Consider the following 72,089-nt stretch of genomic DNA (forward strand, 5'->3'; position numbering starts at 1 on the left):
GTCCGGGTACGAATGAGGTTTTTTGGAAATGTCCAGGGCTCCTTCTATAGGGCTCCCGTATATAGATTGAAGCCGTCTAGAGGTGTACGGTGCAGCTGAGTGTGGTATTTCTTCTCTCTTCATTGGGCTGATTACATCCTGTTTTCCAGTAAAACACCAACTGAGGTACCTTGACATCTTAAGGTAAATGCCATCATAAGGTAGACATGCAAAATGAATGGTATCTAAAGTGATACTTTACCTGTAGCAAATGTTTTCAGGTGAAATGTAAGAGACTCGGTGCAACTCGGAAAGTAATTGAGAGGGACGATTATAGGGGAAATTGTGGGGGGGGAAAAGTCTTTACTGTAAATTAAAGAGCTTCCTGCATTCAGCTTTAATACTATAACGGGGAAATAATTGCCCTTAAATAGTAATTTAGACAACAGAATCCATATTACTTTACAACTGTTTATCTTGGCTGCATTTTCAAGCTTTGAGCGTGTTCACTATGGGGCAGCAAGTGAAAATATTATTTAAGGGTGATGTTTAAAAAATGCATTCTCTGTTCAAATTATTTTACATTCTTAGTTATATTTAATTTCTCTTCATGTGCCGTGCTTCTTGTAATTTTAGAGGGAGCATTTCTTGCCTGATAAAAGCTTTTAAACATTCAAGATGAATTAGTGTTCGCACTCTGCGTGAATATTCATGTCGTGATCAACGCTCCGGAAACGTACCGTTTTTAACACTAACGCGAGAATTCTCGGTGTTCATACTTTCATTTGTTTTAGCTGTGCAATAAGAAATAGTTGATTTCTACATCGGCCACATTATTTTTAGATTCCTAAATCCTATCCAGAAATAGAAGAGAGGGATATTGCATACGGGGGTATTATTCATGTGGCACATTGAAGATGAAAGATGTTTGCCTCAAAGGTCCTTGTGGACCTTGAGATCGTGTTGCTTAAAAATACAATTAAGTAATCAGTTTTTAATTGCAGGAAATTAAATATTTAACCATATCTTGTTTTATCAGTTAATGAGATGTTGATGGTGTAAAACTTTGTGATGAATGTTTAAACAAACAGAATCAGGCATAAGCAATAATTTGCTGTAAAATGTAATACTTAACAGAAGCAAAGATGCCATGTACTTATCCTGTGTTTTACTTGAACGATGAACCTCGGTGCAGCAAGTGGTGGGTAATAAACTAGGTTTGCTTGAGCTTTCGTGCCTGCAGATGTATCTCCTTCTCTTAATGTAATGCATAAATTGTACTTTTGCTGAGATGTACGTCGCTTTGGACAAAAGCGTCTGCTAAATGAATAAATGTAAATGTACTTCTGCTTTTAATTATCTGGTATGAAAATGTGTGTGTAGTTGTTTCAGAGTACACACTATCCTGCTCTGAGCTGATGCATTTGATTTTGGGAATGCGGGTAGTCCTCGACTTACAACATACGTGATTTACGACAACCTGGACTTACAACGCCTGTCCCACCAACCTTATTATTTTTCGAGCCCCGATGGATATTTGGCTGTACGATGACGCCGGCCGGTCGCTCCGCTGTAAGGAACCATATTTCTTCTTGACTCAGTCAGTGCGTTTGCCAGCTGTTGTGTTTTATTTATGAAAACTGTGTTTTATTTAAAGAATGTTTGCTTGTGACTCCAGGTTACTTTTTATTTACAATGGCTGGCAAGTGAAAACATGAGTATTCTTGTAGCTCAGAAAAGAAAAATCAAAGACAAGTTTTATAAATGCAAGTGAAAATAATAGTGCCGCATGAAAAATAACAATACTGTACTATATAGAGGGGCTACTGGTTAGAGCTTCTGCCTTTGGCTCCGAAGGTGGCTGGTTTGAATGGGACCTACTGGTGTAGTACCCTTGAGCAAGGTACTTACCCTACACTGCTTCAATAAAATTACCTAGCTGTGTAAACGGGTAAATAATTGTAAGTTGCTTTGGAGAAAAGCGTCAACTAAACACATATATTTATTATTACTATAATTCGAACATGAACAATGTGTGAAATTACTGAAAGAATAGAACAAAGCCCTATTGCACAATGCAGCATTCATGCATGTTAATTGTTTATATGTCCTTATGCTTCATATAATACAGCACAAGAGGGTTTGTCACTTACAGCAAAGTGAACTTAGCGCGAGGCCGTCGGAACCGATCCCTGCCGTAGGCCCACGACTACTTGTACCTTCTCTGCTCCCTGAAGTCGCACGTTTCCCACTTTGCTTTCTTCGTGAAATGACAGTAGTGTGCAGTCTGGCCACCGAATAGAGCTTATTCTGTTTCATGCTCCTTTGGTGCTGTGCCGTGATGTTGGCTTCCACACAAAATCTGCAAATCGCTTATCCAACTTGGCAACTCGTCTCATGCGGCTATTCAAGCTCAGATTTGGCCGTGCTTGGGGGGGGGGCTGTTATTAGCTACTGCCACAAATGACATGAGCTCTGCCTCCGGAAGGGATGATTTGAGGAATAGAAATGACAACCCTCTTTGCTTTGGCGACCTCTGTATCCAAGGCAACTTACAAGAGCGGTGTTTTGCGAAAAGGTGCCACGTGTGTTGGGGGGTGAAGAGGCGGTAATTGATCGGTACAGCAGTGGCGACACAGGTGTAGAATATTCCGCACGCAGGGAACGGCACGTCACTCAGCTCTTGGGGAGCATCTGAGGAGGAAGGAGCACAACTGTGGAGGGGGAACGTGTGAGGAAACGCCGGAGAAGATAACACGGTGCGGTGGAAGGGAGAGGGTGGGGACAAACATGGTGAAGAACCAGGGCCTTTTATGGACACATGTCCATCAGTCACTGCCTGGCTGAAGGGTGTATTTGAGTTGAAGAAGTTCTCCGCACAAGTTGACAGTTGATGAATGAAGCGTGAGAAGTCACAGCACAAGCAATCCTCAGCAGCAGTAATTCAAACTCAGCTGCTGTCGATGAACATCCGAGACCGCGAGGCGAAAGCGGTTAATAGCTCATTTTTGCTTTATTTATTTACAAAGAGCCGACAGCTCCTCCCTCTCCTAGATGTTGGGCTGTCGCATTTATGCTTACGCACTCATGTCGTGCACGCTTAGCTTGCATGACGTGTGACACGAAATGCGGAAACTCCATCCGCAGAACGGGCATGATTTTCCTGTAGGTATCGGTGTTGGATTAAAGTAAAATCCAGGAATTATACTTAATGAACTATAGAACTGAAGTGAGAAACCTAGTAAGAGCAGTGGTGCTGTGTCTTCCTTTGCATTACATTCACATGTATTTATTTAGCAGACACTTTTCTCCAAAGCGGCGTACATCTCAGAGAAATACAACGTGTTCGTTACATTAGGAGGAGAGACATAGTTGCAGATGTGTGATTCTTAAGTACACTTAGTTTCTTTTCTTCACCGTATGCACCAACGTTCATGACACAAGTAGCCGCATAGAACTTTACCACAATATGAATGTGGCGGATTCCTGATCACCTTCCTAGTAGTATTTTTTTTTTTTTTTTGAGATACATAAAAATATTTATGTTGCCTTGCAAGAGTAGCTGTGTAAAGGATTGATCTGGGCATGATCTCCAAGTTATAGTGCATGAACATGATGTATACCTTATATGAACTTAAGAGATGATGGGCAAAGTGAGTCTGGAAGAGGTGAGTTTTAAGACCCTTTTTAAATGTGGACAGAGATTCAGCAGTTCTGAGAGAGGGGGAGGTCCCTTGGCCTTCTGTCTGCAGTTTGCCTGCACTGACTATGCATTCATAACCTTTCCGTATGTGACACTTCTGTCAGTGTTACGTAATGAACTTTACGGTGGTTTAAACATTTATACAGCAAGGTCATTTTCGCTGTGTCAGTTCAGGGTAAGTCCCTGGATCAGGGGTACCATAGCTACAGGGGGATTCGATCCGGGAACCCTGACACCGTGAGTGACTTTGTGAAAGGTGCGGGTGCGAATATGCTGGAGCGCGTCCACTGGCGGCGCTGTGTACTCAGCGCTGTTTGGGGAGACGAGCTGCGCGTTCCTGAGTCAGCGCGCTGTGCTGGAACCGCTTCCTTATCGCTTTATTACACAAATCACTGAGCCCAACAGCGGCGTTATTGGATTTCTAGAAAGTTCTCGAAAGACTTGCAGCGAGAGCACTGGCAAATTATTACTATTAAACATACAGTCAAATTATTACGTTATATATAGAGAAGGGTGGCGAATATATATATAATGTTATATATAAATATAGGAGGGGGGGGCGTGACGTCACCTGGCGCACACAGCGAAAGACGCGCGTGTGCTTCTCCGAGAGCGAAGCGGTGCTGTCTTTGCGCGGGGAGGAAAAGGAGAAAGGTGGGGGGGGTGCGAGCTCCAGACGCACGATCCCCTGTCATCGATCACAAGTTCTGTAGACGCGCGTAGGAGAAGACGGAGCGGTGGGAGCGCGCGTGCAGGACCGTTTCGTGGCGCGAGGAGATGGAAGGCTGTTCTCACGCTGTGTGAGGAGAACGGCTGCGAGGAGTCACGGGAAAAACAGACAAACAAAGTTATTTATTTATTATTGTTGTTGTTTTGGTTTTTTTTTTTTTTTTACTTTGCAGACTTGGCCGGCGGCACATCCGCGTAACGGTTACGTGTTTTATTTTGCGGTCCTGTCGCATGTACAATGACTGAGTGAGCGCGCCCACCCGTACGCGTGACACAGAGAAGTGTGTGTGTGTGTGTGCGCGTGTGCTGTTCTCCGCACCAAGACGAACATTCCCCCGGTCGGGATGGAACCCTGGGGCGGGGACAGCGACCGCCGCTCCGCAGCCTGTCAACGTGCGGCGTTTAAAGGCGAAGCGAACATGTACTGACGCACTTTGGCTCCACCGAGATGGACGGAAGCGTCGCGCTGCGCGTCTCTTCGCGCTCCTTTCCAGAAGCACCTCTCTAACTCGGAGCGACTGCTCCAGGGTGCCGCGCCGCACCGCACCGCCTCGCCTCGCCTCCTTCCCGCCTCGTTTATTTTGTTTCTTTCTTTTCTTTTAATTATTCTGCTGGCTGGCCGCTTGCTGGGATGTGCCGCCGCCGCTGTCCGCGCTGACGCCGCCGCTCCGGCGCCATGCAGCCCCCGCGCTTCCTGTGGCTCCTGGCGGCGGCGGCGCTCTGCTGCTCGCTGCTCCTGCTGCTGCACTCGCGCTTCCTCACTCCAGGTAAAGCCGTCCGTTCCTTCATCGCCCGCCTCCCTCTGTCTCTTGTACCTTCATCAGACCCCCGCTTGTCTGCGGAGAACTCGCCCTCTCCGCCGCTACTCTGCTCCTTTACCGCGAATTTAGCGCCGCCAGCCGCCGCGGGCTGAACGTTGTTGGTTCGCGACCTCGGCGCTCTTCCCGCATACGCGCGTCTCGGCTGAACCGTGAGCCACAAACCAGACATTTCTCGACGCGCTGACGCGGGTATCGATCTCAACAGGTCACGTTTTGTGCGAGACGAGCAAACCGCGCTGATCGGTCGCCCGAATGACGGGCGGACGGGCGCGCGAGGGGGCCGTTCCCCGGGAAACGGCGCGGGAGCCTCGTTCTTTGCGCGGGAACGGCGGTGAGGGATCGGTGGCGCAGGTGCGCTGATTTATGGAGGAGCTCCTCAGTAGATGGAGCCAGAGTGTCGCACTGCCGCCGTGATCTTCGGTCACCCGGACTTCCACTTGTGGATCTGCCCGTGGACGGAGACGCACACAGACAGATACAGAGTGGCGCATCTGTAGAGAGAGAGATATCACACGCACACACTACACACGTTCGTACACGTTATCATCGTCATCTGAAGGGCAGCGAGAGGGTCAAGGTGCTACTACTGTTCCCTCCTGGCTGTTACGCACTCCGGTTGACCGCTGCTAACACACAGGCACAGAAACAGCGATACACACGCTGTCACTGACAGCTGCTAGTACTAGTAGCGCAACCGCAACGAGCGAGCGAGACACACAGAGAGAGAGAGAGAGAGAGAGAGAGAGAGAGAGAGACGCACTCAAGCGCGCACATAGGCGCACACTCGTGACTCGCATCTCGATAGGAGTCTCAGGCTGCCGCCGTTCTGCCTGTTCCCGCGCTCCTCCTGGTCCCTGGTACCAGTGGGGTGGGGGGCACCGGTGGGCACGGCGGGGTGTCGCCAGTTCTCCTGCCGGTTTCACGGCTCTCGGACTCGTTTCACCCCAACAAGTGTGCGGACAGGTCCCCAAAACCGCCTCTCTCAGTAACACCCCAATTTTAAGAAAAATTATTAAATTCCAGCTTGCTGCCTTGCAGTTGTCAGCGAAATCTTTAGAGCTCGGGCCACGAGCTCGGCCACGAGCTCCTCCCGTCTCTCTCTGATGTGTCAACCCACGCGTTCAATCGAAGAGAGTAACAAAAAAAAAAGGAAATATCCTCCCCTTGTTGTAAATCCTGTTTTTTACGCCTTCGTTAAGAAAGCTGTCCGCGGCGTCTCGGACACGCTGACAACGGGAACTTGTTCGCAGCGCGGGGACCTCGATTCGGGGGGGGCGGGGCGAGCGGGAGGAAATGGAGCCGCGTCGCTGTTTTCACGTCCCGCTTTGTGCGCGTGACCCCTGGGCTGACCTCAGCAGTCGGCGACGCATCCGCTGCGCAGCGGGAGCACGTAGCGCGCGTACGAAAAAATGAGTCGCGCGGCATCCTCGGGAGAAGTGAGCGTCGCACGCGGTGCATGTTTGTAAAGATCAACGAATAAGAATCCGACAGGCTGTACTCCTCCGAGAGCCGATTTCAGTCGTATTATTCGATACAATGTATGTAAAATCCCCAAAATGTTCTGTGCGTCTCGAGACTTGTGTGGGAAGCAGTCATTTTTTTTCTCCCTTCCGCACACAAGCTGTCGGGAGCTCGTTCTGAGGCAGCAGCACTTCCGGTGTGACCCTTGAATCAAGGCTTGAACACTCGGCGTAGGGAACGTGCACTGGGGGTGCTTGCCTTTTTCGTACCACCTTTTTCGTCTTTAACGTTCAAGTCCCGCGTCCCGTCACGTTGAGTTCGGATCCCCCCGTTTTGCCGGAAGCGACAGCGGCGTGCGCGTGTCGCACGTTCGTCCTTTTCCCGGTCGGGCGCCGTGTTGGTTGGGCCGCCTCTGTAAGGACACCAGAAAAACAAAATCTTTTTAAACGGGTTTAGAACTGGTCGAGTTGTGATGCGAAATAGGCGTGGTGGGACTTGCGTTGACCGGGAGCCACGTTGAAGATTCCGGATGGAAATAAGTAGAAACTGCAGGGCTGCAGCTCAAATTCGCTGGAATCAAAGGGCGGCATCACTGCTAAACCGCCAAGAGATGGAGGGACCAAGGGGAGGAAGCTGGCGATGGTCTGTCGGCTTAACCCTACCTTAAATCTGGCTTAATTTCGATCTACTGGGGCTCGTCGTCTTCTTACACGGGATATGTCCTCTTTCCTCATCAGTAGTACTTGTAAAGCCGAGCAACTTTTTGCGTTCGCAGCATTTCCGGTGACTTTTATTAACGCTGTACTTGTACGAATGTAAACAGGTAGAGCAGAAGTGTCCTCAGTTTACCTTTTTCGACAGAACTGGTTACCGGAAGTGGTAAAACTTGGATTTCTGAAAGGCCGCGGTCCCAGTGTGTGCCGTTCGCTATTTTAGATGAAGCCGATCTCTCTCCGAGGCCCCGATAATCAATGAGGATGCGAACCGGCCGAGCTATCAGGTTAAGGACCGTCCTTTTGAGCGGTTCATCGTTCTGCTTGGACCGCAAGGAGCTGTCTCTTCACCGGCATCGCAGGCCGTTGCGCTGCTCGTGTTTTAGCTTTGCGTGATGGAGACACTAATGGCCATAACCAGGACGCGCTGGCCTTTGTCTCAGCCGTCAGCCTGCGTCCAAAGCAATATCGCACCGATCATTATTTCCCTGTCGCAACTCAGAATGCGACAAGTCTCTCTTTATTCATAGAACCTCCAAGCCGTGAGACGTGTGATTGTTATTCTTATTTTCAATTTAAAAAGAATTAAAAAGAAATGGCATTTAATGAACATCGTATAACAAGAAATGTCACATTCTCTCTATGCCTCATCCTTGAATAAATTGCATGCCGGCTGCAATTTAATTCTAAGCGCAGTTGGAGAGTAGACATCTAGCGCAATAGAAAAACGTACAACAATATCACTTTCTAACATGTACTCGTTGACTATCATTTCATTGTTTGTGATAATGAATGCGTTTTTTTTTTTTTCTCTTTTTCTTAACAAGGATCTTTGCTGCAAAATCAGGCGTCTTCTTTTTTTTTTCTTTTTTTTTTCTTTTTTTTTTTTTTTTGTGAAAGGCGGCCAGTCATCCTCCGCTGTGTTTAAAAATAGGAAAACCACGTGTGCTTATACACTCAGCTGTGTGTAAGATACTTGCACAGAGTTGCCTTTGGACAGCGCCAGTTTGCTGCGAGTGCGCTGAGGTTTAGTGCAGTGTTGGGTTGTGTCATAGATGTGTCTTGAGCTCGGGCAGGTGGGCAGGTATCTGTTCCGGAGACTATTCCCACAGCCAGGGGACACTTCAGAGCCTTGCTGGCAGCACTGTGGATATTATCTGTAGAAATTTGTCACAGAATAACTTCTGGAAACGCAAGTTATTTTGGGCGACAGACATTTTTTAAAAATATTGTCCCATGTGTGTAAATGGCTGATGCTGGAATCACCTCCGGCGATTCTAAGTGACCACAGCGAACGCTTCAAATATGCTGAAGAAATTTTACAGCCTGAAAGGAGAGATGAGTACGGGCAGTCCCCTGGGTACGGACGTCCGACTTACGCACAACCGGTAGGGTTCGAACTACCCCCCTGTTTAAAAAAGGAAGAAGAAAAAAAAAATATTAGTAACTAGGAAGGTGATCGGGAATCGTGGATATTCTGATAAATGTTTTTGCAGCTACTCGTGTGATGAACATCATTTCATATGGTGGAAAGAAACAAACTGCACTTAGGAATCACACAACTGAATCTGTCTCTCTTCCTGCTAATGTAATCCACACATTGTATTTTTTATGAGATGTACGTCGCTTTGGAGAAAAGCGTCGGCCGAGTGGATAAATGTAAATGTAAAGCCTATTTTATGAAAAAATCAAATAACACACAATGGTTCTAAGAAGAAACGGGCCACTTTGCAACGCGCATCAAAACATTGCGCGTCTGCAGTAGTTCGGTGGCTCGTGTGCGTGTGAGCCTAAGGTAGGACTGAGACTTTGTTCTTTTCAGTCGAAGTGTCACACCCCTGACCTCGGCCCGAATGTCCACACCTGCCCGAAATCAGAGTAGGAGGGTATAAAGAAGCCACACCTCCATACCCTGGTTGCGAAATCTCATTTAAGAAACCCACGACAACCTACCCGGCCTCCCAAGTCCCCCGTTCTCCTCAATCCCTCGTTCTCCTCAATCCCCCGTTCTCCCCGCTCCCCCTTTGTCCTCAATCCCTCTTTCACGCTCCTGACGTCCACGGCTCCCAACACTTGCGTCGCCTCCTCGACTACGACATCGGATTCTCCCCAAGACTTCCGTTTTATGCATCGACCGACCCGCACCTGTCCCCGACCGCTGATCTCGCCTGCTCCCTTGTGTACCGACAATGAAGATCCCACGATTGGGTCCACACACACACACACACACACACACACACACACACACACCTCAGTCTCCCGCCAGCTCAGTATGACACGGACCACGTTGCTGTTAAGTGTCTCGTGTGTGTTGCTGTATTTGGCTTTAATTTTTTGTTTTAACACACACAAACGATGACTGTTGAAACTAAAATGGAAATAATAAAGCGATCGGAAAAGGTGAAATGCCAACAAACATTGGAAAAGCGAGCGTTGAAGTTTCTTTAATGTTTATGATGCCTACATACAGACACAGTCTTCCTCCTCTCTCTGTAGTCTAAATACTGTAATAAAATTTACTGTCTCTTTCTATGTCTCTACATACTGTAGTTACATTATTGGTTATCATTACATTATATTAGTATTATTATTATTGCTTCCATCTATTTTCTTGACCACTTGACCTTCTAAGGCAACAGAGAGAGCAGAGCAGCCCAATTATTATTACTGTATTGTTATATTAAAATGTTTTAGTGTATCCGGAAGTGTTTCTTTAATGTTTTTCTTTAATCCATATAAAGGCACGCGATATATTATATACTAAGAGAAACATTTGACTAAGTGACGTTAGACACGAATCGTACCTCACTGTTCCGACTTACGTACAAATCCAACTTAAAGACACTGAGGAAGGCAACTCATTCGTAACCTGGGGACCGTCTGTGCCGCGTTGGTGGGAAGTCGCTTCTGGCGTTTATCACCGTTACGTATTAATGTCGCTAATGATAAGAACTTGTTGGGGTGGGGCGGAAGCGTGGATCGTGTGAACGGCGGAATGCGGTGCTTAAGGGACAGTAAATTGTGTTGCAGGAGCTGGATCTTGTGTCTTGTGTCGCGTGTCTGAGACGGTGTGGAACAGGATGGGGGCTGCCGTAGGTCAGCGCTGCTGCTCGCCCTCGTGTTTCTTAGTATTTTTATCTCCGATGTGTTAAATATGGATAAGTTGTCACATTTCAGCAGAGGAAAAGCAGGGCTGCGTTTACCATCCGGCTCTTCTGGATGTTACGGGTTCTCTGCCTCTAAGTGCTTATATGTAGCATTTTTTTTCTTTTTCTTTCTTTCTGACAACACAGATGGCGTCGTGATCAGGATGCCAAATATTTGTGCAACGGTTTCGTAAAGGAGGAAAACGGCACCTTGATGATGTTTATACGGCGATGCAATATGCCAAGCTTGCACATGGTTCAAGTGAACAGACAGTAAATCATTCCTTGTCTTCCAGAGCGGTTCAAGGATAACGTGACGCTCGAAGGAACGGCATGGTGGAATCTTGGAGCCTATACCTGAATCCGCCGGAGGGGAGCGTGCGATTAGGTACCGTCGGGGCGGTTCGCCTCCGGACGCCGGCGGAATTCAGCGCCGTTGGGGCACTTGGCACCGGCACCTTCGGCTTCGGCCGTGCGTCGCGCTCGCGTTCATCTCGCTTCGGTTGCGTCTCGTAAGCCGACCTCCGCAAGGGCTGAAGTACGCCCTCCGAAGAGGCGTTTGTTTTGTTTGCGAGAAATAAATAACCTCATTTAAAAATAAGATCTTACACCCGTCATATGAATAATTTATGACGCGATGGAGTGTCCTTCGTATACACCTCTTCATCACAAGCGTGCGTCCCTCTTTTGAGGCTTATGTCGGCAGCGCGGAGTTCGTTCTGTTGTTTACTTAAGGCGTGTGTGCGCTTTGGCAGAGTTTCTGCATATTCTGTGCTAGAGGAATGAAACATTAAATAAATAAATAAAGAGCCATCCGGTTGAATTTTGTTTTCCAGAGGGAGCTCTTTGGCGTACGTGAACAAACGGCCCAGGTGGAAGAGTGCTTCTGATTGTCATGGCAACAAACGGACCGTACGGACTAACCTGTGGAGTGACATTGAACGGAGCTGATGGAAAGACAGAAATGATGTATGAGAGGAGCTGTGAATAAACTCATTGGAATGACGGACGGTGTAAGCAGCGGAGAGCGCCGTAATGAGAGCCGAGCTAATGAGTACCGACGGAGCGACGGGACCCTGTAAAGCATGTCCAGGTCACTGCTGTCTGCATGGTGGACTGCTCCGTCGCCTGCTTTCACGTGACGTGGGCTCCTCGCCGTGCAGCGAAAAGGGTCTTTTCGATAAAATTTGCTCCTAATCTATTCCGTAATTAGCGCATCTGGCTAACTTTAATAATATTGTACAGCCCCAATTGACCAGAAACCGCATAGGGTGAAAAATGCTGCACGTTCAGTCGTGCTCCGTCAGCTGTGGTGACAGATGGACGTAACCACTGCCGTAGCAAAGAGTGGTCCGGTAGGATAGATACCCCGTAAAGATGGCGGCGAACGAGTCCGCATAGAGCTGCTTCCTCAAAATGTCCCCCCCCAACACACACACGATATTTACATTTATTCATTTAGCAGACACTTTTCTCCAAAGCGACGTACATCTCGGCGAAATATCGGTCCCTTCCGTTGTCTTCTAGAAGCAGAGCTCGGCTCTTCCCAGCACCCTTCTGTCGACTTGTCCGAAGACGATTTGTGAACCTAAGAAATGTTCTACTTGAGTCCAACACAGAGAATATATTAAAAGGACATGTAATGAGAGCAGTCTTTCACCCGTTGGGTTAATTTGTTCCCTGAAATTATCAGTTCCTGCTATAGGAGGGTCGAATTACCATTATTTATTGGAAAAAAAAGTACTGTAGGTTCCAAGGAAAAAAAAATGTCCGATTAAGAAGAGTCTAATGCCAAAATAAAAAGCATGTTTATGCATGACAATAACGGAAACGCATTTTGTGTTTGTAACAAGAATGATTTAATTTCTTTTCCAATTAAAGATGATTGCAGGAATCGTGCAGGGGAGAATAATTTTGTGGGCTGTCAGTGTCACCTTCTGAATTTGACTCACGAACTGGAAAAGAAACACTTTTTTTGAGTTCTAAAGCGTGATTTAATTTCCTTTTTTTTGCGCTGTGCGCTTCCTTGTTCTAATTCCTCTGCTTGTTTGTATTCTTTCTTTCTTCCTTTCTTCTCATGCTGAGAACAAGACACCTTTGACCATTTGTCACCCCCACTTCAACTTTCTACACTTTATATTTTCTTTATTTTGAAAACTTGTACAAATAATTCAACCAGTCGGACGCACTTGAAATAATACCTTTCGGTATCTCGGCATGTTTAAAGCGCTTAATGATTTCTGCAGCCTTCGTGTTGTCTGATGTCGTCTTCTCTTTTCAATTTATTCTTTTTTTATGCCTTTGCAGGCCTTTTAAGAGATATTTTTGTAATTTTGCCCATGGGTGTGTATGATGAGATTAAAAAAAATCACTGAATGCCTTTCACTGCATGGATGAGAGGTGCTGCGTAGTGTTAGACACTAGATTGTCTTGATTTAATCGTGAGATTACTGCTTTTTTTACAGCAGTGTAAGAGCATTCGGGTTATAAAAGCTGCTTGTCTGTTTTAAATAAATGACTTAATATTTATTATGTTCAAAAATGAATATCCTCGTTTGTATAACGAACTTGTGTTGGTATTGAATCTCTCATTTTACTTGAGTTTATATCCGTAAGCGACGATGTCATTGGCTGAGACTGTCAGTGTAATAGGAAATGTAGACAGTAGATCTTTTCGTGTAAGAAGCATAGCGTCCGCGTGCTTCGTAGAGTAGAAGACGTGAACAAAATAAACCGCTTGTCCCATACGGGGTCGCGGGGAACCGGAGCCTAACCCGGCAACACAGGGCGAAAGGCCGGAGGGGGAGGGGACACACCCAGGACGGGACGCCAGTCCGTCGCAAGGCACCCCAAGCGGGACTCGAACCCCAGACCCACCGGAGAGCAGGACCCGGTCCAACCCGCTGCACCACTGTGCCCCCCTTGAACAAAATACCTGTTGTGGAAATGAAACGACTGCGCAACTGGACAGAATGACAAAGATGCCGTTTTATGAAAAGTGGTGCACGCTTTCATAAGCCACTGTAGCGGTTTTTCATTGTATGGGACCCTGTCATATCGGGGGGGGGGGTGTAGGAGGGAGTATATAGAAGCAGAAACCATCCTAACATACCTCAGGTGTTGGATGATGTCTCTCTACCTCAAGTGCTGAGTAGAGGAAAGTGCCGTCACAAGCTGTGATTATAGTGTGCCCATCAAAACTGCACGTCAGTAATAATAAACTCGTCACTTGAGTGGTTTTTCACTCGTGCGGTAATAGTGCAGGCCTCAACTGAAATATGTAAAAGTGACAGTGTGTGATCAGGGATGAAAGAGCCGCCTGACCTTTGACTTCTGGGCTGGTCGAAGGGTGTAAGGTTTTCAAGACCTCAGGAAAGGATCCCGGAGAGGCCAGGCAGAGAGCTCAAGGTCATGAACTGACCGGCCCTAGAGCAGCCTATGGGCTCCTGGAGGACCCGTCATGTTTGGGCCAGGTGAGTCCCTTGCAGCCTCAGCTGTGTCACCGCGGTTAAATGGAGGTACCCTGGACTGTCAAAATAATACCAGAGCGGTGATATGAGCTCTGCCGTGTGCTATATTTGTGTTCGTGATTGAATGCCGCACGCTACAGTGTAGCAAATCACAGTTGATGGCACAGTTATTTATTAGATTATTAGTTATATGCAGCTTTTTTCTATATTTCAAGAAATGGAAAACATCAGTCATCCAGTGTAGTTTTAATACGTTGTCGTAATTACACAATGTCTAATTTTTCACGTAGCGTTTTCATCTACGCGCGTGGCGAAATCATGGGATTCTGATTTTGCTCGTCACGGTTTTTTTAATGAATTTGTCATTAGTCAGGTTAATTGGGCTTTACTGATCAGAATCTAATTAATACTTGATTCCCTTTTAAATGGAAAATGTTGCTGTTTTAATTGGTGTCCTGGAATAGAAAATACCGTGTGCTGAGAAGGAGGGAGAGAATTTCACAGTTTAATTTTGTGCCTGTTGTTGCTTTTCTCCTCACTTCTGGGGTATTTGGGACTCTCATTTGCCGTTGATGTGCCGGGAGGTTTTTTTTGGAGGGGCTGCTGGCGGACCCGTTAGCCACCTGTAAGGTTATTTGGGAGCTGCCAACTGTCCGGGGATTTTTCCGAGCTTGCAGGCTCGCCGCGTAGGATCGGCGTGCTTCGAGACGGCTGCAGAGCTGCGGCGAGACCAGACCCGCCCCACCCCGCGGCCGTCTGCGAGACCGTTCGGGGTCGATCGGCGGTTTGCGGGGTCACGCTTGCCGGTCTTCGCGTCTCGCCGCTACGCAGGAGTCGTGCCACCCGGACCGCTGGGCCGTGCCCGGACTGCGCTTCGGCAGGGGATCAGCGGTGCTGGGAAACACGAGTTGTGGCTGTCGGTGCGGTGCAAGGGCCGGGGACACGACGGAATAATATTTCAAAAGATGGTTTGTAGTTTTTGTATTTTAAGTTTCACTTATGCATGTGTGTTAACATAGGCTTCATTCATTCATTCATTCATTTATATATTTGAATTTTTTGGCATCAGAATGATGTCGCCTGCTGTCTAATTTTGTGCTGTATCCATCAGTCATATACAAACAACCACATGTCTGGTGCAGGGCCCTGGTGGTCCAGAGCCTATTGCAGCGGCTTAGGGCTGAGTCATGGTAATATAGGGTGCCAGTTCATCCCAGGGCAGTCAGGCACTCTCATCTCACACACACACACAAAGAGCAATTTAGAGTCACCAGCTCACCTGAAACAATTCTTTGCGCAGCGAACGTGCAAACTCTGCACGTACAGTGGAAACCACAGCCCAGGAGCTGCGAGGCACCACAGCTACCCGCTGCGCCACTGTGCAACGTGAAAACCGATAACCGACCGCCTTAGGCGGGCTGGGGGAAAAGTGATGAGAGAGGGAGAAGTGACGAGGATCTTATCATACCTCCATAAATGGGGGCTGCGGAACAAAAGTACAATTATATGATACATTAGTTCCATTGTGGCTCAAGGGCTGGAAGTTCACAATAGGGTGCGAAATCAGCAATTTCTGCTGTCAAACACAATTAGTTTATCTTACAGCCGGATGAACAAACAGTTACGTTTCAGGTGTTTTATGGAGAGCGATGGCAGCCTTCGTGTCCTGGAGAAAATGAATGAAGGCAGTAATCCTACTGCTGGTTTCAAAGAAGAGAGCGGCTCTCCTCTCCTCCTGCACTTCTCATTAATTCACGGGCAGAACATGAATGGCCTTCGGGAAGCGGGGGGCCTTCGGTTTATGCCGCTGGGAACCGAGGGGTGTGACTTTCAAAGCTCCGTGGCATGGGGTGCGAGCGGGGGTGCGGTGCGCTCCGTAATGCATTAAAGCCCTCCCAATGCAAGCATCTTTTCTCCTCCAAATGATGTAGGAGCACAAGAGTTCTACTGAGAAACTCCAGAAACGTGTTGTTAAGAAGTGAGTGAAAGGAGAAGGACTTTATGATATTAGTACGTTCCAGTTTGTGTTTATGGTCATTATTTTTGATATTCATGCTTTAATAAACAAACGCGCATCTGAGCCGCCTAGAGTGTTTCTTGTCGCTATTGTTCCCTCGCTGTTACTGAGGGATCTAGTGTGTGTGTGTGTGTGTGTGTGTGTGTGGCTCACGTTTCCATCTTTGCTTGTGCTCGGGGATTTTGCAGTAAAAAAATGGTGTAAATGTTGGCTGCACTGACTGCCTTTGGACCGCAGAGGTGCACAATATCGTGGCACTGACCACCACGGTCTTAGAAACTCTTCCACACACACACACACACACACACACACACACTGTTTTGCCTGTTCTATCGCAGACAAATCCATAAAACGTTCCAGCACCTCCTCCTTTACAACCTCACATTCTTCGTTGCGAATATTGTAAAGTGTGGTAGTCATTAAAAAAAAAAAAAAAAAAGGCATGCTTTCTTCTTTTCGAGTGCAAAAGATTTTTTTTTTCTAGAATATTCCACATCACTAACCAGAATAATTAGCCAACATGAGCTTGATTTTGTTTCATGCGCAGCTTGCAGCTCACTGTCATGTAGACTGAGTCAGATGAAGAAGGGTTATTACCCGGGTCAAAGTCATTGTTATAATTCTCCATGAGTGAAAGAGCTTAGTGGCGCTTGGATTGATGGTTCAAAGGGTTTGGGGTGGATTAATGTCTTTTTGATAAATATCAGTGAAACGCTCTGCTTATTTTTGTTCTTCTAAATATCTCCCTTCTTTCACTAATGTCAGAAAGAAACTAAAACTTTCTTGAAGTCGTGATTTAAAATGCAGCTGCGAGCAGCGATTCCGGGAATTGTGGACACCAGGACATCCGACGTGGTCTCGTACCACCATGTCTCCCAAGTGTTACTGTGCTGTCCAACATTCATTTATTTGCTATCCTGCTTTACCACATAGCTTACATTAACATTACCAGTGGACAGCTGTAATGTAGTGGTTAAAGCAGTTCCAGTTGGACCCAATGGTTGTAGGTTTGAATCCCGTCTCCAGCTGTAGTAACCTTGAGCAAGGTACTTCGCTAAAATTGCTCCAGTGAAATCACCCAGCTGCATAAATAGATGAATAATTGTATGTTGCTTTGGAGAAAAGCTTCATGTGACTGCACTAATGCCCAGTAATTGGCTTCATCATTGGATGTAAACGCCACTTGATGATTTTCATTGACTTACTGTTCTGCATATGCCTTTGATTTTAATGTGTCTACAGGTGATCATTTAAAGAAAATAAAATTATCAAAAGTTCTGTACCAGTCCAAGAAGTTATTGCTCTCCTGGCTGCCAGACTGTTCTTCTTTGGAGAGTATTTTCTGAGCTCGCAGTAAAGAGCGATGTGGTGAAGGGTGTGTGTGGAGAGGCTCGGGTCCAGGAAGAGTTGAAGTGTGAATGATGTGGCTCATGTGCACCATTTTTATTTGACTGTGACAGCCATGTTTTTTTTTTTTTTTTTTCCTCCTTTTTTTTGACACATTCTGTCTGAACTTCTTGATGATCGTGGTCTCTTTTCCTCCAGTTGTTCTTTTTTTTTTTTTTTTGGACTTGCAGCACTGGATAAAAAATACGAGTGAAAGCAGTGCAGTTAGAAGGCGTGAGCTCTCATTGTCCAAGTTGTCCTTGCCTGAGATTTTTTTCAGGAAATGCCAACTAATGGGTTTCGGAGATGCAAGAAATAAAACAGGGAAAAAAAAAAAAAAAGAAAATTAAAAATCCAAACAAAAAAGTAAGGTTCCAGAAGCTTCTGTGGAAAATCCCATAATTGCTGAGTCCTTGAGATGTGCACATGGTCTTTTGGGTGGTTGTGTTGTGTTCATCCAGTTTCTCTCCACTGATTTGTTTGGATTGTAAGACCTCCCCTCTTTACTGTGTTTTATAGACCCTTTTCATGCAGATCCCTCAGTTTCATGTTCTTGCCTTACATTGCTTTCTTTTTTTTTTTGGAGTGTCTTATCAGCGTATTTAAGAGCAGATCCTCGGGCAGCGGGCTTGTTTTCCACTTTAGGACGTTCCCTTCGGTGCCAGGCTGCGAAAAGCCCTAATTTTGTCTCCGTTTGCTGCTCAGAACAGCCTCCCGTCTCTTACGTTTCTCTCGAGGAGCCGCAGAGGATCCAGGGCACCGTGGGAGTGGGGGTGGGGGGCATGTGTTTATCATACAGCTGAGCCAGGGTGCGGGTTTTGAATGAATGGGGGTAAGATTAAAGCTGGGGGCACCGGGGTAAGGGAGTGCGCCGCTTGCATGCCGATGAACCGCCATCAATGGCCTCATGCACCAGGCTGTCTGGGGTGTCGTCAGCGATCGCCTGCATTCCACTGCAGCTACAGGTACAACACCGTGTTTTGATGCTGCGTTTGGATCTATGGTTGGGGGAAAACACTTGTGCACTCGCTGAGGGTTGTAGGGAAAGGAAGATCAAGTTTTTTTAATTCCTGTGCCGAAGTCCCCATGATTGAGCCCAGTAATAAGTGCGCCGATAGAGCGTACGCCTGTTTCGCTGGCCGGGGTGATACATTTATCATCTTTTCCTTCTTAGTTTTATCTTCTCATGATCGTGTGTTATGAAAAGTGGCTCACTTATTGTTGGAATGTAAGCGCAAGGCCAGGTGTGCATGTGCGTGTATGTTTAGATTAAAAATGCTGTCGCTTCACACACACTTCACCGAGACGGAAATAAATGTGTAACTTGGAGCGGATGCCTTGCAATCGAAGGAACCGGGTTCAAATCCCCACCTTAGCTCTAGTGGCCTTGATGGCGGTATTTAACCTCCACTGATGTGGTACAAATGACCCTGCTGTAATTTAATATGTAAATGGGTAGGAGATTCTAAATAGCTTAGTGTAATACACTGTAGCTGACATCGTAAACTCGCGCACACCCAGGACAGGACGTCAGTCCATCGCAAGGCACCCCAAGCAGGACTTGAACCCCAGACCCCCCGAGAAGCAGGATCCGGTCAAACCTGCTGCGCCACCGCACCCCCTACCTCCATTGTAAGCTGGCTTGGACAAATATATGAACGTGTGAGGAGGTGCAGCAGGAAGCCTTTGGCTCAGGGCTTGACTGCGGTGTAAACGAGGTAGGTCTTTGGATCAGGTAAAATGATTCCACTGACGGAGGCGTTTTACGCGTAAGCCGTTCGCATGAATGGCGAGCAAACGATGTGTCCTGAATACGGAGCAAAACCGCCCTTCCTGCTGGCTGCTCCACCTCCGGTTGCGTTTCTCCGCTCGTTCGAGTAGACAGAAAAACCTGCACGGGGCTCACGCGGCGAGATGCGCCGGTGCTTCCGTAAGAACGGGAACGCAGAGCGTCCGCTTTCCTCGCCGTTGCTTCGGAGCGAGAAATTCTCACGCTTTGGTTCGTGCCTCCCAATGTTTTCATTCCCCTCGGCACAAGGACAGGTGTGTTTCTACAGCTGTTCTTTAGTGCTTTTATAGAGGGAGAATGTCACCACTCGGAGTTCCAACAAAACTCAAAGACGAGCGTTTGAGTGGGTTTATCAGCCGTGGAACACGTTGTTATTTCGGTGCCGCGGGCTGTTCGTCGCTTTGCTGAAGGTACTGATGCTGCGTTCGTGAAAATAACCCTCGTGTGCTTACAAGACGCGTCCGGTGACCTCCGAGAATCCGTGTTTTTTGGTGCTGTTGCGCGTTTAATTTTCTGAGAAAAGGCGCCTTGATTTTGAAGCGTACGAACAATACGAAACGTCGCCGATGCCGTTGCTCATACTGTTGGAACAGGCCAAATTAATCATCCTTACGTTCTCGACGAAACATCCATTTTTATTCACGGGCCTGACAGCTGCATCTAAATCGGTCACGTTGCTCACGTGACAGCTGCGTTTGGTGGGATAATTTGTATTTATGTAGTGCCTTTACAGTCACTTTCCATCGCAGTGCTGAAGTGAGAAGCCTGAGATGCGATGTCACGTTGCTATAAGGGTCCGTCCTCCTGGACTCAAAATGTGCACGTTGGGACTGAATGTGGGGATGTAACCCGAGCGGAATAGAACGTCGGGGTGTTCCTGAAGCTGGTGAGATGTTGAGGTGTCGCCCGGGGGGACGGAACATTTTGCGTCGCCCAAGCAGCCCGTTTGTTGCAGGGGGCCGGAGGAGTTATGTACCTGAGTGTGGAATTAAACTGACAGACGTTAAAGCCGTGCGTCTGTTAGTTGGGTTACCATACTCGCCCTACTCGGCTCGTTCATTCCCGGGTCATTAGCGGGCATCGTCAGGTGTTTGTCAGAATCACTTGCTGGACATCAGGACTCTGCCCTGGAGCATGGTAACATACTCTATATCATTTTTGCCCTCGTGGGCGAGGCAGGCAACTCAGAATTGTGGTTCCTACAACCTCACGCCCAACAGGGACAATGGAGTCCAGTCGGGTCTGTTGGGAGAGCCGTTCTCCGTTGCCCAGCATGCATCATACCCGAGCACCAGGTGACATAGGGTTATACACCTAAATGGAAACCTCACCAGCAGGGGCTACACTGTGGTATTTAACCTGGATTCTTTCAGTAAAATACCCAACTTGGTAAACGGATAAATTGCACTTCTCTTTGCCCTGGTAAAACAGTAAAATTGCAATGCGTTCATGCACTGAAATTATGAGATTTAATGTAAGAACTGGGGGGCGCGGTGGCGCAGTGGGTTGGGCTGCTGTCCTGCTCTCCGGTGGGTCTGGGGTTCGAGTCCCGCTTGGGGTGCCTTGCGGCGGACTGGCGTCCCGTCCTAGGCGTGTCCCCCTCCCCCTCTGGCCTTACGCCCTGTGTTGCCGGGTAGGCTCCGGTTCCCCGTGACCCCGTGAGGGACAAGCGGTTCTGAAAATGTGTGTGTGTGTGTAAGAACTGTCCTCTACATTACTGTGCGTACGGTTACCGAAAAAGGGCTCAGGAGACAAATACATGCAGGAACGCGAGCTTCATTCTACCGCAATTTGGTTAAACAGAGTACACGCACCTGGGCAAAACTCTGCAAACACAGGATACAACAATGGGGCTCAATAATTTCCCAAAAACAGCTGCCGACTGAACTATTTACATTTATCTGACGCGTTCCTCCAAAACAACTTACAACATCAAGGTTACAATTATTTACCCAGCCGAGTAATTTTTTTCCTGGAGCAATTCAGGGTAAGTACCTTGCTCAAGGGTACTACAGCCAGAGAGAAGGCTTGAACTTATTATCTTTGGGTCTAGAGGCAGTTGTCCCTCCATACACACATGTTCATATATAAACTATAAGATAAATACATTTTAAAACACTGGTCACGCGGAAAGCACGCGTCAGGCTGTGAAGGTCACTGAATGTCTTCTTAGCACCGTGAACCGCAGCTGTTGAAGGGCGGTCGTCCGCAGCCGTGAAAATGGAGGCCGAGAAGAAGAAAGAGGAGGCAAACGAAAGTGTCACCTCGCCGGCGGGCGCGGCGCCGGGGTCCCGCTGCGAACGACGCAGGAGATTGAAAGCACTCGGTGTGCAGGGCGCAGGCGCGATCGCGGACGGGATCTCGGCTCTCACCGCTCCGTCACCGGAAAGCTTCCCGCGCTCGGAAGCCGTTTCCAGCAGCATGTGGCCAAAGCGTTTAAGCCGGCGGCTCTAGTCTCCCCGCAGAGCGCTCGTGTGTTTAACCGTGGGGAGCGCTCCTATGCCGAGCGCACAGGTCACGCGCTCCTCGAGGAGAGCGCAGCACGTTCGCCGCTGGGAACAAAGCGCGGGGAAGCAGAGGATTCTGGGAAGCCTGGCGGGTCGGGAGTGCTATCCTTTCAAAACGTGAACGAGACTCGCTGGTTGTCACAGTCTCACAGGTTATATAGTCAATACAGTGCCGAACAGGGGAATTTGAGTATTCGGGACCCTCCGTATCGGCAGGGGTTCCACAAACTGCAGCCCCGCTAAAGTGAAATATCCGAGAATAGCTTGACATTACCCTGTAGACCCAGGAAAATTTTGAAAAAGATAACATAAACGTAGCTGGTTTTTAACTCCTGTATTTGTTCAGAATTTTAGTAGAGTGAAAGGAGAAGTTAAAATACAATTAAATTAAAATAAAATTCCTTGTTCTTCTCCCTATTCCATATGTAGAATTAAACAAGAAAGCTATGGTGTGCAGATGGGTTGGGTTGGGGGGGGGGGGGGGGTAAAGGTTGTGGTTGCTTTCCAGTTGCAGCTAAGTATTTTTTTAAATCACAGTTTTTTTGGTAACAAATTGAAAAGATAAAAATGTACAGACATGAAGGGCTCTGTGAATTTCAGAAAGCGGCAGGAAAAAAAAAAAAAAATCTCTTCACGCCTTAATTGAAAAGTTGTCTGTAGTTTGAACTGAGTTAATGTCGTTTCTGTGGAGAGAGAAGCAAGAGAGGGATTTCAGCCTCTTGGATTTTGGGAGCAATGATGTATTTGTGGTTATGGCAAAACAGAATTTCTTTGAAATGAATCACAATACATGGAAGAGGCGGGGCGGGGTTGGGGGGGGAGGGATTCGCTTCGATTTCTCCGTGCTCTGAGGCTGATGGTGTTACTCAGCCAGTCGGGTCACCTCAAGGAGACAAAGCGCTTGGAAAAGTAGCTCTTCTTTCACACACACAGCAGCTTCCTACAGATTTTCCAACTTGTCCTCTTTACATTTCTGGAAAAGTCTGTTGGTCCTTTAGGGAATGAAACAAAGCACTACTTGAGTGTTTGCCCTGCACACACACACACACACACACACACACACTCTTTCTGGTCCCATGAGCCACTGGTCATCACTATGTGACTGTGCGATGTGTGTGATATGAAAATCGCTACGTGACCTGGTAGATCACTTAAACTTCACATGGACACTGTCGAAAAGCATTTTGTGTCTGGCCTGTTTAACATTTTGGTAATGTCATTGTCATTGTGAGGAAGCATCAAGTTGCATTTGAAGTTTGATCTTCATAAGCTGTACATTGCTGCCAAAGGTGGTCCTACAAAGTATTAATTCAGGAGGCGAGTGCTTATTCGTTATATTACTTTCTGTCTTTTTCTTAATTTAGATTAATGTCTGTTTTTTCCTCACCTTGAAATGATAGAGTACTGGAGTGGTAAAAATTCCTCATCTTGAGTTGTGATCATTTCTGATGGATCTATGACTTCTTTCTATCAAAAGTATGGATTCTTTCATCTGATTGCCCTAAGGCTTCGTGACATAATCCACAGTAGGCTTCTGAACACATAAAGGTAATGATCACCGGTTTTATTTTTAATTTGAGGTGTTTTATTCACATTTTGTACCTCTGTGGTGTTCCCTGTCAGATCTGACCAGTTATGGGAAATGAATCGGTGAGACTTTTATAAAGACCTTCAATCAGCTGCTGAGGAAGAGGGTCTTGATGACATGGAATTAGCATTTTCGTTGAAGAATGGGAATTTGTTGTGGCCTTCATCCCCCCCAAGAGTCATGACCAGCTCGTAGGTGAAATGTGAACAGCGGCTGCTTTAGGGGGTGCGCCAAAGGCACTTAGATTCAACAGATCCATGTATGCTTCCAGCTGGTGAATATGGAGCGACGAATGATGCCGCCACCACCTTGTGGCGTGTCGAGTCTGGTCAGTGGTGGCGTCCTATGGTATCTTAGATGTCTCTGCCACACATGGAGACCAACCCAGCGTGGAATCAGGGGAAGTCCGGCAAGAGGAGGCTCTTTCTGGAAGATCTGGGCAGAGTTCTTGTCTCTCCTCTTATTCAATGATGTGTAGCGAGACGTTGGCATCACCTTCTGGCAGTTGGGTGAGGGGTGTACAGGAAGTAAACTTTTCATCCCCAGCCGGTATCCCCAACTAAAGAGCAGGCAGATCGCTGTAACGCAGTAAAATGTAAAACAGTTCAAGGCGCTGAATACTTTTCATAGGCACTCTATGCCCCGCAGCACTGGCAAGAATCATGAGAAGAAATCTCATTTGCTGTAAAATTTGAAAAATGTGCCATAGAACCTTTTGATAAAGGGGTCGATCCCAACAATTCCTGCTGGACATCAGGCTGATTTCATCCTTTCTGCCCCTATCTGCGGCCATCGTGTGTAAGCTGCAGGCGACCCCAGCCGCTCCTTCACTCATGTGCCATTTCTTGATAACACGAGCATTTTTTTTTCGGCTTCCCCAGGCTGCCTTTCCTAGACAATGACCCCTGAAGAACGCTTTGCGTTGACTGTTTCCAGTGGCAGCACATAGTGGCCTCAGGTTTTCTATTCTGATGTCATGCCGCAGGAGAATTCTGATAGTGGAATTTTTTTTTCTTGAGTTTTCTGGATGCCGACTGCTTCCAGCGGGCTGATTCATGATTTTTTTTTCTTCTTCCCTTCATTAGGACAGTTGGGAAGACGGTTCAGTGCTGTGGATGAGTCAAGTCACCTGTGTCGCCGCCTCTGATGTCGCTTCCTGCTTTTGACCGTGTGCTTCCAGGTCAGCTGGCGGCGGGGACGTGCGAGATTGTTACTCTGGACCGGGACAGCAGCCAACCGCGGCGAACTATTGCACGGCAAACTGCACGGTGCGCATGCAAGAAAGGCCAGATCGCCGGCACCACGAGAGCCAGGCCGGCGTGCGTGGAAGGTAGGACGCGAGTTTCGTCTTTCGCCCACCACGTCTACAAACACATCACATCAGCATTCAAACGTTGCGCGGCGTGTTCAGGTATTCCAGTAGCGGCGCTGCCCGTGTAAACACCTTACGGCGGATAACATGCCCCAGGAAAGCTCTTATCCTGATTATGCCAAAGGAGAATTAGGCAGGTTGCTTGTGCCTTTAATAACGCGAAAAGACGAAGGGTGTAAAGAGCTCTGTCCCCTTATAGCTCTCGAATGCTGTGTCTGCATGTGCCGTGGGAGCGCAAGTAGCCGGGGAGCCGAGCGAGTGGGGCTTCGGAAAAAGTCTTGCCCGTCGCCAAGGCCCCACTTCTGCAGGGATGCGGCACAGATTTTTCTTGCGAAAAAATCCACCGCTGTCAGAAGCTTCAATTGTCACGATTTCAAATGAATTTCTGGACTCCGGAAATGAGCAGAATAAACCTTAACTGGGCAAGAAAGTGGCCGCTCCATAAAAGCACACCTTGACCTCAGCTCATCTTTGTTCACGTATTTACTCCTCTTTTTATTTAGGAAGAAATGTCCTTAATGGACTGTTCCTTGTAAGGCAGGGAGCAGCTGATATGAACGCATGAAATTGTGTAATCCATTCCCTTCCGGTTCAGTCTAGACAGAAATGTAGTATCCAGCGCTTGACCTCAATCTGTTTTTCCATGGTACAACCAAACTGGAAAAATTTACCCGTCCCATCAGATGTGGCACCTGTCCAGTTTTGGAACATCGTTGGAAAGACAGAAAATAAGTAAACGTCTAGGTGTAAAACGTCCCGGTTAGCTGTGGTGAAGGTGAGGTGGTCAGGGCATCACGTGCTTTTAGAGAAAGCATCCAGCCTAAAGAAATTGCCTAAAATACTAATATATTTGGTTGCTTTCTTGAGGGAAAAATTCTTTCGAAACGAAAATGCTGAAGATACAATTAGTGACGTCCTGTGGCTTCTTTAGTATGATGGTGGCCATCGTACATCACTCATAGTGTGTGAGTGACAGAGAGAGTGTGTGTGTTCCACTGATGTATGGATGAGTGGCCCATTGCAAGTAGTGTATCTAGCAGTGTAAGCCTTTGGGTGCTCTGGTTTCCTCCCACAGTCCAAAGACATGCTGTGACAGAGAGAGTGTGTTCCACTGATGTATGGATGAGTGGCCCATTGGAAGCAGTGTATCTAGCAGTGTAAGTCACCGCGGTGAATAAGGTGTGCGGGCCGGTAACACTACATGGAGTTCATTGGAAGTCGCTTTGGAGAAAAGCGTCTGCTAAGTGGATAAATGTAAATATATAAATGTACCTTAATTTAATGTGTGTCGGGCGGGTATCAGAACGATTGTACCCGTCTGACAGTTTACATGTAAGCAAATCGCACAACCCCGGTATCCCTTTGTAAGTACCCAGTTACACCCAAACAGCAATGTCCTGCGTGTGAGGTCACGTGCGTTCTGAAAGAGAGTATTGACCATCGTTGACGTGTGTGACGAGTGCAGACGTATTCGCCGTGAGAAAGGTGGCGGGCGGGGTGCCGAATGGAAGCGTTGAGACGGCGTGTCACTGTCGCCCGTGACAAAGTGCCGCGTCCCTCAGGTGCGGATTTCGCTCTTGCGCGTTGTTTCATCATCTCGGTTCGCGGCTCTGCGGCAGCGTGCGGCTGCGCCGTAGTCGGACCCGGTTACTTAATTCCCGTGCCGCGGCGGCGCTTCTCCGCTCAAATTATCTGGCAGAATTCAAAGGGATTCCCTGAGGTGTGTGGGCCAGCAAAAAAAAAATTCCTCCCCATCATTACTTCAGCAATGACTTCATTAGAAAAGGATTTATTACGGAGTGTTTAGGCCCATTACCGCGTCGATGGACCCGCTAATCCAACTGTTTGCTCAGTTCAATTACTTTGCCCCACTGCGCTTCTTACTCTCGACCCCCTTAAAAGATTGTTTATATGTGCTGCAAGATGGAAAATGAACGTAGTGGTGATGGTACCTTGTTTCTTTTTATTTTCACCTTTGCTCTTTATTTATTTTTCGCTGCTCGGCTACCTCTCGTGCCGCGTCCTTTCCCGTCGTTTGGAGGCGCGGCGAGTCGCGATGAACTTCTTCTACGCCCCTTTGTTCCGGAAGGTGGTTTGGCGGCCGTTCGCTCTGGAAGGGTTGCGTTCGTGGGGTTACGCGCCGGGCCCGAACGATCGCCCCGTTTGCCCGCGACGCTCCTCCTGAGCCTTTTGTCGGGTTTCGACGCTTCTCGCCGGGTCGGGTCAACTCGGCGCTCTGTCCCTTCGTGCAGAAATGAGCGAGTGGGGGGGTGGGGAGCGGAGCGTGGGTTGTATTCTGCCAGAGTGGAGAAACAAATGAGATTTCAGTCATTTTTAATCTTGGGCAATCCTCAAGGTCCCGGCGTACCGGTAATACTGCGAGGTATGAGGTCCCCGGCTGACGCGAACCCGCCCCGCGCGCCCCTTGCTCTCTTCCAGGAGGTCACGTTCTAAACAAGGTAATCCGCGGCACCGTTGCAGCCCCGCAGCCTCCCTCTGTCGTATTGCACGAATATTGGAAAGTGAAATAAGATCTGAGAAATCTATCATCTTTCTTATTTGTATCTGGGGCACAAACCTAAGTCTTATTTCAAATTGCTAAAGCCGCCAAGGTTATATTTAGGATTTTGTGGATTTCGTTGGCGTTACACCTGGCACGTGCGCATTCCGGAAGGATTACTTTGCGTCCCGTGGAAATGCGAGGATGTGCCGGCGTCGGCGGCCTACGAAGGAGCTGCGTTTTAAGGACGCCCTTCGTGTCGCAGACACAGCCGCCATCGTGTTCCCAGGATGAGCTTGTCGGCATCTGGACGCACGTAGCGGTGGCCTCCTGCTTTCGGTAATTTCATGCTTTATGGCCTTTTCATCATCTCCAGCAAAGCAGACAGGGCGCTCATATTGATTTCTGTTAAACAAACGGAGAGGCAGGGGGTAATGTGAGGGACCCGAGCGGGCGTGCCAGTGGCGGGGTGGGGGGGGGGTGCGGAGGTCCGTTTACGATGAAACGATACCCCCTGCAGGGGACAGACGCAAAGGTGGGACACGCTGTTTTCTTTCACCACAGCCCTAAATCACTGTTGGATGCGGATTAAAATCCCAGTAATGACTGAGATCCCCTGTATTGCTCGGGTGACTTGGGGGAGGGGAGGGGAGGGGAGGGGAAGGGTGGGGGGAGGTTGTCGGATCGCTCCTGACATCAACCCCAGGCACCTGGATGGCACTGAAGAGATCCACAAATCTCAATAGCTACATACTCGTTCCTCTTATAGCGCAATCTCAGCAGAACTTAAGGAATCGGAAGGCGTGTTAATTACGGTGTTATTTCATGTAGTAAATATTAAACTTTTACTGGCGCAGTGTAGGGTCTGTGGCTTCCTCAAGGGTACCACAACAGCAGGTGGGAATTGAACCTGCAGCCTTTGGGCCCGGAGGCAGCAGCTGTAACCACTATGCTCCCAACTGCCGATTTTTAATAATTGACCTGCTGCTTTTCTCCAAAGCATCTTAGAATGTCAAGTCTGTACACGACTCATTTACCCATTTGCACAGCGAGGTGATTTTTGTCGTATCGGTTCAGGTCAGGTACCTTCCTCGAGATCCTGGGAGCGCAACACGATGGATTTACGCCACCTCCTCGCCCAGGAAGCGCAGCAGCTCTGGCATTTCTTCAGGAACTTCTGTAGCCAGGAGGACTCTCGGCAGGTGACTCTTAATGCGGTCGCAGAGCTGTGAAATATGACGCTTCTGTCTTAAATGACCTGGTTCATATGACCATGTGGCTTAGCGATGATGAGGCGGATGCCTTCGTCTTCCGTGTCCCGGGGAACCCAAGGTGGGTTTGCGACGGCTGCGAGGGCTCGGGCTGTGACTGGCACATATGAATTGGCAGGTGCGGGGGGGGTGTAGTTTCTAGGTGTGGCCGACACACACACACACACTCAAGACACGAGGGGACCGCGTCTGCCGTCTTCACTCTCTCGACTTCTCCGTTCGTCGACGGTGAGACTCGCATTCGAAATGGGATTTACGTAAAACCGGGATAACGACGAAGGCTTTTGTCAAAGAGGAACATTTCTTTCTCCGTTTGGCCGTTTGAGAGAATGGGAACAGATTAATCTGTAGCTTTTTCTGACAACGATACAAGTCAGTACCCACTCCGAATCTCTTTGTATTGTTATTTTTTTCGAGGACGCTATGATTTTAGCAGTTCCGTTCCGAGACGGGCGGCCTTCTCCCCATCCATCAAGGCTGCCTCGCAACGGAAGGCTTTCGTGGCCGAATCGCTGTCGGAGCTGTCAGCCCGTGCAGAAATCGGCGCGCAGTCCTTTTCCCAGAGAAATCGTTGGGAAGGCACCGTAGAAAAGTCACGAGAGACACCGGCAGGGTCCAAATGCAGCGGCCGAGAGGAAATCGGGAGCGAAAGCACCGGTTCCCAGTGACACGAATGACTCCAAAGTGATGCGTTAGAATATTTCTCACTCTACAATCTTTGCTTTTTTTGATGCAAAAAGCAGTTGTATTAATATTCTGGACAGTGTGAAATAGTAAAGTTGAAAGGTATGTATTTGCTGGAGTGAAATACTCATATTTTTAAAACAAACAAAAGCACTTAAATGACTGGAGCGGAAGTTATGGAACGTAAGAAGTTAAAGCGTAATTATTTTTCAGCCGCAAAAACATACATCGCAACATCACCTTATTAAAAGTCGAGTACCTTTGTGAATAAATTGTCGATTTGGTAGCTAGTCTGAAACGAATCATGTGCGAGAATTTGTTCTAACTGTAGCTTCACGTGAAATTGAGTGGTTTTCGTCACGGGAACGGTTGTTGCTTTGGGGTCTTTTATGTTTCAGAATCGTTTTACACTTCAGAACGTGACTCTCGTCGCGAGCACATTAGCGCAGTAAAAGGAGTACGTTTCAAGTGGCGATTGCTCTGCCGGTTAAATTTCATGATAATTAAATTACGGCTGTTGCAGTTCCTTCCGGATCCCTCTCTCATTCGGATTTTGAATTAAAAATGCTTAAAAACTTTTAAGAAACAATTATTACAATAAGTGTAATGAATTATATAAAGGATGTTTAATGCATTCTGGAGTTCTGGGAATAATAAGTGTTTTGTAATGCTTATGAGTGCTTATGTCACATGCCTTAATGTATTATGCATGCCTTATTATACATTATGTATGTATATCGCTCCGTTATCTATTTTTAATACATTACGCTGAGGATATTTGCGGAAAAACGCTATTGAAAAGGATTACATGTAAACTGGAAGCAGTAATTATGTGTAGATTCAGAAATGCTGAAATAGTACTTTGCCTTTCCCGGTTGCGTGTGTCGTAACTCATCGCTTTTCATTTCGCGTTCCGTTGCACGTCATGCGGTCGTGATGTTTGCTCTAGACTTTTACGGTCCATGCGTAGTCGTGTCAGAGCAGCTTCTTCACACAGAATTCGGATGCTTCATCCCGCACCTTAAACGACTTCGTAACCGTTGATGTAAGAAGGTCACGTGTTCGCATCGTGCCGTTCCGAGTTCCTCGAACCCGGTTCTGTGGGTTTCTCGGGAGCCTTCGATGTCCCTTCAATGCCCTTCAGCTGGCCAGTCGCCACTCTCAGTGCTCCAATGAGAGAATGACATCAAAGGAACCCCCCCTCCGCCAATCACTTGGAGGAATATTTTTCGATTTGCCTCCTGGAGGGTCCTGACGCACCTTCCTTCCCGTGGAGCCGCCCGTCCTGCGCCTTGGATGTGTCGGCCACTGGTTTGTCCGTTTGTTCCTTTGTTCGTCTGTTTATCTATGTTTCTGTCTAATTTTAGAAGGGGTTATCCCAGCGCAGTCAGCACTGTGCTCAGCAAAGTGCTGCCTGATGAGAGGCGATCAGGTGATCAGGACAGGTGATCGGAAACGGAAGCTGCTCTCTCTAAACCTCAGTGTGAGTCCCGGGTGCCCACCCCCAGCGTACCCCCCCAGTGTATGTCCATCAGCTCTGACTTGGGCTCATTAAATGTTACTGGGTGATTCTGGTGCCGTGACCAGCCTTCTTACTATTGGTTGATGTTGGCCAAAATGTTGTCATTAGGACAATAAGACATCTGCAGCATTTACATGCGGTAAAACACAGTGAGGCACCTTACTTCATCTCTGGTAACATGTGATGCTGTTATTTTCTCTACTCCTTTTTTGACAGTATTATATACTTGCTGTACTATGCAGTACTTTTGCATTCTGGGTAATTCAAATTGGCGTAGGAAAGCCCACTGGGTACCTGGCTTTTTGATTTTGGAAGTTTTATTAGGTTTCATGTTCACACACACACACATACACTCGCTCCGTTCCTTCCGTGAAATCACCCCTTTAGGTAAATCTGGGGAATTTTACCATTGTTTCTTACAGGGAAAAAAAGTAACCAGTTCCCAGACAAAGCATGTCACCGAAAATTAATTGGAAAACCAAAATAAAACATACTTCTGTGTATGAAAATGACAGCTGGAACATTTTAGAACATTTATCATAAGTATTTATTGTTAGCTAGTCTTTTAATGTAAATATTTTAAATTAATTGCTTACAAGTAACCACTTGTCCAAGGCAGAGTTGTTGTGGTCCAGAGTCTACCTCGCAAGCACGGGGCATGAGAGCTGATACTCTGGTCAGGGATATTTTCATAATTTCTCTCGCAGACATTTGTGATACAAGGAAATGATACACACACACACACACACACACACACACACCGTCTGAAACCGCTTGTCCCAAGCAGGGTCGTGGCGAGCCAGAGCCCAACCTGGCAACACATGGCGCAAGCCTGGGGAGGGACACACCCAGGACAGGACGCCAGTGTGCCACAAGGCTCCCCAGGCGGGACTCAAACCCCAGACCCACCGGAGAGCAGGACCCGGCCAAACCCACTGCACTGCTGCGGTGCTGCGCCCCCCAGAAATGATATAATATATTGTAATATATAATACGATGATACACGCTTTATATGTGAGACAGTGTTCTCTTAGAGATGCTGTGTGGAGTTACAAACACTGCATTGTCTTCCTGTGATTGTGAGGTTAAGGCTTTAGTCACAATAACGTACAGATATTAGTGTTATTAAAGGTGTCTCTATGATGAGTCATGCATGTGGGCGCTTGGGCACAAAGGGAATGGGAGGAAGGGGGTCCGGTCCCTCACCGTTATCCCTCCGTGCAAATAAAACACAAATTACACACACAGCTTAAGTGTGTTCTCAGCCCTGGTCTTTGTGTAAAGGGGTAAATTAATTGCGGTGAAAAGCATCTGCTGAGTTCGCACCACCAATATAAATGAATCTGCAATTTCTGTTGTGGTTTTAGATTAAGAGTAGTCAACATTTGTGATCGTTCGAGATTGACATCGTTCTTCCAAGTTGCCTTACGCTCTGCATAATTTTTTGTTCTAGTTTCTGTTGTGAAGAAAAGTTTGTGAACCCTGTGGCGTTTTTATTTATTTATTTTTCTTTGCATTAAGGGTTCTTCAAGTAGGGCAGCAGCTGGTAGTGTAGCAGTTAGAGCTGCTGCCTTTGGACCCAAAGGTTATAGGTTTCAATCTCATCTCCAGCTGTTGTACTGTTGAGCAAGGTACTTACCCTGAATTGCTCCAGTAAAATTACCCAGCTGTATCAATGGGTAAATAATTGTACTTAAGTGTGTAATAAACACTGTAAGTCGCTTTGGAGAAAAGCATCAACTAAATGTAAAACTCTGGATTTTGGTCTTTATCCAAGTCATAATAGTGAAGAAAGTCTTAGAGCAAGCAGCTGAAAATGGAAGCTGAAATCCTGTTTTATATATTGAAAACCCGCCGATGTTGGTTTTTTTCCTTCCTCCCGTACGGGACCCGGTTGTGCGAGGAATGACCGTGCATATGTTAATAGTGTAAGGATTCTTTTCGTATGGAGTAAGACCATAACTGATGATTTTTTTAAACGACTTTTTTGACTGACCCCTTTTTTTTTCCACCGCGTACGATTGCATTTCATAAGTTTATGTATAAGTGCTACATATTAATGGCACGTTCAATATTCGCCGGTCCCGAAGACAAGGACGAGGGTGCGATTTTCTCCTAAATGCGACGTGGGGCGGACACCTCGGGAGTCCGGTCGGCGGAGGACTCGGGTTTGCGTGCTGGAAAGTTGAACGGGCGCCGCGTTCCTTCCTTTGTCTAATTACATTCGAAAGCACAGCAGAAAAATAACAAGGCGCAGCGGCGGTCGTCCTTGGAATTGCAGGGTGTCGGGGAATAAAAAATGATGCCCACATACAGTCCCTAAATGCGGGAGGACATACATCACCATCCCCCTCGATCCCATCCATCTGGTCCCGGGGCCCATTTGCGCCTACAAGAAAGCGAACATCCTTCCTCTTTGTCACGCGGGGCAATTTTCATAAGAGGGTGTGATGGGATATCGGCCTGACAAAATTTCTTTTATTACTGAGGTGACAACATGTGCAGGGCAAAGCAAATTTGGAATAAAAAAAGGCAAATGATTACAAATGACGTCTCCTTCGGTGCGAAAGGCGTATGAATCAAGTGCGGATTAATATGGATTACTGCCTCACGAGCCTCGTGGTGAGGTTTTTCAAAGTCGCCCAGTTCTAGTTATCGCTGCGGCGCGTGCGGCAGCGTGCAAGTGGGGCGTCCTCTTGGCGCGGGCAGCGGCGGGGTTGCTCAAGCGTACCGCTTCTGTCTATGCGACACCTCCGCTGGCAAGGCTCGGCATCTTCGTCGAAACTGCCGCGACCCCCAGGGCCTGACGTCGAGTTGTCTAGGGCAGCCGGTAGCGTAGCGGTTAGAGCTGTTTCCTTTGGCCCCCAAAGGTTGCGAGTTGGACTCTTCCCTCCACCTGTAGTACCCTTGAACAAGGTACTTACCCTGAATTGCTCCGCTGAAATTTTCCAGCTGTATAAATAAGTAAGTCGTTGCATGGCTGGCAAGTAAATGATTTTGAAATGAAAATGCAGATGATACAATTAGTGATTTCACAGGGTTTTTTGTCCTGTGATGGCGGTTGTCTACTGCCGAATTTCTCATTGTACCTTCAGTTATTGTCCATCTGTTGTTCTGAACCCTCTCTGACTATGAATTAATGATTTGTGGTCATTATCTGTCCCTAACTCTTAACTAACCAGGTGGCACAGCGAGTAGTGCTGCTGTCTCACAGTGCCTGGGTGGTGCGAGAGAACGTGAGTTCCACCCCCACTCAGTCTGTGTGGAGTTTGCATGTTCTCCCTCTGTCTGTGTGGGTTCCCTCCAGGTGCTCTGGTTTCCTCCCACAGTCCAAAGACATGCTCTTCAGGCTCCCCCATAGTGTGTGAGTGACACAGAGAGTGTGTTCCACTGATTTATGGATGAGTGATCCAGTGTAAGTAGTGTATCTTGCAGTGTAAGTCACCACAGTGAATAAGGTGTGTGGGCTCATAACACTACATAGAGCTCGTTGGAAGTCACTTCGGAGAAAAGCATCTGCTAAATAAATAAATGTAATAACTGTTCATGTCCAGCCCTGACACCAGTTGGTCATGGGTTTAGCAATCCTAGCAAGGTTCATGTTGAATCCACCTCAGATGCTGTACTGGAAGTTGGTTTCCTGTTGTTGATTGCATTTTATGGTTTTATGCTTAGCAAAGTAAAGGACTGAGGGGACAATGATATTAATAGTTTTGTCCCATTTCTGTCTGATCGGATGAAATTCAATGGTATTTTACCACAGTCAAGGTAAAAAACGGCTCATGGGGGTGTGTGGCTTACAGCGCTGTCCCATCCTTTGCAAAATTCACAAGTTGCAGTGGATCTGTTCCTCTCCTACTGTCTTGAGTGTCGCAACCTCAGAATGGAACGCGGAGGCCTTGCGGTGGCAGACGGCGGGAAGGCGCTCCTCCGACTCCCGCTAGACTCCAGACGGGAGACGCGTTAATAATAAAGAGGCCAGGTTGCATCAGCCCGAAAGGTATTGATGAGCGGCTCGGCCCGTTCCTGAAGAGCGCACGAGAAACGTAATTGCGTATCCAGCACGGACAATTTATTTTGGCCGGGACGACTGCGCCTGCGCTCCGGCTCCTCTTCGTCTCCCTCGCCCCCTATATATCGTCCTCATCGATTCTCTAATAATTCCCAAAAACATTCGGTCGCCGTTGCGCTGCACCGTTCTGCATCTCGCGCTTTATTTAATATGTCGCCAGCTCGATTTAAATAGATTATCTCTGCGGCCTCCTCCGAGCTGTAGGAGCAAAAAGAAGTAGACAGGCAATATGAAACCTGAAGGGCGGGTCAATGAAGGTTGTGAAGTGGCTCTGATTTAAATGTCCGTTGGGACTTCGTTTTTATGATGAGATGCCCCTGGGATTTGAGTTCTGGGCTGGAACGCCTGTCGAATGAGTAATATACGGCGGAGAAAAAAGCAAAGCCTCGGCGTGCGTCACCCTGGAGAAGCTAAACAAATATGTGAGCGAGCGGAGCTGTGGAATAGCTGTGGGACGGCCATGGTCTCCCGAGGTGACGCGCAAGCGACTGGAAGTGGGAGACGGGCGCCTCGGGGACGGTGTTCTCCTGAGGACTGTGCAGCCTGCTACGCCCTTTCCCAGGTTCGGCGAAAACCTTAGAATCTTTGTAATCAACTCAAGTTTGCACTTGTTTTTGCATCCCGGAGGGTCGGCTCACGGGACCGGGCCCCTCGAAGCGGAGCGTTTGGCCGTTGCCACGGCAACCGGAAAGATGCCCTCTCAATAAGGTGAGGTGGCGTGAGCGGCGGAGGACTTGGAAGCGGACGATGTCCTGGAGAGTCCCTAAGTCCCTCGTTCGCTTCTCTCCCTTCCTGAGCTCTCTCCGGAGCCGGAGCTCTGAGCTGAATGACATGAGGATTAACGAACCCCACAAAGGCTTCAGCATTTATTATTTTGCTCTTTTGTTTGATTTGTCTCAGTCGCTGCGGCATCTTGGGAAATATGAAGCCGGTAAATACAGTTTGCTCAATGGGTTTGTTATTTTGGCACAGAAGAAACGGTTGCGCTGTGAGCAAATGAGTTTGTTGACTTTCTCCAAGATAAAGACAGGTATTTGTTCCTTCTCCAAGGACCCCACACTGTCTGAACCCAAGCGACCTCCAGACGCTTGAACGCTGATTGGATGTAGCGGCACGCAGCGATGTTTGCGCGACGCAGAGAAGAAGAGATGGCAGGTACCATGCCTGGGAAATGCCGCCGCTCGCCAGGCCGTTGAAATTCCTTCAGATTCATCCGGGGAAAGAGCGGCCGGAGGAGTAATACACCTGCCACTTCCAATGAGCTTCAGGCTTCGCCGAATATTCCACTCTCCATTTAAACGCAAATTCTGCCGGAGCTGAACAAGGCCGACTCGCTTCTTTCACCTCCTTTGTGTACATTAAAGCTGTCTTTGGAGATTCGGGGCCGGGGAGGGGGAGAATTACCCCAGGTCTTCAAACCATCAGCCACCGCTAAGCAGTAGCTCTATGTTCGTGGAGCACGTCTGGGATTGGCGATCAAGAAACAAGTTTACGTTTATTCATTTAGCTGGTGCGTTTCTCCAGAACGATTTGCTGCGATAAGCTACTTACACTGATTTACCCATGTATACATCTGGGTAAGGGCAAGTTCCTTGCTCAGGGTCGCTACGGCAGCGGGAGTGTTTCGAACCTGGCTCCATCACGTCCAAAGGCTGAGGTCCATGAACTTTATTTTTTCAGACTCAAATAATAAATGTTGTCTGAGGGAGCGGTGTTCCTGAATGGGCATCATGGGCAGTTGTGGGAAGTTCCAGAAGTTATGTTATACCAGTGCTGGGGCTCCAGTATTATTCTTCTTCTTCTTCTTATTATTATTATTATTATTATTATTATTATGAACTCAATTATGTACTGATTCAGAAGTGCAGAAAGAGACTTGTGAGCTTCAGAAGGTTACTGTTGAATCCTCGCGTTCTTCTTGTGGCCCAGGGGTCCTGTCTGGTGCGTTACCCTGTAGAGTAGAGATGCTCCTCTTATTAAGATGTTCATGGGAGGTGCTGAAGGACCTCTAATCCTTTCCGACTCGCATGTCTAGTTTCGGATCAATCGGGAACGCATCCAATCTTCGTATGGTCAAAAGGAGAGGGGGCCATTTGGTCCTGACCGCACGGCGGCCACTTAGCGTCGGCGAACCACGGAAACCTTCGCCGTGAATTTGCAGACGCGCATCTAGATGCCAAGGCCGACGTGACGTCAGGGGGCCGGTGCAGCCCGCTAAGCGCCCATCGTCGGGAGCTCTTTAGTGTAACTGATTGCGATCACATTTCATTATTGCGCCCTCCTTATATCCAATTATGGTGATTAACATTTCACGGTGCGCTGCGTTCCTGTCACTCGGCGCTGGTTTAATCAACCTTTGGTTCCTGCACTTCACGCTACTTGTCCTGCTCTCCTCTGGATTATTCCTCTCAGCCCTGACGGGGGAGAACCTGTGGAGACCTTTCCAGGGGAAAGTCCCGCAGCAGGAGGGGCGGGGAGGCGTTGTAATCGTTGCGATGCGGCTTTTTCGGGTAAATTGACAAGTTTACTCCGTGGATCGTGGGATTTCTGCGTTTGTACAACGCGTGGATGCTGAGGAGTCGCGGTGAAGTCGATTTCGGTGGAAGGACCCGGACAGGTTTCCTCCCGTGCTTCAAATCGGCGTCGATCGGAGGCCGGACAGCATCAGCAGCGGGACGTGCAGAGCTTAGCGCGGTATTACCGCAAATTTATAAATAATCCTCCCCTCGGCAGCGAGGGCCCCCCTCATTTATTGTCTCAATAAAAGCAGTCAGCTGGTCCCTGCGGCGGTCATCAGTCAGAAGCTGCTGTAAGTGGGCCAAGACCGCTGGGGTCCGTGGAGACCGCAAACACCTCTTCGTCTTCAGGACATGGGCGGCACGCAGCTGGGACCGGTCCATCACTCACGCCTAATAGAGACCTCCAGCAATCAGAGGCGGAATAGAACACGTTTAGCCGATTTTAAAAAAAGAGAAAAAAAGAGAAGAAAAATGAAGAAAAACACAGCTTATGCGCTGCTTGTCATTACTGTACTCTAGATGGGAAGTGTACGCTGAAAATACCACAGTTTTGGAACAATCCGAGCATATTTAAAAAAAAAAAAAGATATTCATTAGTGTTTCAAATAGCATAGTGGGTGAATGAAGGTAGTCCTCGACTTAGGACAGGGTTGTGTTCCAGCGACTTCGTCGTTGTCACGTCCATGCCCACAACTCGGTCGACAGCACCTGACTGACTCCCTACCCTTTAAAAGACGCTCCGTAGCTCCCATACCTTTGCGGAATCTCATCAGAGACAACCGCCCTTCCTCGCGACGCTTCGTTCACAAGCATCGCTAACTCTCAGTTAACGTCCTCCGGTTTTTGACCCTTCGCTTCGCTTCCCGACCACGTCCGCGGATCCTCGTTCCTGTCCTGTTCGCCGCTCTACCGACCCTTCGCTAAGTCCCCCGACCTCGCTCGTGGATCTTCGTCCTGACCCTGACCGCCAATCGACCGACACCGAGAACTTGCCTCATCCCTCGACTCCGAGCGAACGACGCTGCACTTGGGTCCAGCCTTCCCGGCTACGTATGTTTCGCGTGACAGTCGTAAGGCACGCATCCCCTTGTGCTGTGTTATATGAACAGTAATCTGTACACAATTTATATGCAAGATCAACATTCATCAGTGCTTTGCTGTATAACAGAGCTTTGTTATTTTTCACTAATTTCACACATTCATGTTCAAACAATATGAATGTGCAGTAGTAGTAGTTATTTTGTCATGTGGCACCATTGTCAGTTCTAAATTAGTTTTCTTGTACTTTTTCTAGACTAACACCGATATCTGGAATGGAGCCAAACACAACATTCTGTTAATAAAACTCATCACTGCCACATAATCAGACACTGACTGAGACCCAGACAGCCAGAAATATGGTTCAGGTATTTTGTAAGTCAGGGACAATCTCTGTGTGAACTTGTAACCTGAAGGTTGTTGGTTCAAACCCTTAACTCTGCTGCTCCTTCAGGAAAAGTGCCCTGCTGTATAAAAGGGTTAAACTGTACAGTATATCTTGGGGCACCAAGGAGCATAGTACCCTTGAGCAAGGTACTACAGCAAAAATGGAAAATTCCCCGGTAAAAAAAATTACCCAGATATGCAAAGTGGTAAAGCAGTGTAAGTAGATTAACGCAGAGTCACTTTGGAGAAAGTGGCAGATGAATGAACTGTTTATTTATACATAATATATATATGTACTATGTATACATATATATTATATATGTATACACAGTACATTCATCTGCCACTTTTCTCTAAAGTGATTCAACGTTAACAAAAAGTGACTCAAACGTTAAGAATATATATATTGTGTATATATATATATATATATATATATATATATATATATATATATATAAAATGAAGTTTTTGGTTGACTGAGAAAGTTGTTTTAATTATTTTATACCTATTTTTACTCTCTAATGAACTTGTTCATCTCCTATCATATTCATCAGACTTCAAGAAATTATTTTATATATTTGTGAAACCATGGGTATCTGAGAAGAATCCCCTACAGGAACTCGTTTCCTGGCCTTTTGTACCGGTGCGTGTGGAGATTACCACAATTTACACGTGACAGATATTTACAGCTGTGTCCCAAAATGAGGATTTACACTCTGGCTAGTCTTGAGTATTTTAATATTTGTAGACAGGAGAAAAAAAAAATGAATCCGTACATGGGTCAGTTATGTTACTGTCAGTGCCGTGGTGAAATTTAAACGTAAATGTGGTACGAAAGCCCGATCACCTTGGCATGTGAGCACGAGCAGGAGCCGGGCACATAAGAGAGCGGCTTCTCCTGCGGACGAGGAAAGCCCGAAGCGGACCGTGGTCCGCGACGGGTCCCCTGGGGCCCCACCGCACGGCCCCCCGAACGGCCGTCTGTGGACCGGAGTTCAGAGTCCAGCTGCCGCTTGCGGAGCATCTCGTCGCACCGCGGAAATGTCACAGGTTCTCCAAGATCCCCCGGGACTCGAGCGTCACGCTCCCTTCGTCTGTCGGCCCTTGACGGCCGAGCGCATAAACATCGCCGTGGCGACCCGCGTAGCGACCTGCGAGGCGCCCCACCGACAGGGTCTCCGATGTGACCCGCTGAACGGCGCCGAGGGGCGCGGGAGCAGCTCGGCGAGGGGATCGATCGGCGCTCGCAGAAACTTTACCGCGCTGCAAAAATGGAATAAAACGGCACCGTCCGAGCCTTTGGGAAAGTCGGCGTTGCTCTGCTCCCGCGTAGCATGAAACACTCCTGCTGGGTAGAGTAAATGCGGTAAATTAAGCACTGAAGAAAAATCATACATCCCTAAGTACAAGAAGTGATTTTTAATTTTCTTTTAATATTTATCTTGAAAGCGCTCGCTTCTGAAGGCTGGTGCTGCAGAAAGACCAGTGTCTCACACTAGTTGGGAAGTATTATTTTATACAACATACGCTGACAGAGTGAAAATGAGGGCACTTTGTAGTAACAGTCCGGCATTTCCTGTTTGACTGCGCCGTCCAAGTGCTCCTAAGCTCACCCTTTGCACAAAGATGGGTTCTGTTCCGCGGTGCTGGTGTGGTGGGGGGGGGGGGGGGTGTCACCGTGCTCTCCAGCACCACTGCGAAACTGAGACGCGCAGACGTTGACCAAAGGGCCCTTTGAGCAGCTCTTACGGGTCCGAGGGCGGGGGGGGCGGGGGGGCGTTCGCTCATCGGCCACAGAGCTCAGTAGGGAAGCCTCCGGCTGCATGGGCCCGCTGTAGCACCCTGATCAGGGTACTTAGAGTAAATATTACACAGCTGTATAAATGGTTAGATGACTGTACAAATATAACACTGAGTTACGTTAGAGGAAAGAGTCAGCAAAATAACAATATTTCCGGAAAAATCTGTTACCCGGGCCACCGTAAGCAGAATGTTGTGCTGTGTCTCACTGAACCGGATTTGTACTATGGCTTTATGGACTGTGATTTCCTCTGGTCTCCATGATATCTATTCCGTATATATAATATTAATACTATGATATTAATGTATAAATGAAATAATAAAGAACGATATAGCAACAGCTGAGAAGAGGTGCGGAGTGGTATTAATGCCTAGTGGCTTTTTGTCTCGGACACCGACGCTGGCTATTATGAGCGGGGCAGCCCACCCCCCCATATCCATCACACACACACACATCATCTGAAACCGCTTGTCCCATACGGGGTCGAAGGGAGCCGGAGCCCTACCCGGCAACACAGGGCGCAAGGCTGAAGGGGACACACCCAGGACGGGATGCCAGTCCATCGCAAGGCACCCCAAGTGGGACTCGAACCCTATACCCACCGGAGAGCAGGACCCGGTCCGACCCACTGCGCCCCCCTCCCATATCCGTCTCTCCTTAGTAAATACAATTTTCGGGTCGAGTCCCTTTAGTGGGCCGCGTGACGGCAGCACCCGTGTCTCTGGCCCAGGAAGATTAGTGGCGAGTCCTTTCTCCTTCTCGGGCTGCTTTATATGGCATTAGGTGGAATTTATTACCCAAGATTCCCAGCTGTTGACGCGTTTGTGATATAGTATTTCACAAAGATAGTGTCCCACTGCGGGTGTAATGATGTTATTTCTGTCTTATCTCCTCCAGATGAACTGTGTGCCCAGCACCTCCTAGAGCCAGATTAGATCCAGGTTGTCGCCCCCCTCCCCCCAACCCCCTTGTCAAAACACGAATTGCCTTCAGACCTCGTTCCTCCATCTGTTCCCATTGAGTCGCTGCGACACAAACGCAGCCATAATGAAGGACACAACACCATTGTGTGTGAAATTGATTAAAACGTTATCTAAAGGCCAATACCCCCCCCCCCCCCACCCTCCCCGAAGGGCCCGTGTATTAGTGATGTATAACGTTTTTGCGCCCTGCATCAGATAAGGAGTGTGAAATGTTGGAATTAATCCCGTTTCTGCTGTGAGCGGCACCCCCCCCCGGTTTTGTTTGAAACCAAAGGGGATTAATAATTGGACCCAACAGGAAATCGCAATCAAATTTCCAGTGGCAAAACACTCCGGGGGGTGTGATACGTTATTCGGCGGGTCATATTACGTTTCATTTTCTTTCTCTTTCACCCAGCCAGGCCAAGGGAGACCCATTGAACACTGTAAATGACTAGTCCCCCCCCCCCCCACCCCTTCTTCAGATGTGCTCAAAGTGTGGCACTGGCTCTGTGACAGAATCTGCATCCCAGAGCATTTTGTTTTCATACAAATTTTCCTCTTATCTCGCCCCCCAGGACCGCGGTGTCGACCTGTGCCGTGCGCTGCGTCGTTCTGGATTGATCCGCCCGCGCGTAGCGTGCGGAGCTCCTTCTGCAGCTCATACGAGCATAATTGAGAGGCCGTGGAAGTTCACTCTACGCAGAGTGGCACTTGTGAAAAGCTCGGTGGGTGGCGCAGAGAGAGAACGTCCCAAGTGGGAACGCTTGTCCCTGCTGGCGTCGTCTCCTGGAACCGTATTGAATGGAATTTGTCCGTTACTGTCTCACTGAATTGTTTCTTCCCTTATATAAGGGAATATATCTATATATATATATATATATTTTACATTCTTTAATGTGGCTGATGATTTTTTCTCCATGGCAGCAAGTCAGAAACAATTCATAACATAGAGAAGTATGTTTCACAAAACATAGTTTTATACACAATCGGAACAACTTGTTTGCCTGATGCAACTTTTTCCGGCGATCAATGGGAAAATGAGAAAGGAATCAGGTAAAGTGCACTGGTGACTATGGCTGACAAGTGTATGTAGCTGTCAGGAGATTCAGAGAAATGGGTCTGGAATTTTTACAGTTTGAGACCTCTCTTGAATCAGAAGGGATTCAGCAGCTCTGAGGGGTAGAGGCAGGGAGGGAGGAGGAGAGATGCACGGGAGCTGCTGTTGACACCAGCGCTGAGGGTTTCATTGCACGCAGAACACACTGTAAGGGAAGCTTAACCGCAGTCCCGTCCCCAATTAAAGGACCCCTTTGTGGAATGAGATTCACTTCCACAGCTTTATATTACTGTTCCGTTACCCGCACTTCAATATCACTGCGCTCAGTTTTTTCTTCGTTTTAACTGAGTGAGACATTTGTCCTCCTGTTGTCTCTGCAGTATCCCTGCTGCAAATGTTTAGTAAATGTAATAATAACAATTTAAAATAAGAGTTCCTGTGCTCTGTGTGTGTGTGTGTGTGTCCTGAGTGCTGCCTGTGCGCTGTGCATCTGCTGACACCGACACACTCTCCTCCTCTCTCCTCCTCGGCAATATATTTATCCCAATTATTCCTTTCCTCCGTAAAACACCCCCCTCCCCCCCGGTCTCTCCGGGCCAATCGGGTGACATGGAATGCAAATTCAGGTGGTTGAGTGCCCCAGTTTTTATAATTAGATGTGTGTGTTTGATAAGATATAAAAACAATGAACCTTGGCAGCAGAATCACTGAGACAGAACTCTCTCCAAACCGGGTTTGGATTATTAGCCCTTGCGCTCCTGCGTTATTGTTGCCCTTGTTGCCCTTGCTCGGGTTAATTTGCACCCGAAGCAGAAGCTTGCTAGGGGGCCGTCCAGGGTTCGTTGGTGAGAGCTGAGCACCACGGTGGTCCGTGTCCCACTCCAACACACACACACACACACGCACAATGCCCTGATGGCATCACCCACCCTCTGCTGCCTCCCGTCCTTAACATTTTTTTTCTGTCTTCATGGCCATTGAATTCCCTTCAATATAGGTCAGTGTTTTGTGTTTTTTTTTTTTAATTATTTTTTCTTTCCCCCTAACTGCCAGTCGCAGCTGACAAGTGCTCTCCTCGATCTTCTCGCCGCTTCTCCGGGGCAGCTAAACCTTTTAAATCCTCTGCCTGCGTTTAGCCTCCGAGTTTATGCTATAGGATCTGCACGCTTTGCAAAGCACGCTCCTTCTCCTAGCCGAAGATTCGCAAACATCCCGTTTATATGCGATACAAACCCGAGCGCTCTATTGCGTCACTGCTGCAACGCACATTAACTGCAGGATACAAAAATCCCAGTTCACGCAGATCAAAAATTTTTTCTTGAGTCTCTGTGTTCTCTCGATCAAAGCGTTGGAATTCGGATGTTTCATGCAACGGGATCCTTTGTCTTTCCGAAACAATGTTACGATTTTTAGCTTTGATTTCTTAGCCTGGTTCTTCATTACCCTCTTCCATTCTCTCATGCTCCTGCCCACGAGTGCGCGCGCGAGCGTGCGTGTTGCGAGCTCCAAACCCACGACGGTAAAGGCATGGGTGACCCGGAAGAGACGAGACGAGGTCCCCGGTTCGACGGCGAGCGGATCGCCGAAAGGCCTCGTTCGGGAAGGACACGCGGTTGCGGAGGTGTGCCAGTGGATCACGTGGCCTGCCGTGCGCCCCCCGCATTCTGACTCGGTGCCCCCCGAATGGTCGCGAGGCCCGACAAGTCTTGTCTTCGCGCCGCATTCCGAGTAGGACTTTCTCAGAAACGCGCTTTGGAGATCAGCTCCAATGGCACGAACGCGGCGATCGGAGAGGCGCTAGAGCGGGAAGAGCGACGGGAACGTGTGGCGTTAAAGGGGCAGGGCTGAGCCGGCGTTACGAGGACCGCTCGGTCGGCACGCGGGAGGGTGTGAGGTCACGCGGTTTTTCCTGGGTGTCACAGTACAAGCGGTGCTCTGACGTGCAACGCGAATGTCCAGGTGCGAAGGGTGAGCTTTTCGAGCGCGGAAGGTTCGTTCGCTGCTTCCGGGGCTCCTAATAACGGTGTTTCCCACCCCTCCCTCCCTCCCTCCCTCCCTCCCTCCCGGCAGCCCGCATCGTGAGGACCAAGCAGTGGTGCGAAATGCTGCCCTGTCTGGAAGACGAAGGCTGCGACCTGTTGGTGAACAGGTCAGGCTGGACCTGCACGCAGGCCGGAGGTCGCGTCAAAACCACCACGGTGAGTCACGGAGGGGATCGGCGCGGGACCGGGCGCTCGCCGACCTGCTGGGGGGTTCCAGACTCTCACTCGGGTTTAATCTGCTCGGAAGCATCCCAGCTAATTCCATGGTAGTCGCTTGCACATTTATTTAAAAAATGCAGCTTGAGATGCTTTTGGGAAAAATAATATTAATTGTTAAAAAGACGCGTTTGTTTAGTGCTTTCGCAGACACGTGCATGGGTGGGGGTGGGCACTGGGGCGGGTCTGAGGGGTATCACTATGGAAGAACGTGTCCCTTTTGGGCAGGTTAATGCCTAAATCTTCAAGGATGTCCGAAGGAGCAAGGTACTTGCCCGGAGATACTCCCGTAAAAAAAAAAAAAAAAAAGTTGCAGGTCCACACGCAGAGGAAAGATTGCGGGTAGTTTGGTGTGGAAAAAGAATCGGCTAAATAAACGGAGAGACGCTTGTGAATTTGTGGAGGGTGCCTGATTTAGAGGAGGCGTGGTGCCGCTGCAGGTAGTGGGGTGTTTGAGTGCAGGTTCAGATCCAGCTCGTTGTGTGTGGAGTTTGCATGGGTTTCCTAAGGTGCTCTGGTTTCCTCCCTCAAAACCACCTGGCTCGCCGGAACATCCGAAGACACGCGGTTAAGGTGGATTGGCCGCTCGAAATTTTGGATAGGTTAATGCCCAAATCTTCAAGGATGTCCAAGGAGAAAGGTACTTGCCCTGCGTGTTTGTGTGTGTGTGTGTGTGGCTACTGGCATCCCGACCAGAGTATACCCCATAGCCTTGCGTCCAGTGATTCCTCCAGGATAGGCCCTGTACTGCCATGACCCTGATCCGGATGAATGGTCTGCAGTAGCGATGCAGTCAGTGCACTTCGGAGTCTCCCGCGTATGGATTCCCTCTCTCCGAAAGGAGCCGAACAGACCCGTTTACCGTGTTTTTCAGGACAAACATGGGATGTTCACCCCGCTGTTCCGTGCAGCTCTTTCTAACCCTCAGGGAGCCCCGTGCGCATGGCGCTGTGACAAAGCGTTCGGTAACTCGTCCGCGCTGCACTGTGAGCAGTCGCTTCTTTACTCCTCTGCGTGAATGTCTTTGTACGCATTAAAGTGTTGCGTCTGCATCGGATTTCCCTTAATGCTTCGCTTTTCCACCAGGTCTTTTTAAAAACACCCTGTGCCGTCACTGTACCCCCTCCCCCAACACACATACACACGTTTGAGCCAATACTGGAAAGACCAGCCAGTCTCAAAGATTCGGAGAAGGTGGATATTTTAAGTAACGTGTTGTTGTTGCTAGGGGGGGTGCGGCGACGCAGAGGGTTGGACCATGGTCCTGTTCTCCGGTAGGTCTGGGGTTCGAGTCCCGCTTGGGGTGCCTTGCGACAGACTGGCGTCCCATCCTGGGTGTGTGCCCTCCTTCTCCAGCCTTACACCCTCTGTTGCCGGGTTAGGCTCCAGCTCTCCGTGACCCTGTATGGGACAAGTGGTTCAGAAAGTGTGTGTGACTTGTTATTGCCGCAACTGTTTAAGATCCATTCAACAATTTTTGCATTTTCATGCAGTCCTTTTTGCGTCCACGACAGCCATGTCTCCGCCATTAACCGAAATACTTTTACACACACACACACACACACACACACACACACACACACACACACACACACACACACACATTTTCAGAACCGCTTGTCCCATACAGGGTCACGGGGAACCGGAGCCTACCCAGCAACGCAGGGCGTAAGGCCAGAGGGGGAGGGGACACACCCAGAACAGGATGCCAGTCCATCGCAAGGCACCCCAAGCGGGACTCGAACCCCAGACCCACTGGAGAGCAGGACTGCGGTCCAACCCACTGCACCACCGCACCCCAGGAAATACTTTTACGTGATCATTAATTACTACGACATGTTTTAGTGAATGGATGTTATTACTCTGCGAGTCTCTTTCGGTTAATATTTCAGTTCCACGACGTACCCAATTCATGGCCTGAAATCAGCACTGAATGTCAGAAGTCCTTGTGTGAAATCTCCATGTCGACGGAAATGATTGTCGTGCATTCTCTTGACGCCCTCGCGCAGCGGTGCTTTCAGCCTGGATCTCTCCAGGGCCGCAGGTCCCTGTGTAGCTCAGTCCTCCTCCCTTTCTTGGGGACGGCCTTCCTGCTCCGTTCTCACGTTCAGTTGGTGACCCTGGTTGATTTGATGCCTAAGTCCTTCATAATATACGTGTGTGTGTGTGTGGTATATACGTATACTGCTGTGTCCAATAAAAAAGATATAGTGTAAGAATAAAAAGTCTGGAATAGCAAAAAGGTTTAAAGGGCTGTTTATTAGCCTGTCTGGTGTCACATGAAGGCAGGGAAAGATCCCTAAAGGCTGTGTGTTCCAGCGCTACAGACCGTGGCTCGGACACGTGGTGGCAGGCTGGAGGTCCAGACCCTAATGAGACGTGTCATCTGGGGGATGTGCTCGGAACAGCCGGGGTTCGCGCCGGAAGCCGACACTTCGCGGCCCCGTTTTCAGAATGGAGGAGGCACGCGTTCATATTGTCATATATTCATTTAGCAGATGCTTGTGCGTCTCCGAGTGGACGACGTGCTCGAGAAGAGCTTCGGATACAGACGTGGGATCGTCCCGCATGGAGAACCGAGTCTGATAGGAAGCGTAAAGCGGATCGTGGCAGATGGTGCGATGGAAATTTACGGAGCCGTCGGGAGATCAGGAGGGAAACGGGTCTGAAAGAGATGCATTCGTTCTTGGATCCTGCGAGGGATTCAGCAGTTCTGAGCGACCACCACATCAGAGCCAAGAAAAAAGAAAACGTCAAGAACTGGGGGATTTTCGATTTTGGAATCCCCATGGCTAGCCAGAGCTCCGCTGCAGGGCACACAGGTTACATTTTTCTGAACCAAAAGGATCTTGGATGTGAACAGTAACAATGTCATAACATCCAACATGGTGTATTTTAATCTGCGGTGAATGGTCGGTGCCGCTTGTTTATTTTGATGATCGTTTCCATGGAAACATGGCTCGACGTTGAAAGATGAAGGCAAATGTGTGTTTTAACTCAAACTGTAGCCATCTGAGGAGATGCTGACAGATCAGGCTGCTGCTGCTGCTGCTGCGAAACGGCGTTGCTCGGACTGGGTTCGGTCGCCGCCCTCCGGTCCTGGGAGTGCAGCAGTGAAGAGTAGCGTTCCGCAACTAGTGGCCCTGCTGCCCGGGTGCGTACCTGGATTTACACCGCTCTTATTGTCCGCATCTTCCCAGGAATGTCGTCCGCTGTGTTAATCAGATCATAATGAATAGATTCAGAAGGAACCAGCAACGCCGGATAGGAGAGCCGACCTCCTTCGGGGGACTCCGTCCTTCAAAGACCGGCGCCGTACCGGCTGGGCGAGTGAGCCGCGGAGCGTCGATATCATAAACTGCCACAGCCAACACTTTTAAGTGCGCTTCATGGAGCATGATTGATACGCGCATACGAGGCAAGCGGATCAACTTACAGAATGTGGTTCTGGCTCACTTATCAAACGCGGGAGCCACACGGCGGTGCCCCGGGCTCGTGCGGGAAGCTGGCGGATCCGTGATCCCCGGCCGGACGGCAGGAGGATCGCTTATAGATGAGAGACGGGCCCCGCGCAGACACAGGACAACAGAGAAATGAGTCCATGCCTGTTATACATCTTTCCGTGTCCTTTGTACTTTCATAACCCGAGGTGCAGCCATTGAGCTTGTAAAAATTTGACTTCAAGCATTTCAGTTCAGCTTTTCATTTCAGTTCAACCTACGAGGCGTTTCTTTGCATTTATGAGGACGGATTTTCGATTTTGCGCATTCCCGATAGCTGAGCGGAAACCAGAGCGATCGTGCGCTCTTCATGTCATTGATAGTTTGTGTCGTGTCGCGTTCAGCCCTTGTTTGCTACTTTCGCGTGTTACAATCTCATTGATCGTAGACCGTTTGGAGTGTCCAAGCCATGTCCGCTTGTCCACTGAGAGTCGCTTCATTTGCACTGTTTTCATTCATTTCTTGTCTTCACTGCTGTTTTTTTTTTTTTTTTTTTTTTTGCATTAGATGTTGAATTAACATATAAACACTGTTTTGTGAGTGTTTGAGGGGGCACAGTGGTGCAGCAGGTTTGGCCAGGGCCTCCTCTGTGGTGAGTTTGGGGTTCAAGTCCTGCTTGTGGTGCTTTGAGATGGACTGGCATCCCGTCCTGGGTGTGTCTCCTCCCCCTCCAGCCTTACGGCCTATGTTGCCGGGTTAGGCTCCGGTCCCCCACGACCCCGTATGGGACAAGTGGTTTCAGATGGTGTGTGTGTGTTGTGGGTGTTTATTAAGTGTACAGTACATAATACGTAGGAAAGAGCTGAATGAGTGCAGGAACACAGTCTTAAGTATTATAGAGTAATTAACGAAGTAAAACTGCACTGTTACGTTGCGTTATAACTAATGTTACCTGTTGAAGGTACCGTGTTTATTTTAATGGGATTTGGTGATATTTTAACATAAATGGGTGTCACCTTTGGGGGTCAGGAACACATAAAATGTGTACAGTTGAAAGTAATGGTAATTATGTCTTTGATTGATGAGAATGAACCTTTCAAAGGGTTTTTCTTGGTCAGAAGAGGGCAGGCTGCATGTGTGACATCTAATTGCTGATTTATCGACAGCCGAAGGAGCTCTTCGTACCCGTGTCTCGCGCCGCCTCCCGTCACGTGGCGCCGCTCCGGGCAGCAGTGACACCCGGCTCAATATCGCTGCAGTGATTTGCAGATCGTCTCATCTGTGTTTGTTGACATTTATACCCGTTTTATGGTTTGGGCCCTTAAACTGAGTTAGTTCGGAAAATAGATATTATGAAAGGCGATGCCAGAAAAAAAAGCTGCCTTTTTTTTATCATGGCACACACTTCTCAATTAGTGTCTGTTTTTCAGATGCATTTTTTTAATTTGAATCTTTGTTTTTATGCGAAATCAATCTGGGCCAAATAAGGATTGAAAACTAATGAGCTCTGCTCACCGCTGCGTGACCCCGAACGACCCTCCACGGACATGTGACATCTCCACGGAAGGGGGAGGGCGTAACCCCCCCTCGGAAAAGAGTCCCCGCGGGGTCTGCGGTTGCTCACACGTGTTCTTCGACAGTTTGCCAAACACTGATCCTCTGCTTTTTACGTGAATTTACGTAGCGCTGATTCAGCGATCAGTCCAGCGAATTCTCGCAGCGACCCCCCAGCATACAGGGATGTGTGCGGTGAATGTTGGGGGGAAAAAAAAGGAAAGTCACGGTTCAGTTCCTCCTTCTTTTCTCATGTGGCGCAGGTATGTATGGTCTCACCCACAACATCTTTTTTATATTCTAATCCGCTCATTCTCAGGCACAGCCTCCAGCCTCTGGTCCCCGCTCGTCGGGTGCGACCCGTTCTAGAACGGGCGGTAGCCACAGATGACGCGACTGAACTCGCGCTAAACGCGTGCTTGCGCGCGGACCTCCACCTGCGCAGTGAGCGGCGCGCGGCGAGAAGCCGTTTCGATGAGGGACGGACGGCGCAAGCGCACCAGCGATCTGCGGGCAAAGCCGCGCGCGATGGGACGGCTCGTTTGGCGCTAACGCGGCATCGGATCCGGGGAGGAGAGTCGCTGCAACGGGCAAACAAACGGACTCGGAGGGCCACGGCTCCCAGTCGACACGGGGAAAGGGGAAGGCTGTATTATATTAATTTGGCGCGTTTCAATCTGCATAACTCCGCTGTCGTGGCGCGTTGTAAGTGATGCGCATGCCTGGCATTTCATTTGCATATCATTTACAATCGAGCGTGATTGCTCCAGATGCTGCGGAGAAAGTGAAAAACAATCAGCACACGTTCCGCGCCTTCTCCGCGATCTCCTGGCTTGTGTTGCTTCCTGCTTCCCGCCCGGTCCCTTTCATTAGCTCGGCTTGTGTCGCCGGCGCATCTCGTGCAGCCTTGTTGTTTACCCGGCACGAGACTTGGTCAAAGTAGCCACACAGACACGATGAGCCGTTTTCTCCTTTTACCTTCACCCGTGGAAAGGAGCGGTGCAGATGGCACCTTCGGGTTTGTGCTGCCGATTTGTTCCGCTGCTGCTGCCATCCCGCACACGTGGGGGATGTTCTCGAATGGTCCTCTGCGTCGCGCTTCCGGTCCCTGCGTAACACTGCAAAAACCCGTGCCTTTAATTTCAGGCCTTATGAGGTGACGGGATTCCCTTTCAAAACGCACACAAACGCGGCGGACGCCACGTCGACCTGACGAGGAAAGGCGCGAACAAAGCGGAAAACCGTGGGCCGAAACTGCGAAGCGAGGTGCAAAATGTGCCGCGTCACTCCTTTTTTTTTTTTTTCCCGCGTGACGCACGCAGAGGGACAGCGGCAGGACTCGCTGCGAAGTCTTCCTTGTTTAATCCGCTTCGATGATGCGTACACGCGTTCGGTGTAGAACATTCCAGGGTTTGTGTTAAAGGCAGTTTTTCATTGTGGTGCGTTTGGTCGTTTACATCATTTGGACCTTTGTACCTCTTTTGTCCCCGAGCTACCGTGAAACCAAAGTTATATCCGTTGTCGGTGCAGTTATTGTCCGTCAGCTGGTCTGCGTAACCGTGATTCGTCTTGAGCGTGTGTACAGCGTGTTATGTAGAGCGCGCTCGGCTCAAGGCCTGCGATGTGCACATATCCAGGTGTGAAATGCACTTTCAGAGTCGGGGGTTTCATTGCACGGCTGTCTTTTGCCGTCTTGCTCCGCGTGCGTACCAAGTGTGTGTATCGCGTCCAGTCCGCATGTGTGTGCTTCAGTGTTTAGTGTAAAGCGCACACACACACATCGTCTGAAACCATTTGTCCCAAGCAGGGTCGCGGTGAGCCGGAGCCTATCCCGGCAACACAGGGCGAAAGGCTGGAGGGGGAGGGGACACACCCAGGACGGGACGCCAGTCCATCTCAAGGCACCCCAAGTGGGGCTCGAACCCCAGACCCACCAGAAAGTGGGACCTGGTCAAACCCACTGTACCACCACACCCCTGTTAGTGTAAAGTATTTTTAAGTAATTTTATCTATATTATTTTGATCCTAAATTGTTACGTTGTTGAATTTACCCTTTTTTGAGGCTGAGAAGAAACTAGGGGTTTTGTACATGTGCCCTTTAAACAATGCGGGGAGAAATAGAAATTTCTGCAAATGAATCGGATGTTTGCCACGTTTCGGCGAATTTGCCGGCCCCGGACTGTTCAGACTGCTGTAAGGGCGATGCAGTTTAAACTTTTTATGATTCTTGATTCTCAACATTTCTGGAATGCCGTGGATGTTCACTGTGCTCCGAGTGTAAATGTCAGCCCTGTGTGCTAAACGTCTTCCCTTCAACGAACACTCGATGAGCACAAGCGACGCGAGCTCATCAAAAGATCGACCTGCTTAAGTGTATCAAAAGTACCCCAGAGTACTCCGTTCAGTGAGCTCTTGTGGAAAGGGATGGTAAAGTACAGTAAAATACCCACTGCGGGGCTGCGTTACGCCTGAACATGGTAATATCAGTGGGTCAGAACCACAGCATCCCTCGGAGCCTTGTTCAGCCCAGAGGACGAGTTTATAAAGTGACCAGTTATCACACATTTTGAGCAGCTCTGGAAATATTAATCCTTTCTTCAATCTTACAAGGGGTTTAAAGCTTTCCATTGATTTATAGTCATTATTCTTATTTATTCTTTTTTTTAATTGCTGTATAAAAGTTTTTATTCTGATGGTGAGTCACCTCACCAGGTGTCGCATGAGTGAAGCTGCGTATAAACCTGCCGTTTAGGACCTGGTTTCAATGACCTTGGATTCGCCCACTAGACCGAACATATCTGGGGTCAGTAGCTGTATGTGTTGTGCCAACGGCCGAAATCTGCTGCTTTGCGCATTGTTACCGATTCGGTGACTTATCCATACCATCCCGCTAGCAGTGATTTATTCAGCTGGGTATTCTCGGTGTATCTGCTGAGGGTAAATACAGTAAGTGGTGATACCATGTGACAGTTGTGTTCCAGTCACTAACCCTCATTGATAAATCCTCAAGGTAAAATAAGTGCTGTTAGGCACCGGAAGCGTGTCTGTCTTTAACTGAACCTCACGTCTCCTCCAACGCTGATATTGTTATGTTAAATCAAGGTGTAGCTCTGTGGTCATTTTTTATTCCGGCTCCGCCTCCACAAATTATTATATTGTGCGTGGCTCGGATTCTGCATTATTATCAAAATGCATCATTAAGAATTAGCTCTTATGCCGCACGAGCGAACTGAATGGTTTCGTTCCACTTAGGAGTTCGGAGGGAACAGTTTATAGGAGGTTTGGTGCTAGTTGTTGTTATTATTATAGGTTTCATTCTGCCTTTCAGCGCGTGGAGTTTGGCTTCTTTGGGAGGAAGCCAATGCAAACGAGGGAAATGCAAACTCGACGCACCGAGTTCGTACCGTCGGCGCACCTGAGCACGTTTCTTTGTGTCTGAGTGCAAGAGGGAGAGAGAGATTTCCCTGTGAACGAGTGGTGTGCCATCCAAGGTGTACCCTGCCGCATGCCCTGTGCTTCCAGGATACGCTCTGCACCACCCTGACTCTGAACTGGAAGCCACATCCATAGTGAATGAATGAATGATTCCCCCACATTTAGACACGCAAGGTGTCTCCAGCAGAAGGTCAGCGGGTATCTCGCTCACGTAGGATCGGAACGTCTGTCCGCCAATCAGGCGGACACGGTGGCGCCGACGTGGCTGTGCGTAAACGTAAAGAACTGTAAAAACGCGTTCGTGCAAGTGCTTTAAAATAAGGTACGGAAGGGTTCGACCGCTCGAGTGGACGCGTTTGCCCGTGGCCTGTTGTTCGTACATTTACTGCGCTACGGGAACGGTTACTGTGCGGCGACTTGTTGAGCCGTTGAGCCGTTTACCCGTCCACCGACACGTCTCCTGACCGCACTTCTGTTCTTATCGACTTTCAGGTCTCCTGACGACAGTAGCGGCACATTCCTGGCGCACGGGGGGGGACGACACGCAGTTTGGACTCTTTGCAAGTCTCTTTCTGTAGTCGGTCTTCAACGCCGTGGTCATCACCCCCCCCCATCTCTCCGAATGATCAGCGGACACAGCGCCTCCTTCGAAGCTCGGTAGACTTGTGCTCTCACCCCTTCTGAACAGCTAGAGGTGTGAGGTATACGCTGGAGATCTGCGCTACAGAGTTCCAGGTGGGATTCAGCCCCCTCCAGCGCTGGAATATTCTTCGCTGGAAGGCTCGGTTCCTAGAAGAGACCTGCGTCTCCGTTTTTGCCAAGGACCGCATCCTCTCCCTCTGACCGACGCAGGACCGCGAAGCGGAGAAGAAGAGAGCCGGGTATCTGCTGGATTCGGCGTTTGCCTCTTTGAAAATATTTTCACAGACCAAAGAAACGATGATATCATATGCGGACGAGATGGACCCGAGGTCACGGAAACTAAAACATACAAACGAAAAAAAAGAAAAAACGGGATTGTAGTGACAATGACGCATTTGGCTGTTGCCACACGGCGCAACGGAAACAGACAAACGCACCGGATTTGTGTCGAGCGCAAATTGCCGGACGTGAAGAAGTGAGCCGATTAATCCGAGCACAGAGATAATAATGCACGCGGCGGGAAGAAGCGGAGTTTCCTTCGCTGACGCTCTCCCTGGACTTCACTCATTTCGAGTATGGAAACTGGGACTGGGGACGTATCGCTCGGTCAGAGCCGTGTTTCGGGACAGTTTGCCACGAGCATGGTCCGTCACAGTGAATCGGCAAACCATTCCTCATCCGAAAGAGAATAGCGACATGAGTTTGGGAGAATATCATTAAATGTATTTTGAAAAGCCGAAAGTTATATATTTAACAGTTTTATATGTTGTATCTTTGTAGAAAACCTTATTTAACACAAATAATGTGGTCAGAGTGCTGGTTATAAACAGTGGGTACAAGAACACACCAATCCCCCCCCCAACCCGCTCATCTTTCCTCCTCTTCTCTCATCTTAGGGCAACTTTTTTTTTTTTTTTTTTTTTTTTTTTTTTTTGGCTCCATTGTTAATTTTCTGTTTTAGAACATTACTAAAGTTAGCCTATATAAAAAAAAAAAATCAAGAAATGACATATATATGACAAGGTTTTGTTTCTCACCAGTGCCTAGAGCTATGGTAATGTTTGCTATTGTACTGTACAGTCCTGTAAATTCAGACTCATTCATTTTATGACCTCAGTATGATTTAATTTATTTTGTGTTCTTTGCACATCATTGACCTCAGCAGTGATGCTTGATGGGAGAGGGGGGGAGGGGAGACAAAGTAATTTTTTCACTTAAAATTTTTTAAATTATAAGGTATATTAAAAATAAACTAAACACATGAAGCAGAATAGCAGTTTCTCGAGAAGAATGGAAATCCAAAGTTGCACATGTTCTGGTTCTGCATGACAGCAGCTAAATCTTCCCCTCGTATTTCTGTTATATAGCTCTCGTGTTTTTTAATCAGAATTTTCTGTTAAGAAATTACACGCGCAGATGATCCATTAATGGAACATTATGAGGGGCATTTGTTTTACTTTCATTGGCCAGTGTTGGGTTTAGGGTTCCAATCCAACATAGTAAATTAAGTAATATAAAATAGAGCATATGTATAGACAGACAGTATTACTTCTGGTTTTATTTTGTTTATTTAAAGTTTAATGGTACTAAAACATCCCAACAAGAAAAGTTTCTATCTAGGATGGATATTAAAAATAAGGCAGTGTAATCTGTACATAGTCTATTTTTTCTAAAAAGGGGATGACCAGTGACCAAGTGCTTTTCAAACTGAGTCTGATGGGGGGGATTCAGGTATGAGACTTTTTTTTTTTTTTTTTTGTTTTTTTTTAAAAATTGCTCCTTCCTTGTCTAATCATCTGTCACCTGTGTGGAGGAGAGGCGACGCCCTCGGCCCTGCGAGCGGACGATCGAGCGCAGTAGAACACGGTAAGTGATGCTGGCCCTCCTACAAGTGCTTCGGGCAACGAGGGGTCGAGGCTCAGCCGACGTTTCCTTGACACTGATTCCGAACCAGTCTGACACGATTTCTCTGAACCCTGGAGCTGCTTACAGAAGGGAAAAAAATGTGTCCTTTCAAATTATGTCATTGTACTGCAAACTCAGACATCTTAGTGGACGCAATTGGCTAACAATAAATTAAAAAAAAAAAAGAAAAAAAAGCATTGCTTGACAGTGGAATTCCTTGAGGTGCAAGTTCATAGAACCTCCTAGTGCTTTATTTCACAGAAGAGCTGTGTACCGACGATTTAGCAGGAGCCTTGAAATACTTAATTTCACCTGATTAAATTTCAATCAAACGCTTGTATCGGAAGTTAATGAGTATCAGACACGCCTGTTGTGTATTTAATTAGCAAATAATTGCGAAAAAGCAGAGTTTGGCTACGATGCGTCCTGAAAATGGTAATGGAGGGCACTAGATTCAGGGCAATACAGCAAGTCATACAACATATAGGCATAATGTTTTTAACCATGCGTGTACTTGTATACATGTATATTATTCATTCTTACACAGTACACTCTTTGGGCGTAATCTTCATTTTCTTCCTCCCTGTGTTTATGTTACTGATCTACATTTGTAGGTGTCCTATCCCGCCTGCACAGTGTAACATACATGCCTCAGACATCGTGTCAAAATGCACAACAGCGAATGAGTCTTGGAAAAGCTGTTCTGGTGCTCATCCTTTGTTTAACGAATAGGTCAGATGGTGAAGTCCCTGCGAGATCAGAATGCCATCGCTGATCCCGAATGTAGGGGTTGGAACGCCGGTGACGCTCTGATTTGTATTTTTCCCCTTGACCAGCTCTCCGCTTTGCATCATTTTCCCAAGTAAAGATACATTGTCTCCTTGTGCAGCTAAATCAAAGAAGCATCGATATCACGGGATTCGCTAATTTGGCCGGACACAGTTTTCGCTTGTAAATGTGAATCTTATGTTGTTGAGTCTTTGTTTATATTATAAATCTAATTAATTGCCTCTGCGATCATTGGAAAGAGATCGAAATGTAATATGAGTCTCAGCTGCTTTACCCAGTCTGGCTAATATCAATAATTTTACACCCATAAAACTGTTTGGGGGCCCCCCCACCAAGTTCAATACTCTGCCAAGCTATGAAAAAAATGAAGGAAAAATTGCAGAAATGGATGACAGTCTAGCAATACAATGAGAAGAGGTTTGAAAGCTTTTTGAAGAGCAAGAGCATCATCCATACATCATTATTCCTAAGGGCAGCATTCAGAATTACATTTAGCTCTTCATGTCAAACTGGGAGAAGTAAGTTTCTGGAATATAGAACATACACGGAATATATATAAGGGTCTGCCATTATACTGTGCAGCTAACTTTAATGGATGTTTCCTTTCTGCGTTGCCATGCAGAAATGCTTAGTTCTCCTCACATGAGTTCAAGACATAAGTATGCAGGGTGTGTGAGGCTGCATTCGGCCGGTTCTGCAGATGCAAGCACTTGTTACGGTGGGACACGAGCTCTTCTCCAGATACGATGCGACTTTGCGGCCCCGCGCCTTCATTAAGTTAGTGCTCTTCATTAAAGTGGCTCCGGGGATAGGGGGTTGTCCTGACGGCCCTGGTTCCACAACGGTGGTACGTTGGAGACCAGGAGCAGAGCGAGCCTTCGCCGCAAGAGCGACGTTGTACGCTGACAGGCGACTCGCTCTGAGGCATTCGGAGCTTTCGCAGTTAAACCGAATTCACAGCAAGTGAACGCTAATCGGTGTCCAGTTCGGTGTTCAGCCAGCTATTAATATTTACATTAATAACAGGGTAAAGCAGAGAACACAGTGAGGAAATTCAATGTCATCCTTCCATTTGGCACCACTCTACACGGCGTACCTGCTGATTCTGGTAGGTCCACAGTTCACCCCTCTGCTCATACAGGTGATGACAACGTCTCGGATAAACCGGTGCTACTCCTTCACAGGCAGATTACCATCAATCTACAACTTGTCTCTGACCTGGGTGAATGTTTCTACGCCTCGTCTTCCTTAGTCACCCTACAGAAACTGGAATAAGTTCAAAAGCCTCAATCTGATTGCCGTCGCGCTTTAGCCAAATACAGCGTACTTGACATTAATTCAAACTTTAATGCAAAACAGCAGTGGAGAGAAAAGAAATGAGTGAAAAATAGTGTAAAGGAACTGACACTCAGTGGACACGTGGACATGGTTTGGACAGTCCAAACAGTCCATGATCACTGAGATTATAGCAGGTGAAACTCTAAAACAAGGGCCGATGGGGTGAGAACTGAACGCAACGCAACACAACACAAACTCACTAAGAAGAAGAGCTCATGGTGACTTTGGTCTCAGTCAGGAGGCACAAAATCCAAATTCGCTCCTTGTAAACATGTTGTAAACTGCAGTAGGGGTATTGATTGAAACACCTTGTGAAATCCAATTCTTGTAAGGGGAATGGGTGTGTCGCTGGGATGACTCCACTGAACCGTCTGGGGTCGCTCGGTCAAAGCAGAGCCAGAACAAACACACTGTACAAATATGTATACATATTAAAGGCATCAGGGCATCACTAGTGTAATACATAAATCTAGCAAGAGAAATGCTTTTAGAAATCCATATATTGTCAGCTTTTAAGTGCAGACTTGGTGCATGTTAAAGGTGTCGCTGAATATTTAACAGCTGACGCAGCCTCATAATCGCTATCGCTCCACACAGTCGCTGCAATGCGGTGCACTCAGCACCGTTTGTAAAGCTTGAGCTTCGTTAACTAGAAGCTATGTAAACATTACTAAAAAGCTGCTCCCACAAGGAATTGGTGTGTTCGGGATGCAGTAAGTGTGTGTCCATACAAAAGACCTCTTGGGGATGTTGAGTATGGAAGTGTGGTTGATGATTTTCCTAGAAAGACAGCACCGTGGCAGAACAGCAGCTCCATGACTGAAGGACAACTCCATGGTCGAAGAACAGCTTCATGGTCAAAGAACAACTCCATGTGGGGAAACTGCACGGCTGCAGGACATCTCCATCGTTGAAGAACAGCTCCATGGCTGTCGAAAAACTCCGTGGTTGAAGAATAGCTCCATGGTCAAAGAACAACTCCATGTAGGAAACTGCACAGCTGTAGGACATCTCCATGGCTCCTTGTCTTCTCCCCTGCTGCCCTGTCTATGTGAGCGTTCTCAGTTGAGACACCACGAGGCTCGGGGCTTAGATGTTGAGGGACACACCACATAACAGCCTCCCAAATGGGGAGCCATCTCTATCGAACTGCATGGCTTTAAACTTTGTCCAGCCCCGACTGCCATCCGTCCAACTATGTAAGAGGCAACACGGGTGAAGGACAGAGGAATGACCGGAGCAAAGGTAGTCTCTCGGGGGTGTGTAATCACATCCTGATGTGAGGAGTTTAGCGCCCAAATCCTGTCAAAAAGCAGTAACTGGAAGGCTGGCGATCTCATCCAATGGCTAAGTGAGAAAAACGACTATTTGCCAGTTGCCTTAAAACTCATTGACATTCTGTCAGCTCCCATTAGAGGGCCGGACAGGAGGCTGCACTGGGGGTGTCCCTGGCTCTGGCGAACAGGGGCTTGTTTTTGGTGTCATTCAGTCGCTGAGCGAAGGTCGCACTTCACTTCCTCTTGTCACCCTACCGGTGTAGCTGACAGAAGAATAAATGCTGAGATGTGAATAAATGATCTACAGGACTCTTATATAACAAAGAGTACTGGTGAAGTGAGGGGAGGGAATGTGAGCTGGAGCCCACAGAAGAGGAGTGGTGGTTAAAGAAGAGGACCTGACCTGTCTGTCCATCACCAGCTCAAGGTGTCTGGAGGACACTTTGAACAGCTTCATAAAATGCGAAATCAGTTATGGTGAAACTTTGAATAAAATGTAGTAAAGGAACCACGTATGACATACATAGGGGTCAGCAGATGGCGTAGTGGTTAAAGCTGTCATCTTGCAATCGAAAGAGCTGGGTTTGAATCCCACTTCGCTACATAGAACCCTTGGTTAACACACACACACACACTGTCTGAAACCTCTTGTCCCGAGCAGCGTTGCGGCAAGCCAGAACCTAACCCAGCAACACAGGGTATAAGGCTGGAGGGGAAGGGGACCCTCCCAGGATGGGATGCCAGTCCCTTGCAAGGCACCCCAAGCAGGGCTCGAACCCCAGACCCACCGGAGAGCAGCACCTGGCCAAACCCGCTATGCCACCGCTCCCCCTCGACCCCCTCCCCACTTAACATATTTATCATAATTTGGTAACTTTAATAAATTACCTCACTGTGAACACGAATAAGTAGCTTAGTGTACAAAAAAAAATAAACCACTTCAGAAAAAAACATCAGCTGTATTTTCAATAATATACTGAAATGGTATGTGTACTTTTTCTGCTTTTTCCACATTTACAAAATGAAACATTAATGATTTTCTCAAGCAAATTATGCAAAACTTGCAAAAATTGTTATAACTGCAGCTTTAACATTGTAAGTTGCTTTGGAGAAAAGCGGTAGCTAAATGAATAAATGTAAAATGTAAATGTAAAAATACACCATGTGTACAGTATTTGATACATTATCAAATGAGCCTTTAAATATTTTTGTTCAAACACACAGCAAATTGCCTTTCAATTACGTGGTTCTTGAACCCTTTTTAAAAGGTGCGGTCGAATTTCAGCCGAAATGGAAAACAAATAGAATTTGTGAGGCACAATGATTGAGACTTATTGTTATGTCTGTAAAAATGTCAAAATAAATGACTGCGTCTGCGGCAAACATCTGAGAAACATTTTCTTCCATAGCCGAGGCGAATGTGCCAAAAAGCGGCTCCAAATTTCACGGTATTTTGCTCCTAAACCTTTCTTTCCCCCCCGACGTGCACATTTTTGTACTGATGCATGAGCTTGATGCACTTATTTATACTACTGGTTATGGAGAAATTATGAATGACTCTTATAAAGTCTCTGCTTGCTTTGATCTGACGCTTGATTTACCCATTTATACAGCTACGTAGCATTTACTGGAGTAATTTAGGGTAGGTACCTTGATCAAGGGTACTACAGCAGTTGGTGGGATTCAAACCTGCTACCTTTTGGTCTAACAACAGCAGCTCTAAGCTGTACACTACCAGCCACCCCGTTCCAGGTGTAATTAAATTTATGTAAAAGGTGGGGAGGGGGGGGTCGAGCAATATTCTTTCAAAGGTCCCAGAATCCCGAGCTCGGTCCCTAATGGTCACCCTGGCACAGACGCTTTGCAGCTCCGTGAGGAGTGTTCAGCGAGAAGGTGTCGTCAGGGAACCTTGAACCGTGACTCAGATTTCAGCAGCAGAAGGCCGGCCGAGTCGCTCGCGCAATGAACGCGTAGCGTCGACGGTGGTCTTTGCATGGGGTTGCAGTGCACTTGGTTTTCTCAGTTTCAGTGTTATTTAACTCTTTCTTGAATCATTACGTTTACTTCGAATTATTCTTTACTGGCTATTAGAGTTGTCACTGTACAATGTATGTATTTATTTGTGTATATGAATAATTTATTTTTTATTCTTTTATTTCTATTTTTCCTCCGTTACACCTCACATTGTGCCTTTCCTTTCCGTTGTCTGCTGTGGAAGTTTCTGGAATAACATCTCTTTTTGGGAGACACTTGAATGGTCAGGTGTGGAGGGAGAAAGCACATAAGGGAGAGGGTGGGGTATGTAATGGGCAGCAGGGGCTGCGGTCTGTGATGGGATAACATCTGGAAACTATCAATAATCATTTTTTTTTTTTGCTTATTTGTGCCTTATTATTGAATGTGCAAAGAACCTGGAATTGTCTGGAAAGATCAGTTCCCACAGTATGGATGTAGTGCTTTAATTCAGCAGTTTTAAACATGGCCCCACCTGCAAGTGCACGGCGTTAAGCAGCCGCTGCGGGAGGCCTCCTTTGCCTCGCACCGGGGGGCCAAATGATGTTTGAAATGTTTTAATCCAAACAGCATGTTCATTACCCAAACGGCGCGACCCTGGCGCTCCGTCTCCACGGTCGAGCGTCTCGTCGTCCCCGAGGGACATGCTTTCGATGGAGATATTTGCTCCCGTGCACGGAATTCATTTCGACCACCCTTGTTCTCATACATTTCAGCGTAGTATATGTTTTTTCACCCCTCGTCGCGTAGGACAATTTATCTGCGGCCTTTTTTTTTTTGTTAACGTCGTAAAGCTGTTTGTTTTAAAGGTCAGCGTGCTTCTTATTTCTGGTGCAATTTTAGCAGCGCCGTTCGCCGTTTTTCTTTCTCTTGAAAACGAGAACCATCGTTAGAAGAATGAAATATTCAACAAAAATCAGAGTAAAAGGTGATTACCCTGAGAACATTTGGCGTTATGTCCATAAAGTTTTATTTGCACAGTCATATGTTAATCAGAAGGACAGCTGGTAGCATAGTGGTTAAAGCTGCTGACTTTGGAGTTAAAGGTTGCAGGTTTGAATTCTACCTCCAGCTGTAGTACTCTTGAGCAAGGTACTTACTCTAAAATAACCCAGGTAAGTAATTGTAAGCTGCTTTAGAGAAAAGTCTCAAATAAAGGTAGCTATTTTTAGAAACGCAAACGAATGCACCGGGGTCTGTTTCCCGGATGCACAGAAGCGCTGCAATTATTGCATTTCTACAGTTAATAAATTTGAGACCATCATACTGCAACAATAGTTCTAAAAAAAAAACTGTGCCATTTTTGGTGGGCTTGTCTCTTCCGCAAAGAAACTAGTAAAATCGAGTTCAAACGTAGAGCAAAAATAAAAACAAAGAGCACATTTGTTAGCACCGTCACCAGTAGCTGTATTATCACCAACTTCATCATGTTCGCTATCATAAGTTCCTAATTATGTTCGTAGCAGGGAGTTGCTCAAATAATAACCCTATCTATCTATCTTAGTTGCAAAATTATTGAGGGTTCCGATATTTATCTCTGCATCAATTAGGAAGAATAAGTTCCAACACCAGTGTTCCTCACAGAGTCACAGTCTGATTACAGTCTGTCAGAACAACAAATAAATGTAGGAAAAATAGGAAATATGGAATAGAGTGTCTTCGCCAGGGGGTGTGGTGGCGTGGTGGGGTTTGGCTGGGTCCTGCTCTCCGGTGGGTCTGCGGTTCGAGTCCCGCTCGGGGTGCCTTGCGACGGACTGGCGTCCCGTCCTGGGTGCGTCCCCTCCCCCTCCAACCTCACACCCTCTGTTGCCGTGCTAGGATCTGGCTCCCCGCGACCCTGTACGGGACAAGCGGTTTCAGATGGTGTGTGTGAGTGTGAGTTTCTTTGCTGCTGAGGAAGTAAATGTAACGTGCAGAGAATGTCTGCGTCCTCAGCGCTACCATTCGTCTAGTAGAACTGGAGATGCACGTTAACGGCTGTCCACAAGAGAAGTGGACGCAAGCCGACTGAGTCATAACCTCTTCACCGCCACCTTTCATTCTGCCTACGAAAATGCCGAACGTGAGTCGACCAATCAGAAGGGTTCTTATGTTTCCCTATTGATTCATTCATTGAAGGCAATTCCATTTGTTGATACCCTGCGGCCCCGCTCTAGGGTCACGGTTTTACCCGTTCACATATTCATGAAGTGTTCCAAGACTATCCAGAGTCTGACCTGTGGCTCAGGTCTTAAATTTGCCCTGTGAGATCATTTTCAGGGTTTGAACCCACATCACGTTACTCCTGACTGACACCGGGAGTCTCCAGGGAGGGGGACACATTCCGGCTCTGTCCGTCTGGGAACCACTGGGGAGGATGTGCTACCTGGCAGCGCACAGGAATAAAGTCTTATTTGGATTTCTGCGGTTCCTTAAAAATTGTCATCCCATCGACATTAAACATTAAAGTCGATATTTATTATTTATTAAAACAGAGGAAAATAATGAGATTTTGCAGGCGCTTAATGAAAAGGCTCGTTACTCGGAGACAGACGCCGAGGCGCAAAGGCCGGAATCGCTGATCAGAAAGAACGGCGGAGAGAGGTGATTAAGGACATCAGACCGCCATTCTGGACGTCACTAAGGTTACAGAAACTAATGAGGAATTAGACCGCACACCGCGTTTAAATCCACAGGCTGAAAATACTGGAAAACAACAATAGTGGTGCAGGAAGAAAACTCGGAGCATGGACTCTGGTTTAAGGTGAACCGACACGGTGCAGTTGGATCCGCCTGCACTAGGTTGGGACGTGTCCAGAGCCCCCAGGGTGTCCTGAGCTCCAAGTAGAATTATAACCTGCCCACGGTGCCCGGGTATGGCCATTAATCATGTGCTGCCTCTGTCGCCGGGCCTCTGCGGGAAAGCGGGAGACGGACGGCTACGTCAGAGCGAGGACCCCCAGCCATCGTCCCGCTTCTCTGGCTGGACCACGAGCCTCCAACCTTCCACGGCCCCTGCAGGTTTGATCTCCACAAGGGACCTCAAGAGTACCTGGCACTTTCCACATACTTGATCGCTGTGTTCTCATCCACCAGGTTGGCAGCTCTAATTCCAAAGGCTGAGAAAAAACCTTCATGCTGTGGAGTACAGCAATGTTACTATAGTGTTACTGCAGTAACGTAGTGAACGAGCACTCTGTCCATCACGGTCAGTCAGAACACCTCCCCTGCGCTCCGCTGCGGACCAATACCGCTGTTCCTACCTTCACAGATCAAAGCATCTGGGTCACACGCAGGAAGCGCTGAAAAAGTCTAGATTGACTAGGACCACAATCTGGCACATTTTGGAGAACACATTTTAAATAATGACCAGCAATGTACCCCGAAACACAAAGAGTGGGGGTTTACGGGTCTAAATAAATGCTTCATCAAAAGTAAATCATAGTAGAGCTAAAGAAAATCCAGCATAGTCCACCTTCCTGCCCTTCAGGTTGACCCCCTCTGCAGTAAAACACTGGAACGACTCACATTTAAAGTACGAGCTCTGTGTCATAACACTGAGCGGCGATCGCCGTGGGGTTTTATACACTCGCATTTTCGGAATGAGACACGTACAGTGTAAAATAAGCATGAGCCATGCCTGTGTGAAGGGTTTAGGAGCAGCAATAATGTATTAAACTGTAGGCAAATAGGGCAGCTGACAGCTGAGGAGAGGAAAACAAAAAGCTCCCAGCTGAGATGATGGGCAGAAAATAAACCTATGGGGGTCCAAGTACCAGTGGCTGCCCACCCCTCCTGGGTGTGTTAGTGTGAATACAGAGGACCGCTGTAGATGTGTCTACACCTCAAACACAATACAAGAAATGACGAAGTTGGAGTTTATGGAGACAGTCGTGGTTCAGGTCCAAGGTGACTCATCTGGTGCGGTAAAGCAGCCATTGGGTTCGATCATCAGATGATTTAGAGTCACAAATTACCCTGAAGCTCAAAGACAGAGAGAACATGCAAAGGCCCCCTAGACTGATATGGAGTCGAACCTAGGCCCAAATAGCCCAGTCATTGTGAAATAGCAGTGCTACCCGCTGCGCCACCGTGTTGCCCTTGAGCTTTTTTTATTCTGAATGTATTTCTTGTATCGCTGCTATATTTACCGATAACTTCCAAAAATATCCCTAGAACCCCTTGCTCGCTGAATTTTCGTGGAGTTCATTAGAGTGCGACCTTCCATTGCTTATTTTTCAGATGATTTTGGACCTCAGGACAGCAGTTAGGAGTGCGGTGCGCACACGGGTTTGCGGTGTGTAACCCGAAGTCCTCGACGAGACCACGAAAGGAAACAGTCAAACTGTGCGTAAAGAAGCTGTGCCGGTGCACTGAAGGAGGCGCGTACGCTCCGCAGCGCCACGTTAACACACTTTCCTGAGCTCCTCCTGCTGCCGCCTCGGGACTGCGTGACTGAGCAGGGATCAAACCCGGTACAGTGGTTATGCCACCTCAGATTTATCACCTCCTCTCCGGGGACCCCTCACACCATGGAGAAGGTGCAGCTGCGAGTGCCGAGGAGTCGCCCCCTGCAGAACCCTCCTGTGCCGTCATTATAGCCGACGCTCTCCTAAACACCTATTTAGTCTGCAGGCCCAGGTGTCATTTATTAAGTTCTTTATTAGGGCACCAGACACCACGTGTGCAAACACTTGAAAAAGAAAAAAAATAAAAAAAACAGTGTTTTTAAGTATCCTTTCATGTGTTCCGCTTAAACTTGTTTACACTGAGCAGAAACATTTGTAATGCCATAACCCTGCGATAGACTGGCATCCCATCCGGGGTGTACTCCATCACTCCTGTGCCCAGTCATTCCAGGATAGGCTCTGAATGAAAATGGATAGATGGATGGATGGATGGATGGATGGATCTCTAACATGACTTGTGGAGTTCTCACTTTAATATTTTTACCTCTTCACACTGCTGTCTAGTTCTTTGGAAGATACTGCTCAGCTGGGCCCCTCCTAGGACTCAAAAGAGCCAAAGACCCTTTGATATTAGATGCTTTATAAAACACTCATGAAGTGAGCGATTCCCACCTTCTCGGGGAACACCGGGTACTGGTAATGGGTGGGGAGGCGAAACAATTAGCATCCAAGTGCATCGTCACGCAGCAAGATCTTCCCCACAGGAGAACAGCGGGGGCAGTGAATACAGGAGAGGAGGAGGCTCACGGTTCACATCGGGTACACGGTTCGAGGTAACATGCTGAACATGCCTTCCGGCATCACTGGAGCGAGTCTCATAAACGCGTTTGGAAAGTTAAAATGAAATGCATTCTTTTCTTATTTTGGCTGCTCATTCTTCATATTTTGCCGCTCTTTCACTATATTCTAAATATAATGACTGTCTGCCGGAGGGAGGAAAAAGATCAACAAGTAGATAAAAGGTCTTTATAAGTAATGACAATTAATTCAGAAAGGGTGACAATAATCACGGCGCAGGTCCCTGCTATCATTGTCGCCAGTGATGTGGAGAAAATAAATTTGATTCGAGCGCTTTAGTGCTGTTTTAAATTTAGAAGAGACCTAATGAAAGCAGCGCTGCTTGGTGATGTACTGTGTTTTGGTACCATGGTGCTGATGCCATTATTGGCAGACTTTGGTCTCCACACACATTGCAGTGCCGCCAATAATGCGTCACAAGTCTTGAAAGGTGCATTTCTAGTATTTCATCTTTTATTTGCGCTTTTGATTTTTTTGGAATTCTTGTAAATTTTGATCTTCAACAGTGGAAATTTAAAAAAAAAAAACAACATTAATGGAATAATAACAATTAATCACAAAAAATAGATTAATAACTCCACTTTGTTGAACAGGCATTCTGAAAGTGGCTGATAGAGACACGAAAGGGTTCATACGGTGCCAAGTGTACATTTTTAATCACGTGGAAGAGACAATTATTACATTAATTTACTTTATTTTGTCAACACAGAGAGGAGTGGATAGGACCAGAGCTTTTTCTCCACGTGCGTATCCTTCTACGTGGATCTGTGTGTGTTTGTCTGAGATTCGATCCAGTGTCACGGCACGCCTTTGAATAAATCTGTCACTATTGATACCCGATAGGCGAGTCTTCAGGCAATCGATGCACATTTAATGCCACTGATCAATAAACTTGGCATGTCTGCAGAACACATCGGTTTTAGTATATTAATTTTTTAAAAGCTAAATGTTCCATTTTTCAGAAGATCAATACATATTATTTCAGTCCTAATTCTTTCGAAGGAATAATATATCAAAAATAAGTATATTTATTTTACTGTTTTGCTTTTAGTAAATTACTGTATGTGTTTTGGCTCCGCCACGTGTATGACAGAGATGTCAAAGTAATTTCTGGTGGCTGCCTGCTCACTTGGTTTTGCTGAAAAAATGAACAATATAATTATTACACAACTGATGTAATTCATTTTTGTTGTGATCACACCAGTGATGCAATAGAGAAAAGGAAACGGATGATCAGTCAGGAGGAGATGGAGAACAAGGTAAAAAGAGTTGGCTATAAACAGCCAAGTTGTCACAGTGAGCTTAAATGGGTTTAACAGGTTTAAAAAATAGACCATGGTACTTATATACCAGAATTTACTGGGCGAAACAGTTCTAAAACTTCATAACTGTTTGGTAACATTAAAATGATGAAGGTAACAGATACCCTGTGATGAAGAATCTTAGCATCTGAACTGTAATAATAATAATAAAAATAATAGCTAAAATTATTTCAATAGCTAACATGTAGTTTTGGATTACACTGATTTATTGTCTGCTAGATTCACAATATCCAATACTGTACGTTCTAAAAATAATACCAGTAAAATTAATTATCCAGGCTGTATATAAGGGAGCACTGACTGTATAATCAGCGCCTTCCTGGGTTCTAAACTGGCTGAATTGTGGATATGAAAGACAGTAATTTGTATTAGAGAAAACAAACCCCAGAGATCAGAGCGCTTGTACCCCTTTGCCACCCCGCAGCGAAGGAGAAAAAGAAATTAATGTTACACTTCATTCATTCCGGTTTATCCAGGCTGAGTGAAAAAATTAAGAGGTTAGGATGGTAAAACCGCGGTGAGAGACACAGGACATGGTGGGAAAGAGCACCACAGCTCTGTAACCAGCACTTCCTTATCTGGCATCTTCTGGCATGGAGAACATTTCCACACTTTATTTCAATGTAATAGCACTTTAAGAAATTGCAATATGTAAACTGCTTTGAGATATTTGAGTTTGAACACTAAAAAAAATTTCCCAGCTATGAATTCGGACTGCTGAAAACGAAAACTGGAAATAACTCCTCTTTATTTGCTGAGACAAAAGAAGGAAACCATTTCTGGGTTCTAACGTTGATGTCTTAAGGGAAACCAAATTAAATTTTCTAAATTATTTTTAGCCAGAGTAGCTCTTTGAACACCTCCTGCGCACTATGCTTTAACGAAGCGTGATGAATTTTGCTTTTCATCTACGCAGCGCACGTCCCGCTGTCCTCGGCGGACGCGTCCGATTGCCGACGCACAAGGCCATACATCGTGCGTCGCGCCTGTGGGTAAATATCATTATCGCTATAGTACGCATCGCAGATAGGAAAACCGCAACTGACCGGAGCAACACCCTTCGGCACGGTTAAAACGTGCAGGTCAGTACGGGCCGGTGCGGGACCGAGAGCCGCGCTAGCGAGCTCGGGAGTCGGACGGTCTAACGGGATTACGGGGACGAACGGGAAAGTGCTCGGAGTTATTCCAGCCCAGAGTTACTGAAACTGATCGATTTGCACTGCAAAGCTGCTGTAGAAGCTCCTGAATGTCACCTTCTCAAGCCGGTGGAGCTCAGCACCAGGTGAGCGCGACTGCGATTATGCAGGTCTGTTGCAGCGATTGGTCACAGTTATAACGGGAGCCCAGGAATGCTGTTCGGAAGAGGGCACCGCGTTTTTAGATGTGGCCACCTTCGCGGTCAGTGCCGCGAGGCCCCAATGGCCTGTGACCTGTGACCTTTCCGAAGAGTCGAGTCACCGTGACCCTTGTGGCGAGACCGTGGGAGTCCGTCCCCGAGGAGCCCACTTGCGGACGTAGAGATAAGACTTAACGGAAAAATATTTCCCTCTGCCTTTACCTGGATGTGATGGAGAAATATATATTTTGGTCTCTTTCGCTACATTTACTCATAAAGAAAGTGAGTACAAGTCGTCAGAACAGAAGCGAGTGGGAAGTCGGAAGTCCTCTTACACTGCATTATATAATCCATAAGGACCCCAACGGACATATAAACAATTGCCGCAAAAGAATGCTACGCTCTGAAATAGGGCTTTATTGTATTTTTTCACTAATTCCACATATCATTCTTGTTAAAAAACCAATATAGAACAATAATAATAACAACAATAACAGTACAATGCTATATTTTCCAGCCGCGCTGTCGTCTTCATCTTCAGATCTGTGTTCTTTTGCTGGTTTCTTCTCCGCACCATCAGAACACCCACGTTTTCGCTTGCTAGACATTATAAATAAGAAGTAACTAGAATGTGCTCACGAATGAAACGGTCTGTAGATAAAATGTTATTGTGAATAAAACACAGTCACTGCTACACAGCAAAATACTGACTGAGAGCCAGGCAATAGGGAATACGGTGCCTTGTGGCGCTTAACGATGATATCGTAGAGTAGCAGCGTTAGACGTCACAATCGAATGTTAGAGCTCGAAAATAACATAATAAGGGCGATGGGATGTAGGTCGCAAATTCGGGTTGTTGTAACTTGCATATGTCCTAAATTAAGGACCCTATTTTAAAAGAAAATCCTAAGTGCGTTTAGCATTTTCTAGTCTAGACAAACAGTTTTGTTAAAATTATAAGGAGCACAAAGAATAAATCCTAACCTGTGATTTATTCCTAGGAGACACGGGACACTCTCTCCCAAAACACACTGTTCTTCATTAAACCCGTGTTAAAACAGACTGACCCTTCACCTGTCATTACCTAAAACTGGACAGGCGTGACGACCAACGTTAATCAAACTTTGCAAAGCAATATACAGTACTGTGCAAAAGTCTTGGGCACTTAGATGTTTCATTAAAATATTTGTTTTCGATAGTTATTTAATGTCTTCTGCATTAGTGTCAATGGGAAAGAGCGTATTTTAGATTTCCAAGCATTCCTTTTGTAAAAAGTTTGAATATTACAGTAAGGGTTTTGCATGTCATTAAAGAAAGAAAGCACACACACACACACACACACACACACACACACACACACACACACACCCCAAGCAGGGTCACAGCAAACAAGAGCCTAACCTGGTAACACAGGGCATAGGGCTGGAGGGGAAGGGGACACACCCAGGACGGGACACCAGTCCATAGCAAGGCACCCCAAGTGGGACTCGAACCCCAGACCCACCAGAGAGTGGGACCTGGCCAAGCCCACCGTGCCAAGCGATTCTTGATGATGGATGGTTACTAAGCTTTGTAGGAAGTTTATTAATTAAGAGGATTATTTTTGGAAGCATTCTCACTTTACAGCTTTTTACTCCAAGTGCCTAAAACTTTTGCACAGTACTGTACATACGCCTGAGCCTTGGTCACGATTCCGGGACTCCAAAACAGAATTATCTTTTTTTATTGCACGCAGCGAACACGAATGTTATGTCGGACCACAGTGTGCGTAAGTGTCCAGGACCAGATGCAACACAATATCGCTTATATTTCTCGCATGACTGTGCAGGTGGGTAAAGGTCGCAGCCTAGTGCAGGTGAACTGATGACCGCAGACTAAGGTACGCAGACCCTTTCCGCCCCAAACGCACGTGTGCTGCCATCACATTGCTTTGTGGAAACATAAAAGTGCACCAGTTTGATTTTTAATATGACTTTCTGCCTATGCTCCCCAACTATTAATCATCATTGTGAAACTCAGCCACAGCGCTGCTGTGACATTTCCTCCGGTGCTCCTGGTTCGAGTAGGCCCAGCTCACCACCCCCGAACCCCTCCCTGTGCCGGGCTCCGGGAAGCAGCTGTGTGCAGTGACAGGTGACTGACACCATTAACAAGAGCCCAGACCGAAGGAGACGGCTGCCCCGCCGACCCTCCGCATGATAAATTACCTCCATCGGTTTGTTTTCTCCCGCAGCCCTTGTAGGTCACCCGAACGGTCCGCTTGGCATTTCTGCCCTACTGTATATGCAAATAGCTGTCAATCAATTAACAAGCCGCTCCTCCGCCGCCCACAGCACCACGTTGTGCGATTACAGAAACTGACTGCGGTGCACAATTGCCGTGATCGCTTGCCAAGAATTCAGGGTCAAGAGGACAGCGGAGGAAACAAAAATGCTTTTGCAGCACCAATAAACACTTTTCCGCCCTACATTTCTTTTCTTTTTTTTTTTTTTTTTTTATCTCCGCACCGCTGTCGGCTCGCTTGGAACAGGGGACGGAGGAAATGCAAACAAAGGGATTGATCAATCATGCCGCATCGCCGGCCTATCTGGAAATCTGAGCAACGTGTGTGATGGCAAAAATGTTTATGACAGCAACTTGGGTGATGCAGTGCAGGGCCTGTTGAACGGTGCTTGAGCTCAATAATAGGGGGAAGTGGGATGATGGGGCTGGAGGGAGGGGGGAGGGCTTGTTTGCGCGCGTGTGTGCGCGCGTGTGAACCCAGCTAAGTTACATGGTTTGGAAAGAGGCATCTGGTGAACCGAAATGAGAAGCTGCTGTGTCACGATACCCAGTAAGGAAATAATTTTAAAAATCTAACTGTTTAAGCTACATTTTCTTAAGGTGGTTTAAGACAGAGTTCGGATCATTTCGGCTCAGTGCCTGCGTGTGGGTGCGTGCGTTGATGCGTGTGGAGCAGCGGGGGTATGCAAGCGTTTACATAAGGAACTGAAGTGTACATATATCATGTTTATGTCCATTGCAGGACGCAAGCACA

General features: G+C 47.5%; 1 protein-coding gene across 1 annotated transcript; it reads left to right on the top strand.

The window, feature by feature from the left end:
• Window positions 1–4,348: 4,348 nt before the first annotated feature.
• LOC108931420 (chemokine-like protein TAFA-5) lies at window positions 4,349–54,719 on the top strand. The gene is made up of 4 exons (XM_018747173.2): window positions 4,349–5,178; window positions 24,490–24,639; window positions 44,568–44,695; window positions 53,677–54,719. The coding sequence occupies exons 1-4, from the start codon at window positions 5,088–5,090 to the stop codon at window positions 53,683–53,685; spliced, it is 378 nt and encodes a 125-aa protein (XP_018602689.2). The 5' UTR covers window positions 4,349–5,087; the 3' UTR covers window positions 53,686–54,719.
• The last annotated feature ends 17,370 nt before the right edge of the window (window positions 54,720–72,089 follow it).

The sequence above is a fragment of the Scleropages formosus genome, chromosome 2 (genome assembly GCF_900964775.1).
Source record: "Scleropages formosus chromosome 2, fSclFor1.1, whole genome shotgun sequence".
Taxonomy (NCBI): Eukaryota; Metazoa; Chordata; class Actinopteri; order Osteoglossiformes; family Osteoglossidae; genus Scleropages; species Scleropages formosus.

Excerpts from the sequence above, each read along its gene's own strand:
- LOC108931420 (XM_018747173.2), top strand. The coding sequence starts at position 5,088 with ATGCAGCCCCCGCGCTTCCTGTGGCTCCTGGCGGCGGCGGCGCTCTGC. Across the intron at positions 5,179-24,489 it reads CTCGCGCTTCCTCACTCCAG|GTCAGCTGGCGGCGGGGACG; the intron begins GTAAAGCCGTCC and ends GTGTGCTTCCAG. Across the intron at positions 24,640-44,567 it reads CAGGCCGGCGTGCGTGGAAG|CCCGCATCGTGAGGACCAAG; the intron begins GTAGGACGCGAG and ends CCCTCCCGGCAG.